Source organism: Anoplopoma fimbria, chromosome 21, assembly GCF_027596085.1.
Source record: "Anoplopoma fimbria isolate UVic2021 breed Golden Eagle Sablefish chromosome 21, Afim_UVic_2022, whole genome shotgun sequence".
Classification (NCBI taxonomy): Eukaryota; Metazoa; Chordata; class Actinopteri; order Perciformes; family Anoplopomatidae; genus Anoplopoma; species Anoplopoma fimbria.
Window position 1 is genome coordinate 3,376,044 of NC_072469.1, and position 72,089 is coordinate 3,448,132.

The window sequence follows — 72,089 nt, forward strand, 5'->3', positions numbered from 1 at the left end:
CCTTCCAGCAGGCACTGTCAGTGCAGGTCCCAGTTGGCCATGTGGAAACCAGTGATAGACATCCACACCTTTAAAGCACCTGGGTACTTTCTGTCGTTAATCACAAAGTCACCCACAATCCCCAAAACAAAAGCAAGAAAAAACAACTCAGTGAGTAAAGCAAACCAACTGGACTCCAGTGTTCTGTGATTTAAGCTAATATGGTGTGCTCATGGAGAGAAACAGTATTAAATTTTGAATTTCAACAAAGAAAGTGAATTCTTCATGCTTCTACAGAGCAATGAGGTATAAAACAGCGTGTTGAGTCAATGCTATTGTTTTTTCATTCTTTTTTTAAGTTAGGGCAATTTTTTTTAGATTTAGTTCTTAATTAAAATGCATCGCGGATTCAAAGAAGACACTTAAAAAACACAAACATAGAACAAGACCTTCACTATGATACAATACATTATATACAACTTTCTATTCATTTTAATATGGTCTCTGCCGACTTGAATGTCTCTGAAAATACTGGATGTCTCTTTTCATCTTTTGTCGACATTTGTTTAAAACTTTATAAGTGATAGCCATAAATCTAAAAGCAGTGTAGAGGATTGAATATATTTTTACACCTGAGCAGTCACTACAGTGATCTTTTTTTCTTTTCTTTCCAAGATAACTGCCAGCTACCGCAGGTAACAATACACCATTCCAGACACCCCAAAAGTTGTCTCCAGCGTTGTCAGAGAAGCCCACTATTCGAGAACAGTGCTGTTCGATACGTCATGATTTGATTTCTCTGAGTATGGCATGTTTTCAAAGAGAAATACTAAGACAGAAAAGAATGTTGGCAGCTTGGAGCAGAGAAATGTGAAACCTCCTCCTTAATGGGGGAGGAAAGATCGACAGTTCCTGTGTCACCACTTGTCAGAAAGAGGAGTGGAGATATACTGTGGAGCTTGAGTTGCTCTGAAAGTAGTTTTACATGGTACCTTCTGCTAGCTGTCGGGAGGAATGCTTGGGGAAATGGGGGAGTTCAATAAAAGATGTAGACTGTTGGCCACAGCAACTGATAAAGGGAGAAAACCGAGCTGCAGTGGGTGTCAGACCAGATTAATTATTTCTCAGCAGGACTTTTCAACTAAAGTACAGATTATGGACCAAGCTTGGATCACACTAGGGAACTGATCATTTTGTCACAAGTATACATGATCCAAAAGGTGTTAAGAAATGTAAATGAGCTAAATGTAACAATAGTATCAGGACAGGTTATCTGACCAAATCACTTTTTCTAAAAATAATTGAAAAGCTGATTTTAAAATGAAAAAAGTCGTATATAAAATTGTATAGAAATTGTATATTGTATATAAAATATGATTACAAATATAATACATTTATTTTATATATTCTCCAAAACATTATTATTGTCCAAAATGACAGACCAAGGTATATGTGCCTTTCACTTTTTTTTTTCCTGAATAACAGACATTTTTTGTTCCGTGTATGTGTTTGTCTGTCTATCTGCAGTGCAAGACAGACAGACAGACACGTTCTCTTAGCCTGCTTTCTTTCCATTTTTCATCCCAAATTCTATTTTTTCCCCATCATTGTAGCAATCCGCTGACAGAAGGGAAACCAAAGGGAATCAAAGGGACAGTCAAAGAGAAAGAGAAGCCAAATGTCTCTATGCGCCTCCCCTGCTGATATTAGAGAATTGTTAATAAATTCCAAATATATTTGTTATTGATATTTATCCTTTTAGAGGGTTGCAAAGAACCTACTCTGATGGTCCTGCAAATGTGTATATCGCAACTCTACATAGTGATTTATTCAAGCACACTAAGGAGAATGATTGATGTTGATGTGATGATGCCCAAAGCAGCCAAAGAAGTTGTTATTGCAGGTTTAACGTGTACTTTAACACATTTAGTCATCTGCGGATTTGATTGACATAGCAGCATGATGACCTTTTGCATAATGTTCAGATGTAGCACATAATTGTATACAAATCCTACATATATGCTGAATCATGCTGTTGAACTTCTGAAATATCCCAAAGGGAATTTATTGGACAAACAGGAAGCTTCTCTCTCTTTGTAGCTTCTGGAAGTTTAACAGGCGTTGTGTAATGTAGTGTAACAACGATACATTCATAATCCATGTTTAGTTTTGGCTTATATAGGAAATATACATCTCCGATGATGGGAATGGTAGCTTCATAAAAAAACAGTTTTGGCCATGGACCAATGGTTTGAATTAGAAGATGCAACTATTTGTATATGGGATTTGTTCACTTGTTTCTAGTGGTATGTAACTATAAAAGACACACGGCCTTGCTTTTCAGAGGCTTCCATCGCTGTGTCATACTGTAGTCATTAATGAGCAACTGTGGTGATGATAGAATCATGTGTTTTATTATAGTGCTTTCTCTGGCAGAGGGCAAGGTTGTGAAAGAGATTCTGAGAGGTGGGACTTAAGGTCATCGTCATTGTAATGCCTTGCTTGTGTGCCCTTAAAGGAATACTTCACACCCAAAATGATCATTTATATATTAATGACTCACCCCTGTTACCTTGAAATTGTTAAGAACTCTTTTTTTTTTTTTTTTTTTTTTTTTTTTTCACATGCCTCCTCTGTGAGCTAAGAATAAAAAACCACTTCAGTATAAACAGGCAAGCTACTAGTCAGTGCAAGCACCGTTCATGCAAAAGGGTTTTAGTGAAAATGCATTTGTTTTGGATGAAGTGAGCATTCGACTGGATAAATGAGACTCGGTTTATACTGCACGCGTTGAATGAAAATTTGTAAATGGATGTCTTAATGTAGCTTTACTGTTGTTAAACACAGCCCCCATTTACTTCCATCCATCTGTTTCTCTGTCTCTCTGAATTATTTGTTCACCATAAAGGCTTGCATGAAAAAAAAAAAAATCTTCAGAAATTCAAGGTAACATGGGGCGAGTAGTTGATATTCAAATGATCATTTTGTGGGTTACGTAATGTCACATTATGAAGCTTAATTCTGTTAAAATGTGTGTGTTCTTTAGGCAAAATGTCCTTATGTGTGCATATCTGTGGAATGAGTTTAATTTGAAAATAAATACTTGTAAAATAGGACTGACAGATGTGATTTGCATAGTCCAAATGGGTTTTCCACCTATGAATGTTGTGAATTGATGAGACAAAAACAAATCTACATGTCACGATTTCAGAAGCAAATTTGTCTCTACAGAATTGTTTCTTTTCTTTGAAAGACAGGTGGTGAAAAAGGATATGCCATTGCTTCTTTTAACTACATTCATGTCTTTGTTTTCCACTAAATACCGGAGGAATAGGCTTCAGAATCCATAATCATTTCATTTCATGTACTGTAACCTCTCCAAATTGTGCCATGGCAACACTGTTTCCATGTTATCCTCATGGGAAAACATGGAGCATAAAAAAACAAGAATAAAACCAGGTTGGATGCTATACAATGTCAGACTGTGGTTTCTTGTCATAATGCCATTTTGGATGAATAGTAACTGAATGCATTAGCCCCTCATATCGCCATGTATGTGTGGTGTGTGTTGGTTAATCAGCACATTGGTCGTGGAGAATCACAGAAATAATTAGAAAATTAATAACCTGGTGAGAGAAAATTGCCTGTTGCGTGTCAATGTCAACGTCCGGGTCTTACATTCTAGAGTCTTTAAGATATCTGCAGCATCGGCAAACAAAAGGAAACAGCTACACGGCTGATGTCAAACCCACAGCGATGCACACTGACTTGTGTAAAACAAGTAATTGTTTGATGAATACAAAAAAATAAGATGAATAGTATTATTTATAATAGCCGCCCACCACATACGCTGCATGCAGCCTGTCCATGGAAACAGTAAGGTTCTCCACAAAGAGAAGTTATGTAACGCAAAATCCACTCGATGAATAATAACAAATCAAATGATATGTGGGTCATCCAATGCAGAAATGAAAGAAAGGGGAGAACTCCAGTGTCCTCCATATTATATATTCATACACGGACAAGCTAGGACACGAAGCAGACACAAACATGGGTAGCCATAAGCATGGCACAAATCTATTTCCTGACTCATTTAAGTTGGATAAGGATATGAGCATTATTAGTCATCCCTCCAGCAATAGAGACAGATGCCTTTTGTGGATTTATGAAGATGAGCTGAACTCAACTTGGTCAGCATGTTGAACTTGACACAACAGTGCTGTTAATCCATTCTGTACATATGTTGACATTTAAAGTTTGACCTTGGCCTGGAGTAAAACTAAAACACACTATTTAGTAAGAAAACACATTTTGCAGTCACTGGTTGGGAGTCTAGAGTGAGTACATTTCCTTTGGGCACTTTCCAAGAAGAGCAAGCTGTCGTTCATTTGCATGGACAATACAAATTCCTACATTCGGACACAGCAGTTGTTAAATGCCATAGTTTCTGTCAATTCCCATTCGGCTGGCAATTTTTTGGCGTTTTCTATTAAATATTTTCCATGAAAAGGAACGACAATATTTACACTGCAAAACCCAACATTATGTTGAATGACAAGTATTTAGCATTTTAACAATGACCATTTCGAAAACAAGGAAAAGACCATGGCAGAAATTGTGGTATGATAGCTGTGGCCAATGTTTGCTTAGGGTTTGGCAGCAAAAATAATTGGTTTAGGTAAGAGAAAGATCGTGTTTGAGGTTAATTACCCACATTAATTGAAGGTCTGTGTCGCCTTTATTAAAAACTGATTTGTTACACGCCAATCAACCATCTCTCTCCAAACGCCTTTTTTTTCTAAAACACACACTGTATTGGTGATTAAAGTTTATTGCTGGCTATTCTGCTGATAGTATCGTAGAATGTGTGAAACAAGAAACATGCTATTGATCCCATCAATCCATCCACTTTCCAGAACTTATCCAGGACTGTGGTCTGCTTTCTCCCCTCATCCTGCAGCCCTACTTGGAGATCCTGATCTATTCCTAGGCCAGATGGGCTTTACAATATAATCCATCGAGGGCGCGCTGGGCTTTTTACAGCCTCCCTTCCCGTTTGGACACTCAGGGTACCTCCCTGAGTAGAACTCTCCCTTCAGAGAATGGATGCCTGGGAACTATCTAAACTGATTCCTTCAAAGCGGTAGCGATTATAAAGTAATTCAGTTCAGTCATTGCCAGAGTACCTCTAATATTGATTTGTAACATACTAGATACATATCACAGTAAAACAAAGCATTGCGCTTTGCAATCAGAGCTTGCATTACTATAGGCACTCTCCGTTGCTCTAGCGTTGGGTACACTTTGTAAAATCATGATAACATTTGCATAAAATTATATTCTTTGAATTTGAAAAGAAAAGGTTTTTGACACATTTAAATTATGGAAAGTACCAGAAATTACAAAGTATATAATTCAATAAAACATATGATTTTCATATGTTTTTTAACATGATCATTTTAACCATCCTGAAGTCAGTATAAACCAACAAACATTTTAAATGTTAATATTGTTATGTCACCTATAGGGTTAATTGCACAAAGACATTATGCAATTTTGATATTGCTGTGATTAAAAAATATTCTTGGCATGAGTAATTATGTAATATAAGCTACTTAGAGCTATTGTTAAGTTAAACAGGTTATAATTCCATATTTAATATATGTATTTTACTGCTACAAAAACATCTCCTTATATATATTATTTTTCAAGATAACATTTGAACATGATAGTGTTATTATTTACCTCTGCCCAATACTCATTTAAACTGTATAGAGCTGGAACATATTCTTACCATCATACCATGGATTTTGCTCGATAATGTTAGGAAGCCGATCAATCAGGGCGTTCCTCCTGGTTATGCTAGTTTCAGATGTTTGCCACCTCAGCGTTTTATACAAAAAGTTAAGTTGATAGCATGTTATTTCAAACCAATGTCACCAGACCTGTAGAAAACCATTCACACTCCATTTAAAAAAATGATTATTAATGGTTTGTCTCAGTGGTCTGGCAAATGGTGTGCTGTAAACAATACAACATGTGCATGGACAAACCATCAATACAACATATTAAAGTTAACTGTTTGTGTTGCAGGACCAGGCACGCTATTCATGATGAAGGGGAAGGGGGGGGGGGGGGGGGGAATTGTAAGACCACCAGGAACATAAAAGCATCAGATTGTAACAGGGACTCAAATGCACCACGTTCAGATGCTCAGATAACGCTCCGTAGTGTAAGTCATCCTTTCTACCACGAACTGATTGGTGATAAAATACATCTTTAGGGGCACCTGGGGCTCTCCACTGGGAAAGTTGAGTCTGCATTCAGCATGCAGGATGGGTGAATACCATATGATTTACTCATATTTTATTTACCTAAAAGAACATTTGCTTTACTGTCCTTTGTCAGATCTAGTTTTTTGATGTGGTTATGTTGTCCTGATCAGCAAAGAAAACCAGATAGAGCCACACATACTACACAGTAGAACTGCTTTCATAATTGATTTATTGATTATTACTTTGAATATTTGATTATTAATTAGATGAAAAGAGATGAGCTGCATTATATTATGTCCAGCGTTTTATTCAGAAAACAAAATCTATTCATTTTCTTCTTGTACAATGCCCTTTGAATACGATCATAATATCAAAATATATAAATAAATTTACAATAATAAAAGGGAACTCATTCGATCAAATATTGCTTAAGTTTCTGTTGTGAAGAAATAAAGGAAATGCTTTCTTTCTCATTTGTGATGACGAAACTAGCTTTATCAGGAACACTGATCCATCACCAAAGGAGATTAAAAAAAAGATGGCGATTATTTGGAGATGGGGATTATTTTTGGTATGTTATGTTTGTTTTTATATGATAACCTGCATTAGCCTCTGCTCTTTCTCAGCTGCATTAGTCCAGAGACTAAGGAGGAGCGTCATTCCCTGTAATTATTCACGTGACCTACACAAGAAGCTCCATTGACTGGCTTACTGCCCCCACATGATGTGCTACGGCGTGTGCCATGCATAGTAATACACACCCAACTAAGAGATGACGATATTCATTTTTAGAATTTATTTTAAAGAGATGACACAAGTGCCACCCAGTAACCCTTGACATGGAAATTGCAAGATTGCTATTGAAATAACCCCTACTGTTTCTCCCACTCCACTTTGGTCCAGAACTAATCTTAAAAGCATAGATGTATACAATTTGCATCTGTTTCAAGAAAATACCCCTGACTTGGTGCATTCTGTCACAAAAAACTCAAGCTGAACTCTCCATTTGTTCTCAGTCTGTTTCTTTTTGCTGCACTATGGAACACATTTGTTTTCCAATATAAACATAAAAGATGACCTTCTTAAAGAAATCTGATAGGTGGATTTAAAAAGAGCCATTCATGAAAATGGTTGGCATAGAACAAGCATGTTTTTAAGTGTTGGGTGCTGCAGTGAACTATAATAATGGGAGTTTCAACAATTTTACAGACAGTACATATTTCTAGTAATAGCTATGCAATCACAGTGAGTTCATTGTCATCATTGTTTTTCAATGTATTATTTTTGCTTACTTTTAGGAAAAGCATGCAACAGAAAATTGCATTAAAACACAGAGATACTAAGCAAACTCAGCATAATTATCTTTCAGAGTAATACATTCATTATTTCCCCAGCTGAGCGCTGAACTACATAATCTGGTAAATGCCCACAAGGCAGTGGACTGTGAAATTTTTATGGTGGTGCCAATTTAGTCAATAAAAGCAGATGTACCGCCTGCTGAGCACTTCCATAAGAAAGTGTTCACAGACTGAGTGAAGTGTCACCACTTTGGCTGGGATGGAAGCATCCTCAGGGGTTTTCTTGTGAAACCATCATCTCACACCTCTTCCTACACACCACCTCGCTCCACACCGATGTCACTGTACATTAGCGAGGATTTGTGCCCACCAGTGATGGAACTTTCCTCCAAACTAACTTGTGACGGATCGATTGTCAGGAGTTATACGATAAAGTTATTTGATTGTTTTATGAGCCCACAAACACAAATGCACTCTACTTGTAAAGACTTAAATCACACATTTGATTGCAATGTCTTCATATATTTGCTCATTTTTAACATGAGGACATTTGTTATTATATGAGAAAGTGGAAACAAGGTAAAGGGTCATTTTTTGTCTTTACAGCTAACCTTGGATGAAAATCAATGCAAAAAAGATAGCTTTGCTAACTAAACTAGAATGAAAAGTAGCAACTACACAGTTTAAAATGCATCTATTATTGGAAACCTACAGGCACCCTAACAAATCCAATTCATCAGATTGGAGCACATTCAATTTACCTTTCTTTTTTTTATCAGAGCCAAGGTTCATAATGAAATACTTACTGGAAAAAAGCAAAAGAAAATAGCAACGATTCATTCTGAATAACATTTAAAAAACAAAAAACAAAAGAAAGCAGTGGCGATAGAGCTAGGATGGTTGCAGGTTCAGTCCCTCCAATAGCTAACATGTGTCTATTAACAGACGAGTAAACCGTCAAAGTGTCCTTGAGCGAGGACCTGAACCCCCCCGTATCCTCTCTGGTGTTAGTTGGTCAGGTTTAGAGCTCCAGCTGCAGTAAATCTATGAAATGTATGTAAACCAATGTTGTTATGGAGCAGACTCCACCCTCTAGATCTGCCAACCTTGTGAGTGTAATTATGGAGTATTTCTTTGAGGGAAGTCTCATGATGAGAAGGCTACATTGATGTTGACGTTGACAAATTGGATGACTGCTTGTAATTCCAGTGGAAGATAAGATATGTTTGACATAGAAGTACAGTACAGTTATTATGAATCTTATTATCTTATTATAAGTATTATTATGAGTCTCCCTATTTTTGGGGCGGCTGTGGCACACGAGGTGGAGCGCTCGTCCCATAACCACAAGGTTGGTGGTTCAAACCCCTCTCCAGTCAACATGCCGAGGTGTCCTTGAACAAGACACCTAACCCCAAATTGCTCCCCGGGCGCTTCTTAGCAGCCCACTGCTCCTCCGGGATGGGTTAAATGCAGAGAATTGTAATTTCCCCATTGTGGGACTAATAAAGGATTGATTATTATTATTATTATTATTATTATTTATAGGGGAAATGTGTGTGTGAGGTGTGGTGTTTACATGCTTTACAGTTTAGAAAAAGAGAGAATGGGTCTGGCATTCACAGTATAATAACACAGCACCATTTCCAATCTTCTATAAACGATGGCATCCTTATTAATTTACTGATTTGCTTTCTACCGAAGCAACGATTGCGTAAAAGTATCCCTGCATTTGTTGAATGGGAAAAATTGAGACTCGATGAAAAAGCAACAAAAGAAGCAAATGTCACTTAATAATACGTTCCTGTTTGTTTGCAAATGTTTTACCAATGTTACCTGGATTTTCGAGAAAGCAAATGTTATTTGCCATCTCAGTTCTGGCCTTGAAAAAAAAATAAACATTGGTCTGCTTATAGTCAATATTTCAGCTATTAAACCAAAATACAGTTTCCACTGCAAACAATGCTGTCAGAGATGAAACCAACCCAACAAACAAATAGCACATCTTTGAGCTGAATATTTCAGAAAAGGAAAACTCACTCAAACTGGACTGATTTTCTTACATTTTAGGTTTTTTAGCAAAGTAAACTGACATCTTTTCACCATGTGGTCCAACCCCAATGAACCAGAAGCCACTTGAGTGGACGTTGTGAAGGAGCCTTTGTCCATAGTGTGGATTGGACCCATATCCAACATATTTAATGCCAAAGTACTTAACCGACCATTAAATAGATTAATATTACTGTACATAGCCCTACTCTTAATCCAATCACTTCAGTTTATTAATTTCAAACATATTGAAGATTACATGCAAGTGTATTTTGTTGTGGTAAGAATTTGAAACATTTAGTTACAGTGAAAAACAATAATTGATACTTTTAACTTGCATTTTCATTTTAACAAGCTCTCTCTAAATAAAGCAAGACCAGATTCATTTTGGGAATGAACTTAATTTTAAAAATAGATTGGAATTTGCATATGATAGTGCAAATGTTATAAGTGTCCAGGGTCAATGTTAATCTTTTCTCTTGCATGGCTGGGAAAGTGGATCAGAAATCTCAATACTAATGGTTCTGTTCATCAGCAGTTATAGACTAACAACGCATTTGTATTACTTTATAAAATATTGCCTTAATTAACTAACTAACTAACCAACTACATATGGAAGAGAAAGGAAATATGATTTTAAGTATATATACGTTTCTTTCTGAGGGGGAATATATGGCAGCGGAACTGGAACGGTAGCACGCTTTGTAAATGTTGAAAAAAATCCATTTGCTTACACCTTTTGCTACTTTGTAAGGGGCCTTCATGGGGGCACTAAAAGCAGCAACACGAGACAGGATTTGAGTTTTCATTGCTGTGATCAGCTGATGTGGTCTTGTCATTGCCACGCAGAGAGCTATATCAATGACCAATCAGCAGCTGCAGTCGCGATGCTAGCAACGGCAAACAGTGGGCAGACATCCGCATGTGAGCGATCCTTCGGGAAGGAGAGGGAAATCAGAGAGCTAATCAGCGGCAGCCCGGACTGTGGAGGTGAATACAAGTGCAACAGGAAAGTGATGCTGATGGGAGCTGACACGGGAAATTGGGAGAGGATCAGGAGACACCCTTACTTAAGGAAGCTGTTTCCTCAGCCTGGAAAACTTTGATTTAATGTAATGGAGTCCTCATCAGGAGGGTGAGAGAGAAAAAAACAAAAGAACAACTATGGGAATGTGGATATTGCTTGCATGGAAGGCCTGTAAAATGAAGCTGAGAAGATCTGGATTTTTTGTGCGTATAAAGTAGAAGAGAACTTTGGCTCTGGGAGCTCGTTTCTATATTTCCTGAAACAGCTGGGTACAATGCTTGTTCTTGTTCTCTGATGTTTGCACAGAGTTGTTTGGGCTTGTGTAACAACAGCGTTATTAACGTCCCAGGGGCGTAGATAGCAGGTAAATTAATACTAATTCTATGCAGAGATGTACAAATTAGCCTGCTATTTTTCCCAGTGGCTTGTTAGTGAGGAAAAACACACACAAAAACACACACACGCTAATACACTCACAGAGACACACATTTACATGCATCCCGTACACACATGGGTATAAGCAAACATGACAAACCTCCCCTCCTCCAGTCATACATACAACAAGCCAACATGTGCACACACACACACACACACACACACACACACACACACACACACACACACACACACACACACACACACACACACACACACTTAATCTCTCTTAATCCAGCACCACAAACACAACCAGGGAGAGAATTATGAAGTGCGAGGACTTGGCTTGGTATCAGAGGGAGGCTACCTCGCTGCTTGTTCGGCTGTTAATTAGTTTGGCCTGTTTGCATTTTTATTTATGTGGTGCAGGGAGTTTGGGCTGATAATCTATTCACACTGATATCGTGAGATAAAACTTGAGCTCGGATGATGTTGGCCGGTGAAAAAAGGTTCTGCTTTCCTTAAATTATTCATCAACAGCGCAGCTCTGAGTGGCATGCCGTGCATTTCAAAGTCACTTCAACCGACCGTTTATCCCGCTCGAGGTACATGCCGGGGACGGATATCGGTATCTAATAACGTACCGCTTCCCTGTCCACTCTCCGTCTCCAACCTCAGCATCAAACACCACCATGATATATTCTCACCCCCCCACTCCGCACTCAAATCCCCTTCATCTGAATGAAAATGCCATATCGTCTGCAAAAAGGCTCATACTATATGGAGACGTATCGATACGCATCCGACATGGAGCATGTAATGAGAGGCGATGACAGAGTGCCCGGACTGCACGTGCACCTGCTACATACTGCCGGCCAAGTCAGCGGGACAAAACGCGAAGATGAAGATGAACTGAGCAAAAAATTAAAGAGGAAAAAAAAAAGGCCCCCCTCCTTTCCTCGCTCCCTCCCACAGCCCACGCCGTGTGGCTGATTTACAAGTGATGGCCTTTTTCTCCTTCATCCCACTGTCATTGAAAGAAGATTAGATGGGGCAGATTACTTTAGACATCAAACATCACACGGTCGATCCGTCATAGCGGCCGCTTTCGGCGCAGCCTCTTATGTGGAGGGCTTTCTGGATGCATTCACAGTATGAAAGAAAAAAAAAGAAAAAAGGAGGAAAGAAAAAATAAAACACTCTGTGCCTTCCTGGCGTCCAGCCTCTTCTTCAGCCTCTAACCTCCCCTGTTTCTTCATCCCACAGTGAACTGATGCCTCCCCCACCCCCATCCCCTTTTTTTCCCCCTGCCTTTGCTTTTCTTCCCATTTTCTCCCTCCCTCTCTCCCTCTCTCTCCCTCTCTCTCCCTTTTCTTTATCGCTAACTTGTGAATGGCAGCCAATCAGGGGCAGAGTCGCCTCAGCTCCAGCCTCGGTGACATCCACCGCCAGAAGTGATGCACTGCTAGAGAAAGAGAGAGGAGGGGATAGAGAGAGAGAGAGAGGGGGGGAGGGGGAGGGAAGGAGAGAGAGAGAGAGAGAGAGAGAGAGAGAGAGAGAGACAGAGAAGATGATAGAAGGAAAGTGTAGAGGAGGAAAGGGAGAGAAGCCAGAGAACGGGGAGGAGAAATGGAGCGAGGGAGGGCAGAGAGAATGAGACAAGCATAGAGTGAGGGAGGGAAGCAGGCAAGAGACTCTCTCTCTCTCTCTCTCTCTTTCGCTCTCCTCTTGCAAACACACACAACAACACACACAACACACACACACACACACACACACACACACACACACACTGCCATACACATTCGCACCAGCTGTGCTGTTGTCAGTCTTGGAATGTAAGCACTGCCGTGAGGAGTCAGATTCTCCACCGCTAAGCACTGCTAAGGAGTAGGGAACACAGTACAGTGCACCCAGTGACACAGATGGATGCTAAGCTGTGAGAATCAAAAAGGTAAGGGCTTTCTTTTTCTGATTAATGTTTAGGGGTATATTTATATTTTGTCTGACTCAAGTCTCCAGAGGATGATCTGTATATATATATATATATATATATTTATTTTTTGCCCTGTGACAAAGCTGACTAACGCAGTGTGGAAGGATCAGAAAAAGAAGTGTTTCAACTTCAAAGAGGTTGATAACGGCTGAATCGACTGAAGCAGGGAATGATTGGATTTGCTGTTCGATACTCTGATTTTGAGATTTGTCTTTAGAATGTATTCATGTGCAAGTGGTGCTTGAAAATGAACACAAAAAAATCTCCATTTAGTAGTACCACTGTTGATTATAATAAAAAAAATAGTCAGTTTTTTGAGACATTTCAACTTTAAGCTCATAAATGATGCCTGATAAAAAAAAAAAAAAACCTTGTTAAAGTATCTTAGCGTATGTTGATTCCCTTGTAATTCAATTTATGAACAGTCATCCCATGACACCTGTCACACAGTGAATACAACTACATATGCAACTTTAAGGTTAAGGCATTATATTTCTTGGGGTCATTCTGTGCTTTTCTAAAAATCAGCATTAACTTTGTCAACCAATCCAAAGTGCGTCAACTTCATACTGTGAATGATTGGATCGTACGTACATATGTAGATGCATCTACTTGGCTTGTGCACATTCACAATATATAAGAATGTATGGAAGTATGTGTGCTTGTGTGTGCACCTTCAAGTGTCAATGCCGAGCTCTCTCTGTGTGTGTGTGTGTGTGTGTGTGTGTGTGTGTGTGTGTGTGTGTGTGTGTGTGTGTGTGTGTCGATGTATCCGCCTGTCTGCTGAGATGCACTGAGGGCGAATCATGCTTGTGATGTGCTCTGGGCAGATTTGATGGAGAGGCGCTGTACTATTCCTATCTCCTAGAACGCATGGAGGTGTTTATCGAGGTGCTGGAGCAGAGCGCAGCGAGAGCAGCCGACGGTGCTGCTGAGTATGTACATGTGCATATCCTCCACGGCGCAAACTTAATCCACCCCTTACTCTTCTTGGCTCCCTCTAAAAACCGCCTACAGTAGTCCTCGGGTGTGCCGCCAGCTCCACAATCAACAAAGTGATATATTAGGGTGTAGTAGTGAGCACCGGGGTCGTCCGTGTAACACCATTACTGTTTAGTGCAAATTAGCCACTAACGCGCTCCCTGAATTATTGTCAGATATGGAGTGACCTTTCGGTGTTGAAATGAAAGCGGTGGAAATCCATTCACCCACACAGGCACAGAGGCTCTCATGAGCATTCACACAGCTGGTTTTAAAGGATTAAATGTGAATATTTATGAAAAAAAAAAAAACGATGTGTATACTCGTTAGGAAACAACCAACAGGGAGGAGAACATTGGGGTATTTTCTAGACAAAATAATGGACATTTTTTGTCAGTTTTAATTCAATTGCAGCACTTTATAATCTAACCCAATCATTTGGAAGTAATTGTTTTTGTGGTTTGGCTATTCTAACCTTTAAAATACTTTCCATTACATAGTTGTTGGATCTAAAGAGGGACAGATTTCCAGGTTAATTGGTAGTTATAACCTTGTTAAAATGCATACATCCCTCTTAAGCCATTCACAATTCAGGTAATGCCTTTTTTATCATAAAGGAGAGGATTTTATGTTAAAATATCTGTCAACATAATCTTTTTTTCGAGAGAAAAAGGCCCTCCCTCTCTTTTAAAGTAGCCTTTCAACAAGGAAGTGTGCACTGTATCACAAAATTGCTTAGAGGATTTCAAAACATGAGTAAAGCTCGCTGAGGTTCGCCAAAGACTGCAGCCGGCGGAGGCAGATTTGGGAAGGTCTAGGGCTCCACCAAGTGGAGGCTTGAGCGGGTGCGTCGTCTCGGTACATCAACGCCCCTCATTCTAGATTTACACTCTGTCTGTGCTGCTCTGTCAATACCAGAAAGCAATCACTGGAGCTACTCAAACTGCCAATCACAAAACACTAGTTTCTTGCACCCAACTCACATGTACGGTTAGAGTCTGATGGGTGCAAAACATGCTGCATTCACCGGACGTAAATCAGGTTACCGGACGAACGGCCCAGGTCCAGATGATCCAGACTAATCATGGCATCGGTTTTATGACCTTGCCAAACCCTCCTTGGCCCTCTCTTCATCTTTGTCTTTTCCTCTGTCTTCGTTTATTTATGGTTCTCATACATTATAGTCACTTGTTGAATTCCTCCAGTGAATGACACGACTACAATCAAAATGGGGTTTGATTGTCAGCTGTTTCAAAATGTGTTGACATTTGAAAAGTATATGTTGTTCAAGATGGTTAATGCTTAATGCAACTCTGAATCTGTGTTTTAATGTGTGTGTTTCTTAGTTTTACAGATTTCTGCTTCCATGATAAGGTGTAGTAAACCATAAGGGAATATATATAAAAGAAAGGCTCTCAAAATAGATTTATTATGATTTAAGTCCAATGACCCCTGGGTTAAAGTGAGTGGTATGTTATCAATAATCTCTGAGCCAAAGGTTGAAGAAAGATGAAGCACAGATGGTCAGTTAAGGTGTTTATATTCTCCTGTGTATAGAGGATTATTAATTTAGTATGCAGGACCTCATGAAAAAGGTTAGCAAACCAGACTTGTGCTGCACATAATCATTGCCCCACTAAAGTCAGAGAAGCCATAAAAGTGCTTAGTTGCACTGCTCGGTTTAATGTTTGTGGGAGAGCTTGCATGTGAATTTTTTGGGATGTGCATACAAATCTTTTACAGACTAATGTGCAAGGCTGTGCTTTTCTAGGAAGAATATCCTGATGAACAGCTAGTTTATATCTGATCAAAGATATTCTTATTCAGCAAAACAAGAATGTATAATTTTGTGGATTACAAAAAATGGAGCAGAGCGGAGCAGAGAGTCTTAGCCAAGATTAAGAAGAACAGCCCTCGACAACACTTTAAAAGCATATTTAACTATTTGGTCTCTTCACATCTCTGGTGTTAATGCCAAGCCATATAAGCTGTCCACAACATAATCTAATCATAAACAACTTTTTTAATAAACCTCCACTATTTAATAGGCTGGATGAGTTGAGCTAATTCAGCCCGGTCTATAGGATCTGGCATTGATTCAGCATGCTCACTCATCCTTTAATGGAGTGTTTGGAAGAATTCTGAAAAGACACACTGGCCTAATGCTTAATAGGCACACCACATCAAAGATTAATATCCAGAATGCTATTAAAACTCAAGGACAGGCTGGAATGATAATTAGAAAATGCAATCACAAGCATCAGACTAGATTAATTGCAAGGCGGCGTTTCCTGATTTTCGGGAACACACTTGTCACACTCATGCCACGTTACGGGCATGCACAGAGGAAATAACATAAGAAATGTAGCACGAATCAGCAATTTACCACACTATCTATATTTTATCTCTTCTAATACTGAAGCAGTACTCTGACAAAGTTACAATTTCTGCTACGTCGTCAGAGGAAAACACAGCGTTATCTCGTTTAACATGGTTATTATTGATTCATTTATAGATTATTGAAAGGTTTGGTCAGTTCACCCATACTGCTGTAGCTGGGACCAAGACGTATAACATAGTTCTGCATGCTTTACTTTTTTCAATAGTCCTAATGGCAATGTTCAAAACGTTGATAAACTCATTCAAAAAGTATCCTGAATACTTGAAAATCATTGCTGATTAAAGTGCTTAAATTGAGTGAAGCTGTCTGAGTGACCAAACAAAAGCAAAATGAGCATCGTTTTAGGTTGAGATCTTATTAGGTCACTTATTTGATTTTCTAAAGAATCGCATTCATTTATGGGCCATACTTCACTTCCATCACTTGGACCATAGTACTAATTTTGCCATAGACAGTCCCTGTGACTACTTCCACTGACAATGCGGTTGTTATTTAAGAGCTCTGAACAAAAGAGAAAGAATTGATAAAGTAGCATGAGCCTTTCCTCGGCATTCCCTGAGAGAACACAGCGGATGCCTGTCAGGAGGACTGTGGTGCTCCAGCCCCCGTACGGTAACCCTGCTAAATGGGCTCTTTTTTGGAACGAGAGGCAAGATTTATTAGGATTAACTTCCAAAAGACCATGAATTATGCATGCAAACCCAAATTACCTACCAGGAAGAGTCCTTGTGGGGGACACAGCCTAAGTGAAGTATCAGAAGAAGACTACCAGAAACACACAACCTGACATATACCAGGCATTCATTTTGGTAATTCATCACATGTTTATAATTCATCTCCTTGAGTACATCATGACAATCACTCAAGGTTTAATCATGTAGTTTAGTTTTTCCCCATTTTGGTTCCCGGTAGACCGTTTATAAAGGTTCCACTTGGAATCTTTTCAGAAGGTTCTACCTAAAACTAAACATAATGGGGTGAAAGTTTCCATCTAGAACCCCATTTGGTAGCTTATAGATAACATTTCTATTGTATAATGGTTACACCCAGGACCCTCTATCCAGAACCTTCCATCCAACTTCTAAGGATGCTAACAAGAACCCGCCCAGTGAGTTTCTACCAATGTTCCCTTTTATATACCATAGATCTTCCTCCACCGTAACCATTGCTAGTTTAACATGTTATTCTGGGGTCATGGGGTCCTTTTAAGAACTCTTACTTCCAAATATGGTTCTTTGAATATTATTAAATTATCTTTGAAAAACTCTTTAATAAAAAAAAAAAGGGGTAGAACTTCAGCCCTTAATAAAGAACCCTTTTGGAACCCATATTTCCAATATTGTATTGGGAGCAATACAAATCTACCGAAGTAACCATCAGTGGAGAAGTTGAAACCTTGGAGAAAATGGGTCGGAGGGATGAAAAGAAGATATCTTTAGAAAGGCGATTCATCTCTGCACCTGGTAGTGGAGTTTGCTCTGTGGCATTGTACCTGAATGAGTATGAATCAGAACATACAAATAAAAACTGAGTTCCTCTTGAGTGTTTTACTGTGGTGCCTCTTACTCTTGTTAGAAGCATTCTGCTCCTCGAGAAGCCTGCATTCTGCTGTTCAAATATACTAACCGGCCGTGAAGCACTGTTTGCGAATCATCGGTAATGGGACTTATAATTAGTTAAGTGCTGCTCACTCTTTTACTACTCAAATAGAAGGAGGCGAGGAGACATGCCAGGGAGTTGTAGCTGCAGTGCGTAAACTTAATTTGACAAATGCACTGTGGTGACTGCAGTTGTTCTGTTGATGCATTTACATTGCAATAGCTTTTTTATTTATTTCAGTCATTCATCACTTCCCTAGAAGTTTGTCTAATGACTCCTACTTCATTAGTTTTGAATATGTGATTATTTGAATTTGATGGGAAAAATCTACCTGTGTATGTTTTTAAATTGGGGAAGAAACATTTTAGAATGATGTTTATCAACCTGTATTTTCCAACCACTCAATTTAAATGGTGTATTTTTTTCATTTCTGATCTAAGAAAAATCCAATCATTGCATTAGGACTTTTAAGCTCTCCTACACTCTCACAATGCACATTTGCTGATAGCTGCTGCCTCGGTGAAGCACATATTGTAAGAAAGACACGGCATACAGACCTTTTGTGTACATAAGTGCTGCCCTATTGTAGTCCCCATGCTGCCTCAGTGGTACTGCTGCCATACTTGGATTTTAAGCCTATTGTAAAGGTGATACATAAGTCCCATGAAAGTGCTTCTTCACTAAAGTTGCCTCTTTTCACAGGGATCCAAAGGACGTCAAAGAGGGGAATACAATGTCTGTTCTGTTGACACTGCCTTCCAGTGTTCATCCTATCCGAAGCTCATTACCATAATTCAGAAGTCGTCCAGGACGTTTCCCAGCAGACTGGATACCATGATAACCAATCGGGTCGTGCTCCTCCTGATGCTCTCTATCCTGTGGCCCAGCACTGCCCTGCCTTTCACGCCTGGGAATATTGGGAATCTGTTAGGGATGCCAGAGAGTGATGGGAGGATCCTTCAGCGGTCCAAACGTGGATGGATGTGGAATCAATTCTTTCTGCTTGAGGAATACGCAGGAAATGACCATCAATATGTCGGCAAGGTAACGTGCCCAAACGCATTGTGTGCAGACTAATTATGGAAGATTTAGCTTGTTGAAGTAGTGTTTGACGTAATTGGCCGAAGACGAATGGGCTGCCAGAAATCTGGCTGTAACAGGCACAGTTAACTGGAGCTATCAGATACAGAGCGAGTGCACATAAGATGCTCTCTTTTCCTCCAGTCTCCAACAGTCCTTTGGTACACTACTTTTCTTTATTACGTTGTTTGCTCAGTGAAAAACATACTAATATATCTTAAATCAAAATGGCATTCATTTGTTGTTTTGCAGATGCCAGTAATGTAAAAGGAATATATCATTGATAACAGAGAATACACAAACTGTGGCGTCTTTAACATTAAATATGAAGTATTTTCTGTCAGACAAGCATCATAATCACCACTCAGATCAGTCAATAATACCAAGGGTACATGAGTCAATTGAGCTGAAATTTCCTGCTGGCAAGCTCTATTCAACACCAGGGAATAAAAGACATTCACACTTTTCTTTATTCCATAACGGCACCTTTAGGAGGTGTATGTGCAGAGAAAATACAAAGAAATGGATTGAGTGGCAGGGCTCAACGCTTACTTTTAAAAGTGATTGGCTGGTAACCAGGCTTCAGCTTTTGGTTTCCAAAACCAAAAATATGGTTGCCATATTAGTTGCCAAAGATGCCCGTACGCACTAACGCGTGTTCTATGTTTTGCTGTCCATATTTTTTTCGTAGTCATACATATGTGGCCAATAATTGGTTGCCAATTTCCTCAAAATGGTTGCCAATGGTAACCATCAGTGTCAAGTCCTGAGTAGTACGGAAACGCATATTGCTCAGTAATTTAGACCAAACTCAGTCTACAGACTGTCAAGTGTTCAAGACTATCGACATGTTTAGGGCCATTTAAATAGAAAAAAAGACAAATGTAATTTCATTTATTCTATAATCAATAATACATATTAGTTCATGGCCATAAAAGTACAACTCAGAACCTGCATTAGACTAAATCCCTCCTTAGACAACAGTACAGTGCTTTGAGACCAAATTCTTAAACTACAGCTCTTGCAAGACATTTTTCTCCTAAATACCCACAAAAGAAGGAGAGTTTCGGGACAATGCTCCCACTCCCCACCCACCCAGATCAGAGAGGTTCTTGTCAGCTCACCCATGCTAGCACTATAAAGACAGGTGTGATGGGGAAAGCTACAGTTATCAACTCCGGGGAGGGAAATGAGGTGACTGTCGACAGCCAATTTTCTCAGAGGAAGCTGGCTTTCATCACACACCTCATTCTCCGGAGTAAACAAGTGTCTTGTGCAAGGTTGAGTAGGGGGGATATGACAACTTCTTTTGCAGAAACCATCATCCTGATGTGGTGGAGAGAAAGGAACAGCGAAATTTAATGGAATATGGAGAGAAGGAGGAGGAAGAAGAAAACATATCAATCAACGAGGCCAATGAAATTCACCTCGTTGTGTGATGTGATGAAGCAGCAAAGCAATTGCTAACTATAAATGGGGCCATCCATTGATATGTCAGTGACTGGTGCAATGTGGCTTTCTTCTCGACTCTTTGATGCTCTCTGGCACCCAACTTCTGTGGCTTGACAGCAATCACATCCACCAGCTCCCTGCTCTTCCTGTGTCCAATATCATTCACCATTAAACTGTCAGAGAAACATGAGGCTGTAATAAATTACGGAGACAAAAAATAGGACAGAACTACTGTCATACGGCTTTACAGAAGAAGCTGCAGCGATCCGTATCACTAATTCAATCAGTTTAACTTTGGAATTCTCGATATAGAGACAGACTGTGATGGCGACAGAGATGGAAATACAGAGAAATAAAGTTAGGGGGAGATAGATAGATAGATAGAGAAAAAAGTTATTTGGTGCAGAGGAAATGAGCAGAACTTCAGAGAAAATGTTGATCAAGCTATTAGTCGATCAAAAGTAATATCATCCATTAATCGTTTCAGGCAAATTTGCCAAACTTTCTCTGGGTCCAACTTCTCATTTGCTGTTTTGTCTTGTCATATATGACAGTAAGCTGAATATCTTAAGGTTTCAGCAAATTTGACCAAGAAAAACCCCAGAATTGGAAACATTAGCGTGGGCTCTGGGAAACTGCTTTGTAGTATTACTTAAATTAATCAATAAAAGAGTCGACATATTAATCAATAATGGAAATAATGGTTAGTTGAAGCCCTAAAAACATGCGATATGATGAATGGTCAGAGAGAAAACAAGTTGATGGATAGATATTGGAGCTGCGACGATTAGTCAATTCATCGATAAATCCATCCACGGAAACCTAATCTCCTACGTTGACAAATGATTAATAGTTTGGGTCATTTTTCAAGCAAAAGAAAAAGGCCAAACCTCATGTTTTTCCAGCTTCAAGAATAGGAAGATATGCTGCCTGCGTTTGGTTTAAATCATTGATAATAGAGTTACTGTGGGTTGGTGAGAAAGAATAAACAAAAACAATATTCTTTTTTTAACTAATCACCACATGCTATAGAAAACTATTATTTTTCATGAGTTGCAATTGTTAAAGATATAGCGATAGATAGACAGAACAATGGCTGGATAATGATAATGGCAGACAAACAAATAAGAGAGAGATAGAAAGAGACCGAGAGACCAAGTCCAAATGCATAAAACACTTTCATGTCCAGCACAAAGCCACCAGAGCCCTGATCGAGGTCCTCCTGATCATTTAATGTCCTTTGCAGTGCACTGTGGGAGAACTTGTTTATTTCACATCAGAATCAAACCTCTCCAATCAACCCGCACACACTCGCTAACTGTCACTTGAGGTTGATTTCTTGATTACACCAATCAAGTCTGATGTAAAGACGCGCTCTAGTATGGCTCGCTATTTTAGCCGAAAAAATGAAGCGGTACACCACTGCGACGGAGGCTTATAATAAATGCAGCTCATATTGCTTGTCAAGGATTTCAAAAAGACATGGTGCTTTGAAGCTTACATACTGAGTGGTGCTGACGGGTACCTCACAGAATGATAAGAAAAAAAAAGAACCGCATTCGTTAAAGTGAGGTTTTGAGCACTTACTCTGCAGGTATTGTCAATGCCGGAAAAAGAGCATAGCATACCTCATGACTGTAAATATGCTATGCAGTGGCTGTGCATGGATGGGGCGCTAGAGCGTCAAATCTTGCGCGGGGGCCATTAATGAGTGCGAGCACTCACTGTGTGCAGCTGCGGTGCCCTACTTCTTAAGCAGGCCTGTGAAGTGTGAACACTTGCAATGCTGAGCAATACAACCGCAAAAAAAAAACTTTGGATTCTGGAGCATCTGAGTGGTTTGTTTGAAGTGAACTAAATCCTATTAAGCTCCTGGTACACTGTATTGTTTTGTGTCTTGTAAAGAAAAAAAATGTTCTGCTCCAAATTAGAATATGCAAGTTAGCTCACTTTGTTGTGTTAATATTGTGCCAATGAGCGTCCTCAAGGTTTTTGCAAGGCCTTGTCCGACACGTTTCTGCATGCATTTTGCAGAACTTGCCTTTGAAAGTACAAAAATCACATGATATATACTGTGAGCTTTAACCTGCATAACATACACAACAGTACAGTGTTTCAGTACTATGGAATTCTTGTCCATGTCTTAAGAGACAGAGGGGAACAGGGAGGAAGAGTAATTCTGTATCCATGCACTCTATTTTGCTATCTCCTCTTTGCAGCAGCGAGCAATGCTTAGCAGAGACCTGAACAGAATTGCCAATGATTTTGCCGCTTTACTGACAATTCCTCAGTGTTTGTGCAAGGCGATTTAACTCATCAAGGCTCTCTTCTGTGCTTCTGTTGTAAGGCCTTGAAAAGGCTGTGTTTGTGCTGCGCGGCCTTGAAAGGAGAGCCACTAAATCTTTGCAAATATAGTGTGGTAGTGCGAAACATTTGATTCCGTTAAGGCTGTGTGAAAAACACTTTGTGCCACACTCTGTCAACAGTATCAATGCAAGTTTTCTTCTGGATTTACTAGATGTAATAGATTTACAGCACATGTTAGATGAAGAGTTGAGTTCACTTGAAAACATAATGCATTTAGAAAAAAAACTAATCTGCAGCCTATTTTTTAAGTTGAATGCATCAATCTAGTTCATTTTGAGAGCAAAATTAAGAGGCTAGATAGCTGAAGGACTTAATCATTTTGTTAACAGTTTTAGGCGAGGTTCAAGCGAGGGTTGCTACTAAGTACCACCTTCCAATCTAGAGCCGAGGGGATCCTCCTGCACCGAAAGGCCCCCCCCGACCCACTGAGTTGGGCAAAAGCACCCTAATGTAAAGGAAAGGGGTGCGCTGGATTTATACACAGGACAAAACGAGAGTCATTGTGAAACGGAATGCGACACAATAATCGTTTAATCTTAATTTCCTTGTTTACGTAATCGTTAGAATGCCAAGACCAATTTGAAATTGGATTAATTGCACAGCCCTTTTCTATTATTTCAATTTCTGAGGCACATCTCTGCATTAATCAAATCATATAACCTCCAAGTTGCTAGCTGATTTATATGCACAGAACTAATATTATGTTTGGATGGTATGCTGTCTCGTAATAACTAGTGCATCATTTCTTCCCTCTACAAAACCCCTGTCCTTATTTGCACTACCACTCAGTAAGAAATACTATATATTGCCAAGGGAATAAGATCTGTTTACCCATGTGATTAGGAAGCTGATGTTATGAAGACATCCAATAATTAGCAAAAGTGCATGAGGTTAGGGATATGCATCCCCCTCACGTACACTAGGGGGTAAATGTAAAATGCATAGCACAGGGTTCTGCTAAGACTAACATTCCTTATTATCCTTTAGACGGCTGGGCTGCATAGGGTGCTGACTCCTTTGATGGCTGGTGTTTGTTGTTTTTCTCTGCTCAGGTTCCTTTTTACAGGATTAACAACCGAGACCGAGAATATGGATATAATCAGATGAAACCTAGTGAAGAATACAATCAAACGATTTGGAAAAAAATATGCAATTCTTGTGGTCTGACTCTGTCTGAAATTGTAATGGTCTAATTCTCATGCTGGGAGCAGAGAGGTGTGTTTGGACGGCAACAGTTCGGAGTATCAGTAATGATGTAGGTTCACCATTGCTTAGTGATTAGCTCCTATGCTTCCTACGGCCAGTATACAGGGCTACTACGTAGACATTCATTTCAAAGTAGAGAAAAGGTGATTCTAAAAATATTTTGTATATATATTTTTTTTCTCCTTGAAGTAAATGTGCATAGCAAAGATATGAAGCCAATTCCAATGCAAAAACTCATACACTCTCCTGCTCACAAAATAAATTAGCCTATCATTCATAGTCAATAACAATAGCAGCCTTCACATACATAACACATCGTAAATCCTTGGCTCATCCTTGGTTCAGCTCAGGAGTGAATTCATATACACAAACAACGAACAGACTGTCCCAGAACACAAACATGTTAAAATTCAAGCTGAGTGATATTCCTCCTTAATAGACGTTGGATAATGGAGTTCACCGGCTTGAAAATATTTTCAAACACAACGCCCAGTACTGTGCACATTATTAATTTGAACTTGACAGCATCTTGTTTTCATATGCATGCCAATTTTTTATTCACTTATTTATTTTATTCGGACTGAGAAAAGCTGGCAATACATCTCGGATTCCCATTCAAAGTTGTACTGTTGACATCACTCTTCCAACTGCGGGAAAGAAATAATTAGTTCCCTCACAGCATGCAGACATTAATATTAATACGACGCTGACGTACATTCTGTGTCCCTAACTACTTGTCATTTAAAATTCGAACCCATGAGATAGTACTCTAAATATATCTGCTGACAGATCCAGTACAGTAATGAGCCTGAATCAAGTGTCTGTCACAGTGCGCCGCCATTACTCCTCCGTGACGCTCCGAGACGCTTCAAGGTGATGGATAGGTCAGAGGTGACTAATTTTAGCAGTTGTTGCTGTAGGTCAGGTTCTCATCATTTTTCAAAGGCACAATTTGGAAGAAAAATCTAAGACTAATTTGATCTGAACTAATGGAGTATGTCACTCTCTCGACACGGCGGGTGCCAAGGCCATGTTCTGTTCTGAGACGGAAACAGATCGGTCCCTCGGTGGGTTTACACCAGTATTTCAGTGATCACAAGAATGTCTAGAAAGTTTTCATACATCTGGACTATGGTCAAGCATTATATTCAATTTATTCATTCCCAAGGAAGTCTTGTAGCATGTACTGTGTTTGTACTGCATGCTCAGTAAAGGGCCTTTGGGTTATGTAGAAATCAAACTAAAGTCAAAGCACAGGCGGAATGCTGGAGGGCGAAAATAGAAATATTAAAAATAGCTAAACTGGCCAAACCAAGAGGCGTGTGAGGGGACTCTGCAGTTAAAAGTTCACACATGCTACCTGAAACTGACGCTTGCAACAGTTTTCAATTAAAAATGAAAGAGAGAAAGGGAGTGAATTGGCAACTAGGGCATAAAGTTTAATTTGCAGATATGCAGAGAAAGCACATTTTCTCAGTATTTTATCATTTTATTTTATTTAATTAAATGTTATGCATGCATGTCCACATTTTAGACCACAGTCAAAAACAGCACATATAATTGAAAATAGACTTCAAGTTAGCATCAAAGAAGGAAATGACTTGTGATTATGTGGAGAGGTGTTCAAGGGAAATGATTAGGGCTTGCACATATTCTGGATAACTATTATGACTATTGTGTTACTTTACACAGCTCTGCAATGTTGCCATTGGTTACACAAAAAAGGACAGCATTGTGTTTTCTTGTCAGAAGAGTGTGTAATTACAACCCCATACAGCAAGACATGTTTGACTCTACATAAATGTGTCTCTTCACGTTCACAGCTGCACTCCAACATGGACAAAGACGATGGCAATGTCAAGTACGTTCTGACTGGAGACGGGGCGGGCAGCCTGTTCCTGATCGACGAGAAGTCTGGAGATATCCATGCCACCAAGAGGCTGGACCGGGAGGAGAAGGCTATGTACACGCTCAATGCAAAGGTGCTGGACAGGAGAACCAACGCAGAGCTGGAGCCTGACACTGAGTTCAACATCAAAATCCACGACATCAACGACAACGAGCCAAAGTTTGTGAAGGAAATCTACTTCGCCAGTGTCCCTGAAATGTCTGAAGTTGGTAAGTTATGGTTGGTATTAATTTAGAGATGTAAACTGTTGATTGGGCTGTTAGTTGGAGAAAATATGCAACCCTCGACTCTAGGCAAATATTATATCGTTGCATATATAGTTGTTGTTATTGCGATGGTTAAAACAAGTAAGTGAGAAAATAATAAGTGTATAAGCCTGTAAATTAAATAATAATTGGTTTATTAGTTTAAAAGCACATGGGGATATATCATTAATACTACGCTCCAAGGCAATTATGGAAAACCAAAAGACGGAACAGTGTTGTTCATCAGTCAGATGGACCGGCCTATTGTAACGCTGTATTCACTCCCTCAAAGTCATTTACTCTTTTTGTGATTATTTGTTTGGCCGGGCTCATTGGGCATTCATAACAAGGAATGCCATTTGCCATTTATAATAGGCAGTAGAAATATTGAAAGTTTAGATTGTCAGTCTTTCCAATTAAGGATTTGCCTCATTGCGCTTCGCTTCATTCCATTCAAGTCATATAAATAAACCAATTGGCATGAATATAAACAAAGCTTATGAAAATAATGCATGCGGCATGAAATCAATCCTTAATTACGCAACCAAAAATTAATACACAGGAGCAATCAAGGGTAATTCAAAAGCCAATTGTCTACATGAGACATAACAACGACCTAATTGGAATTCACAACACACTGTCCTTAAGTTTCTCAGCTGCATGGATACTGGCTAAAGGTGGGTCAGGGTCACAACTCCTCGTCTCTGGGCCTGCCTTATATGTTCAGACTGAACAAACTGGTTAATAAAGCCAGCCAGCCAGCCATGAAAAACCAGCAGCTCCCCTTTTATGCTATCAGTGCTGGGACTAAGTGGGACAGATGTTCAAGGGTTCATTAGTATGCACGGAGACAGTCAGAGACCCAAACAGGACATGGCAGAGGTCTCCTGAATGCCAAGGACAGTTTCTGCAAACGTGGTGTTATTGAAATGCTTGGGTGGATTATGAGGGACTTTACAGAGAAGGGACTCAATGACAGGAGAAACTGAGCTCTTTCTAAGCTTAAAATATCTATTCATTTTATCATTTGAGTTTATTTTGCACACAAATGGCACATATCCAAGCATCTATCGCTTGGTTGTGGAGGTTTGTGTGTATTGTGTGTAAGCTCCCCCCCCGAGTGGTTGGAGTTGTAGTGATAGTGTGAGTGATACTAGTTTCATGTTGCCAAATAACACTTCCAACACCGGGTGCTGGGTGTAATCGCAGCTGAAAAAACGAAAAGGCAGCGTCCCTGAGCACATACACGGGTGTCCCTGAGCACAGGAATACTATTCTAGCTCCTCAGTAGAAGCTACTCAGTATTTATCTAATGCAGCCACACCTCTGACTCTGACAACAGAGGTCATGAAGAAATGCATCAGTAATACAATCCCGCTATGCTAAAAGCAGCAATTGTTGTATGCAAAATTAGCAACAAATCTTTTCTTTTTTTTTTTTGGACAGGATTCCGCAAAGATACATATTGTACTTTCCAACTTGAACTCAAATTATAACATTTGCTATTTGGAAAAAAAAAAAAGAAAGTACAACAGTATAATTATTTAGCTTTAAGCCGCTGTGCAACAAAAGTGTAATAGTTTTATTAAGGCTATGGTAAAAATGTGATGTATTAGACTCATCAGCTACAGCGTCCAATGAATCACAAAACCCACAGTTCAGAACACAGAAAATCTTGGTTTTAGATTTATTTAATTTATTATAATCTGCTTAGAGCTAGTGTTAGGGCGTTAAACAGGTCATAAGTCCCTCTTTAATACCATTTTTATATCAATGTAAAAACATATCCTTCAAACAACTATTTATTCAAGTCTCTCACCAAAAACACTACATTTTAAAAAAATACATTTAAACACATCATGATGACGTTTTGATACGATAAGAATTTACTTATTAGAGCTTGAAAGCATCATAATGTTACTCACTGGACCCTCTGTACGTTTGCTGTTAGCTCAGCTGCTGCCACGTTGTACATTGCCTTAAGGAGAGAGAAACCTTCACTTCAAGTCTTGATGACGTAGAAACTTTCAGTCTCACTGACATTTCAGAGATCCATCTACTAGGACAATGGGGTTTAATCAAATCAATCATTTTCATTGAGGTGCCTGAATACATCCACCCATAGTCTGCAAGCTTTTCACTTTTGAGTCACAGTTCCACCAGCTGCAGTAACTACCTTGTTGTTTCTTTAAAAAGGAATAAATGACCAATGTCCCTGATTGATTTTACCAGGAAGTCACTGCCTTCCTGAAGCCAACTAATTAGATTTACAGCAGAGCCCTGATATTTGACATTGAATTATTGATTAGTCAATCCAACTTTTGAATTGCTCAAAGGATCTTTTTTGGGTTTACAGCAAATTCTGTACACATGAACAGAGAATAAATGAAACATATGGTGAGTTAGTTACTTGATCATGTATCCCTGCTTTGACATTAAAAAAATGACTTTGCATGTTCTCTTTGCAGGGACATCTGTTGCCACGGTAACCGCCAATGATGCTGATGATGAAACGTATGGGAACAGTGCCAAGCTCGTATATAGTATTCTTCAGGGACAACCGTATTTCTCTGTGGATTCTGAAAATGGTAAACCCAACCCAGCAGGATCTCCTGGAGTCTGTAAACAGATATCTCACACCGCACAGTGTTTGAGACTTCAACAAGCAGGATAAGGATTTATTTGCTGATCCTTTTTAAGTCAATATTTTAATCCAAGGAGTGAATCCCCTTTAGGAAAACATTGATGAGATTATTCATTCATCTGAAAAGTCAAATTCTGTAAAATTGTTTATTTCTAATAGATGTAGGAAAATATACATATCTGGACTGGACACCAGCTGTTCAATGTGCTACCTAAGTCCTTAAGAAGTAGCTAGCTTCAAAGTAGGGGGTACTAAATCAAGTAGCACCAGTGCCACCTACGGCAGTGCCCAAACATAAAGAATTCCTTAACCTAAACAAGGAAGTCGACTGCAGCGTGAGGTTTCAGCAAAAAAATCAATTTTAAATGACAAGTGATTACATGTATTGACTTGCAGTTTGATCTTAAATGTAAGTATTGTCATTGCTTTGTTTATGAATAGGATAGATTTATGGATATATTTATTAATTAAAGTGTGACGGTCTTTCATTGTTTCATATCTGCCATCTATTGCAACCTCACCTCTAGAAGCCGCCAAATCCTACACACTTGGCATTTAGGCAATTCATTATTAACATGTCTTAAATTAGTCTTTAGTCATGTCAGACATTATAAGAACAAGTGTTTACTTGCTCTCTAACCGAGAGGTGGATGAGCTGGTCAAGTCAGTTTCATCTCTCGGTGTGACATTGTTAGCTGGCAGCAAAGGGAAACAGGTAGCCTAGCTCTGTCAAAGCTCCATTCCTGCAACTGCAAACTGTGTTTATTCAACACGGATGCAAGAGAAAGAGCAACTTTGTTTAACAGGCAGCTTAGGCAGAACATCTGACCAAAAACAGATGGGCTCCATCTACATGCAGCACCGCGGAAGTCATCTTTGACCAACAAATCTTTGTTGTTTGACATCATCATTGAGTCCAGCATGTGGTTAGGTTCAAAGTCCTGAGCTCTTCAGGCGCATCAACCCAGACCACCCCCTATGACACTTCCGACAGTAGGAAAGTGTTGCCAGGGAACATAATCCAGGCAGCAATTACATTTCCCTTTTAAAGCGTAATTGGCGAACCAAATTAGTGGTGTATAGATGCAATTTCCTAGGAGACATGGTTGGAATTGATTTTGATCTTATCTCATTTCAGTAAGGCAGGAAATACACTTTTCCAAGATGAAGTTTTTCCATTAAATTGACAAAAGTGGTGGGAATAATGTTGTTATTTTTCCCCAGGCACCATCAAGACGGCCCTGCCTGGCATGGACAGAGAAGTCAAGGAGAACTACCAGGTTGTGATCCAGGCTAAAGACATGGCCGGACAGATGGGCGGGCTCTCAGGGACCACTACAGTCAGCATCACCCTCTCCGATGTGAACGACAGTCCGCCACGCTTTGCTAACCGTAAGAGGCCATTTCTACCTATGCTGTAACGGACTTTAAACATGAGTGAACTTTAGACACAAAATTTTAAAAAAATTAAATCTTAAAAAAACTCATAAAAATTTGGTTGTTTTCTGGTCCAGTCTGCTGTACAAAGCCAGTCGCCAAAAACTATTGTGGCAAACCAAAGGATACCTTGAACGTCGATATTTCCCATCAAAAAAAAAAGTTTTATACTTATGCATGAGCATCACATCACATCACGCTTGTAAAAAGGCATAATGCCTCGTTGTTAATGTTGTAAACGACTGCTTAGGTTTAGGCAAAAAAAAAACCTGGTTAAGGTTGGATAAAAGCTCATGGTGTGTGTTTAAATAATAACGAAACAACCAGAACAATGTAACTATATGAATAGCGATGGGCAATAGCAGACTTTCTTACATAATGATATGTAACAAGGGTTACAACATTGCTTAAATGCTTTTTGGTTTTACGTGGGACAGGACCGAGGTCTCCTTGGTGAAGGTCCTGTGTTTGTTTGTCCCATCCACAAAGTTATGTGGAACAATGAGTTTAACATGCAAGGAGGGGTTCCTTGCATGTTAAACTCATTGTTCCACATAACTTTCAATAATTGTTGCTCGATATTGTACCTGCCGATTGGGCTGCGTGTACAATCTTGATTATATGCCTACCAGCTGAACTCACATGTGCCAATGGCGTCAAAGAGCTAAATCCTAATTGTATTGCATTATTAATAAGCATTATGACAATGGGTTTAACCAAATGTTATGTTTGTCAATGTAAAAAAAATGTAAAAAAAAGTCAAGTGTGACACCTAGTGGTTGATCTCAGTGTACTGGTCCGGTGTTTAGCTTAACATCAAACTGGTTTGAAGATGTTGAAGTCAGCCCACTGCCAAGTAGCCAACTCATGAGACCAGCATACACAAAACAAGTCTGTAGTGATGTTGTTTCATCCACTTTCATCCAGATTCCTTCCGTGTTACCGCCGTGGAGTCTACAGAGATCGGCGGTGCCATTGGACGCATTAAGGCTGATGACCCAGATGTTGGGCGTAATGCTGAGATGGAGTACAGCATCGTCGGGGGTCATGACACATTCAACATTATCACTGACCAAACCACGCAGGAGGGAGTCATCATAATCAAAAAGGTAATTTATGTCTGTTGCTTATTTCCAATTTTCTTTTTGGTGCTTTTCTTCTGGGCACTTTCATGCTTTGTAGTCTGCCACCAGCATCAAATGCAGCCGCTGTGAGCAGTCATGTGACTGTTACTTGATTGATAACGGCTGTGTAATCAGAGAAAACACTTCAGACAAGTGACATGTTTTCATACAGCTGCAATGAATGGCCTTCAATAAATGTTCAAGTGTTCAACAGAAAGCCTTTGAATAAAATACACATTTACACATGCATCAAATAACACTACCTGTGAGAAAGAATATGCCTTTAAAACTCATAATTTCTTTAGTATTTTAATTATTTTACCTTCAGTAGGTTCTCTATATGCTGTAGTATATGTTTTAATTTGAACTGCAATTGAGCTGTCCTTTTATCTCGTCTTAATATATACGTTTAACTTCAATGAAAAGACAGAATAGTACAGTTTCGGATTACAAAAAGCCCTGTGATAACGTTCATTCTTGTAAGAAAGACATATGACATAATTTATTTTCGAACTGAAGTGTAAAATCAGATTCCCTAAGCCTGTGAAATGAATAATATAAAGCAGTCTTTTGCTAGAAACCCTTTTTAGATTCCTCCTGAGATTGCCGCGATATTCTTCACATGGATTTGTAACTTAGAATTTAAAGTATGAATAAGATAAAGGCAGACAAATGGAATGTAATTTATTGGCCATCGAAAAATCCTGGAGGCAGACAGAATATCATGGAAAAGTCTACAGCTTGACGTTCTGATGCTCTCTCATCTCCAGGCGATGGATTACGAAAGCAAGAGGGACTACGAGTTCAGAGTGGAGGTGAAAAACACCTACTTAGACGCCAGGTTCATCCACGGCTTGCAATTCAAAGACTACGCCACGGTCAAGGTCACCGTGGAGGACGTGGACGAGCCACCCATTTTCACCAGGAACCCTTACATCATCGAGGTGCACGAGGACACGGCGGCTGGCAGCTTCGTCGGCGTGGTGTCGGCCAGGGACCCCGACGCTGACAACAAGCCTGTCAAGTGAGCTACAGGATACAGCGAGACGCGTTTAGACAGCGACCGGACTGTTCGTGCCACATGCAAAAATCCCCCCCCCACCACCACCACCTTTTTCGCAACAAATGCATTCTCCTTGGGGATTTAGTAAACTTAGGAATTAATCAATGAGCTGTTAAGCAAATATTTCCCCACCAACCAAAGTGGAGCAATTATGTTTTGCAGTAATTTGATTTTTCTTTTTTAAACTCACTGTTCCAGCTTTAATTATACTAGTATAAAACCAATAGGAAAACAAGCAACACATGGTGGAAAGGCAAAGTCTCCTCTTATCAGTCTTTTTAGCAGGGAGATGAAAATGTGCCCACTTGGCTATATCTAATCCATCAGCCTAACCACTTGTCAGTGTTGAGGGGGGGCTGGGGAAGAAAAGCATATTATTCATGGGTCCCTCCTGGTTATTTCCCAGTGGAAGATGGCAGAGACCCTGTGAAGTGAATACAGACACTGTTTGTTTCCCACAATTATGTAAGTCCTCCGTGGCACAAAGTCAAAGTGAAAGAGCCTAATTTGCTATATCGATTCACACAGCTCAGCACAGCCGCTGCACACATATGGCGCCTGCCCGTCTCCGACAAAGAGATATGCCACTCTCGGCCCATGCCACATGGCGTATTGTGTTGCAAATTCAAATTTCAGCGGAATGTGAAAGTTGACTATGACAAACGAGCAGGCACGGGGAAAGATGCATCATCTCTTGACAATGTAGAGCGTGGAATATATTGTCTTTGGGGCGACGACTGATGTACTGTGCAGAACACATTTTTATGAAGTAAAGGGGGACTTTAGTGTGTTTGCACTTGTGAAGACAGATCTGTGCAAGCAGAATAGATCTTACATTTTATGAGCAATATTACAGGTATGCAAATAGCATAGAGACGCAGAATGTGCTACGCGTTCCCATGGCAAGGGATTTTATTTTTATTGGTTTTAAATAGAATGTCTGTGTGTTTTTCTTTCAGATACTCCATTGATCGGCATACAGACCTAGAGAGGCTGTTCAACATCGATTCTGTTAATGGAACCATCACAACACTGAAAGCTCTGGACAGAGAAATGTCCAAATGGCACAACGTCTCTGTGGTGGCCACTGAAATAAGTAATTTCAATTTTTTAATAGTTTTGTATTTAATGTTCCTCATATATGACCTTAACTGACTTCTTTCAGACTGATTCTTCAAGAACATGCTGATGATTCTTCATTATTTCAGATAACCCACGGCAGACAACTCGAGTGCCTGTCTTCATCAAGGTGTTGGATGTCAATGACAACGCCCCTGAGTTTGCAATGTCCTATGACACATTCGTCTGCGAGAATGTCAAAGCAGGACAGGTGATTAAAAGTCATGATCTTCTATATACATAGGGGTGTGTTCATGGTTTGGCTCCTTCTCTGGTTTAGGAGTCACAGGAAAAACAATTATAAGATGAAAATTCAAAGAAGGATGTGTTTGGCTCATCATAGAAAACCCTTTAGTGTGTATCATGAGGTTGTGGTCTTAGGAGAAACCGGTCTTGCATTAGGAAGCAGCTTTCGGTGTTATTGGGCAAAGATTGTTGGCAGTGATCATCTATCAGTCACTTCCTAACATTTGCAGAGGAAATGCTGCCATGTGGATGGTGCATACTGACGGATGTGTGTCGAACACAGCCATTCACACAACAGCCACATGTGTTCATAGTTTTGGTGTTTCGAGAGACAGCAAATCCTTTAATTATCCAAACACTTCTCACTAATTGCAGATTTGTCTACAATGTCTCTGATTGGCTCCAGATTACTCTCCGTGATTTATTTGACAATAGTGAGCTTTTAAGGGAAGAGACTTTGTATTAAATATAATACATACAAATAGAAGATGACAAAAAATGAAACGCTTTGCTCTGCATCTTGTGTTCAAGATTAGTGTTTGGATAGGATTTCCACCCTTAGCATACAAATTACAAGCTTTCAAGAGTTTTATAATACTTTGCTCTGTTCTCCGCAGCTGATTCAGACAATAAGTGCTGTTGACACGGACGAACCACTTGTTGGACACAAGTTTGTCTTCAGCATAAGTGCCACCAATCCAAACTTCACCATTGTTGACAGGGATGGTAAGAACACATGGTTTTTGCATTCTTACTAAAAAAAAAAACATATATATGTATATTCATAAAAACCTGTTATAATGAGTCCAAAGATTTCAGTCTTGGTTGATTTGGTGAACAGTGACATGCAGTTTGATCTGATGAAAATCGTGAGGACCTTAACTTTAAAGATGCTAAAATTGCCATTACCTCCACATGGCTCTCAATATGGAGACAGCTGAGCCGAGGGCTAGAAGCTAACTGTGCCAATAGTGCTTACAGTTCAGTTAGCGCTATTAGCACTGACTATAATAGTTCAGAGAGTGAGCCAGTGCGGCACGCTCACATGCAGTAAGAGTATCTTAACAAAGAACAGCAGAACTTGGTCCACAACACACACGGAGGAGGAATGACTTGATTCTCTCCTCACGTAGACATTACTCCAAGCTACCTTCAAAAGGCAATTTGTTATGTGCTGCTATATTAATGCTCTGAATATCAAATATGGTGCTGAAAATCATGCATTAGAACAGAATACAAACAATATATTTTGGAGGAAAATTATAATTGTAGCTTGTTTCTATGCTGCATTGTGTTACAGACAATTGCTGGTTTCTTAGTCACAAAAAATACTAAAAATCTGTTGCTGAAAAAGGTGTTTGGCTAATGGTCACAGCCCGTCTGAAGCAGAGAGAAATGAAGAGCTTGTTCAGCAAGCTTGCAGGAACTGATGGGGAAAACTTCAAATGCTGAATCTGTGTTTCTCGCTCTCTATTTATTATAACTGGTTCAGTATTCTCAGTTATAGTTTTAGAGTTGATTCATAGTAAATATCGAATGAAAATGAAAAGACCATAGCAGACCTCAAATGGAGACTCAGGAATTTTACAAACTTTGGACTTTTGACTAGTTTTGCAAAACACTATTCTCATGGCCTTTGTTCTTTCATGAACTTCATCCTCAAAGATAAAGTCAGGTAACACAGGATGTTAATAATATGCTGAATTATTGCCTTAATTACTAATTAGACATCTTTAATCAAGATGCCAGTGATTCTAAATGTCCCTGAATATTTATAATGGGCTGTCGGATACAAAGACAAGGAAATAAAGATTGCAATTCTTCCCTCTTCGACCACTTAGCTAAGTGAGGCATCTCATTACTGACGAGCTTTACCCCGTTTGCGTCTTCCCCACAGATAACACCGCCAATATCCTGACGCGGAGGGGAGGTTTCAGCCGGCGTGAGATGAGCATGTACTTCCTGCCGGTAGTGATTTCAGACAACGACTACCCGATTCAGAGCAGCACCAGCACGCTGATCGTGCGCGTGTGTGCTTGCGACAGCCGCGGGAACATGCAAACCTGCAACCCGGAAGTCCTGCCCTTCTCAGATGGTCTCACCACCGGAGCTCTGGTGGCCATACTGCTTTGTGTCGTCATCCTCCTCAGTAAGTCCCCCCCCCCGTGTATGAGCATGTGTGTGACCGTGTATACTTGAACCCTCTTGTCCGTCTTGTGATGTCGTTTCTTTTTTTTTTAGCTGTTGTTGCAAATTGCTGCTTGTGGCAACAAATCAAGTCAATTTAATTTATGTCTCCCAGAACCAAAAATCACAGCTTGACAATCTGTATACTAAACAACTTCAAACTTAGACACTCCAATATCCTGCCCCCTTAGTTACTGTTGCTATGCATGCCTAGCTTTTCATCATCTCTTGCCAGTAACCGTCTATTTTGCTGTTTAAAATGACAACTTTTGACGATTAACATTTGCTCCTTGAGTTAGTAAGAAACTCCATTAAAAACAGAACCTGATAAAACATTCTTAAAAAAGAAAAAGGTATTTTTTTAAAGCATTGGCAAAGGGTGAAATGCACCCCTAACTGCACTGCCAAGCAAATAGCGTCTCATGCTCCTGTGCTATTTGCATGTATTTAAATTAGGTAATATGCAGACATTTGGCGCAAAATTGTCCCCCTTCTATGCAAATGAGCCTCATAAAGGGCAAATTGCATTCAGCCGCTTAACGTTATGTGTGCTGCAACATCACTAGCGCAATGTTTCTCTGGAATTTTTGAAGACAGCCATTGCAAGTCATTCACAATTCAAAGTGCTATCCACGGTCTCAATCCACTCTTTCTGAAATCGCCAATCGGGGTACTGAGTTTCAGTTAGAGGAGAAAAAAACAAACAGAATTGGAGATTCCCTGTTTGGGGGTGGGGTTTAGCGAACAGTCAAATCTATCCACTCCAAAGATGTTGCAACTTTTCAAACATGTCATTTTCATCCATAAGCAGACATCTACCTGACCTTAAACTCACAGAAATGCAGTAGCATTTACTACGAAAGCATACATCTGTCCAAATCCACATGGGCCTCCATTGCCACCATGGCGGCCCTTTTAGCATTGCAGCTCCTGAGCTCTTGGTATGACAAGATCTAATCGAAACAATTTTAATGACCTAGCCACAGTGCTTTTCTTTTGATACTTTTTATTTTTTATGTTCCTTTTTTTTTTTTTGGCCAACGGCATTGACATATGACAAACAGAACATTAGCGCACCAGGCAAGCCTTTCATATGGTCCATGCTGCAGCCAACTCAAGGTGCTGAAGTCGATAACATGGCGCAGAGTGAGTTGCTCTGCTCAAGAACATGCTGCTGAGTGTCCACATGGAGGGTGGGGGAACTGTGAATACGTCTGCTCCAACAGCTTCTATCATTACAAACAGGACATCGATTGAAAGCTTTCCCAACTCTCTGCGATCAATGAAACGTTACTGAAAATATGCATTCCTGCCAGCAGTCCCCACTGTGGCTGGCACCAGCTTCCAATCTTAATGTATTAGAACCGTTATTGTGACATTTAATACTTACAATGGTTGAGGCAAGGAGATGCTGCCCTTAAACAATGCTATGGTTTAGCATTCCTAATAATGCACTGGAATTATGCAGTCTAGTCCTCATATGTGATTGGCAAATTAAGAAGATTGTCAGTGCCTTCAAGAATAACCTATGTGGCCAAAAGAATAATAACTCATTGTAGCACTCAAACTAATTGGTTACTTAGTGATATTTCTTTATCGTGCTTAAAATAAAGCAGGATCTACTTTTCTTAATGCTTGGGCTGCCCAATTAAAGTCTAAGAGACAAATCATATGAAGATGACCTCTTTTTTATTGGTTAAGATCTAGATCTATGAAGAACTTTGTGCTTTAATTAACAATGTAATCCTGAACATATTGGTTGTAAAAAAAATAAAAATGGTGATGACAAGGCAAATAAACAAAATAGTCAAAACTAAGTAAGGTTTGATCGAGTAGTGAACGACATCTCTACCTCCTGAGCAGCATCCACAAATACACACATACACGCCAGTTCTCCATCAGAAAATAGTGCTGTGGTTCTATGCTCCATTCATTAGCAATGAAATCCACTTTGTGAAATGGTCGGTGTATTTCCCCGGTAGGTTGCGTGTTAATTCCTGACGAGCAAAAAAGCACCACTTCAGCCCTCCTCGTGATCTAATGCGGTGTGTAACAGCATACGGGCCACAGCGGCAGAAGTGCCTATCATTTTACCCAGCAAAAAGCAGAAATGTGCAGTGCTTATGGTCAAGGGCATATCAATAAGTAATGGATTTCAACTGTCATTGAGCTTTACCTCGCTTGGCCAAGCACAGTGCTTGATAGCAGCGTTTATGACTGAGTAGACATTGTGGCTGTAGAAATCCTTGCATGCTCTTGTTCAATGAAACTGTGTGCATGCACGTGTATGTGTGCTGTCCTGTATATGAGCCTCTAATGCTTTCTGTGTGTTGCTTTTCAAACCCTTTTTCTCCTGTCACAATCTGCTTTTTTTGGGGGGGGGTTTGCCATTTGATCTGCACCCTGACCAAACTTGTGATACAAGCAAATAAGTATTGACCAGCTTTTCTTCCATCTGCCAGTTTTAACCTCCAAATTTGACTGGCGTAGGACAGATCTTCTTTCACATATTGAGTACACCGAAGGTTAAACTCCCTGCTCTCTCCTCTTGAGCAAACTATCATGACATCTGCTCATTATCTGACGCTTTTTCGCGCATGAGCCCCCCCTGACAGACCATCGCATTCACCTCCGCATGACTCCGACAGCCAGGCGCTGGGCTGGAGCGGCTCTTCCGAGCTGGTCCTCCTGACGGCAGCCCTCTGCGCTGTCTGAAATGGTGCCGCTGGTCAGTCACAAATGTCCGTAAAGAACCTTCTAAACAGACACCTCCACCCCCCTACGACTCACGTTGAAGGTGTTGTAATTAACACTCAGGTGGGAGGCAAGTAGACAACTTCAGTACAAACATTACCCGCCAGTAGGACAAAAAAAAAAAGGAGAAGGGAAAGGAGCGGAGGTGAGGCAGGATTTGTGCTTGTCCTAAAAAAGATCCTCCTCTTTTTCTGAAGAAATATGGGTTTATTTATAATTTGCTACCACACAGTGCCACTCTCTGGAAACATGCTCACTCTGCAATCTCCAATTGTCTTTTGCTGCTGAAAGAGAATGAAGGAGATGAGATATGAGGTTGCGTTCTGGAGAGGGGAGAAAAAAAAGAAAAAAGGATCATCTAACCGCCGTTCATTTTATACAGTGAATGTGCCGTTCAAGGGAAAAAGAAAGAAAAAGCTCTTTCACTGAATCTTTAATAAAAGGAGGTGAATGCCTGAGGCAGTGTTGGGGATTTATCACTGGTAGCAAATGTGTCTCCCCTCCGCACTCCCGCTCCCCTGTGCTCTTTAATGCATGACACATGTTAGGAGGCACACATCTTATGCTGAGCTTCTCTCTCTGTCTCTCCCCACTGTTTTTGTGTAGTGATCGTGGTGCTGTTTGCTGCCCTGAGGAGACAGAGGAAGAAGGAGCCTCTGATCATCTCCAAAGAGGATGTCAGAGACAACGTTGTCAGCTACAACGATGAAGGGGGCGGAGAGGAGGACACCCAGGCCTTTGATATCGGCACGCTGCGCAACCCAGAGGTGATGGATGCTAACAAGCTGCGCCGGGACATCATTCCAGAAATGCTGTTTCCCTTTCGGAGGACATCACCTATAAAGGATAACACTGACGTCAGGGACTTCATTAACGGGCGGCTCCAGGAGAACGATACGGACCCAACGGCGCCCCCTTATGACTCCCTGGCCACGTACGCGTACGAGGGCAGCGGGTCGCTGGCGGAGTCCCTCAGTTCGCTGGAGTCGGCCGCCACCGAGGGGGACCACGACTACGATTACCTCAACAACTGGGGACCGCAATTCAAAAAGCTGGCCGAGATGTACATAGGGAAGAGCCCCAACAGAGAGACCTGAGGCGGAGCCACGATGCGCTCTCATTTTTTTCCCAAGTCCATATTTCCTGTCTGTTTATCTAGCTAGCTAGCAAGACAGCCACTTGTCTAGTTAGTTAGCTAGCCAGCTAGTTGAGCGTCTGTCTACCTATCTATCAAGCTATCTATCTGTTTATCTGTCTAGTTTGCTAGCTAGCTCGCTAGTTAACTAGTAGTCTATTTGATTCACCCACTGCGCGGACAGACATTCCTGCAATCCGCTCGTGGATGCTGAAATGGAAATCAAGACTTGTAACCGAGTTGAATTCTCTCATTAATGGAGACGCAGTATAATTCTCAAAGTTTTACGGTTTTTGATCATCATCAGTAAAGATGCCTTTGAATTTTAGGATTCTTTGTGAACAATGGTGTGGACAATGTGTTTTGTAATTGACCTGAGAGATAGTAGTCTTGTATACTATCAATGTTTAATGGCACTGGATGGGTTTTGGGCGGGGTAGAGAAGGAGTCAAGTGGTTTTTCCAGCCACCTCCATTAAATACTGTAAATGTACAAAGTGTTTTTAATGATGGACATCCTATATACTATTTGCTATCTTTGTTTGACAAGCAATGTCCATGTGAGTGGTTGGTGCAGTTTATTTGTCAAACTGTGAATTCATTCCATCATTTAGATGTAATATGTAATGGAAAGTGTATGTTGTAGGAAAACTGTCATACACTGGCAATTCATGCTGTTTGAATGCTGAGTCATACTGTTTTATATTTATATTTTTATACTTATTTTCTTAATAAAATGATGTAAAAAAAATAAGCAGCTATAGTTTCAATCCATTGCCTGCTTTTTGGTTACTGGAAGGGTGTAGCTCTTGGTCCTTACAGATTTATTAAAGGGGAACACCACCAACATTTACACTTCAAATATTATTTCAAAAAGGTCTAGGAAAGTTCAATCAGCATTTGTGAAATTGAGATGTTACTTTTCAATGTAACAGTTCTTTTTACTTAAATACATGACAATTTTCAGTTTCCAAATTCTAGTTTTTGGATTCAGGAGAGATTTGTTCATTTTATTTGCCAATTTGTAAAATCTTTGACCATAAGAGTAACAAGTATGTTTTCTTTTTGACATACACAATAATACTTTCCTGTAGTTTACGTAATATTGTTACCCCAACTTTAGATATAAATAGATAATTGGTGATAATTTTGAACTGTAAGCCCAGGTCAGTGTACTGCATTTTCAGCTGTTTTCCCTTTAATGTTGGCTAGTATTGTTACAATTTAAAACAACACAGAAGGATTACATGTAAAGAGACAGAAAAATATACGCCACAAAAGTGAGTTGAGATTGTCTTTGATTCTTTAAAGACTGACTTACTTAAAAGCACTCGTTTTTTAGGGGGGGAAATTTGTACCGGAAAACACAATATTCGCAATATTAAACAAACCAAAGCTGAACAAAACTAGTAGCCAGAAGAAAATGAGATTCCACAACTTACACTATATTGAACTCCATGTGGTTAATTACTCACTCATCTGCAAATGTTCTGTTATTCCACAGAACACTTGCTGATTAGTGGGCAGCTGTGAAGATGACAATACCTCCAATCACTTCCCTTCTCACGTCGTTTCACTTGGTTTCAAAATCTGAACAGCTGCCAGCTCACCGTTGCAGTGCTACACATGCAGTGGCTGTCCTGTTTTGTGATGTATGATTCCAGAAGTACTTCAAACATGTGCACCATACCCAGAGGAATTAGCTGCAAAGTTAAATTATTGTTCTGTTGTTAAATTTCTGTCTGTCTACTCAGACATAATGATTTTATTTACTGACTGCACGAAAGCTTCTAGTTAAGCTGTACAGATTTTTATCGTATCATTTAATTGCTTCGATAGTTGTCACATGACATACAATAACAGCAGTGAGTATCTATCTATTGCTGAATAAAGAGCTGCGAGAGTGGCTGAAGCAAAAATGTTCAAAACTTCAAAACTAAAAGATTTGTGTTGCGTCAGCAAACCACCATGACTATGTCATTTGTCTTACTCCTATCTTTAAGTCATGCATCATTGTTAAAAAGAAAGTCATGCTTGATTTAGGAATTACAATTCATAAACTTAAGTTGTGATAAGGTAGACCTGTGCAATAGGGCTGAAAGGTAAAGCCTAAATCTTCTATTACAATAGCGGTCACTCCATATCTCTCTCTCTCTCTCTCTCTCTCTCTCTCTCTATATATATATATATATATATATATATATATACAGTATATATCAGTATATAGCATGCTTCATGCTAGTTTAATAAATAAATAGTCTGTATAAAATATGGCCTTGACAAATGGAATGTTCTAAGTATTTTTCATTAATAAATGATTTAAGTGCAACATGAACGTACCATTTTCATGTTAAATTATGGAGAGAAACATAATGAATAAATGTGTTAATATTCATGCACACAAATACAGAGATGTTAGATTAAGACAGCAGTATGATTTAACTTCACTTGGGTGTTCCTACAGGCAACATTCTTATTAATTCTGATCAAAATCTGAGTATGTGCTGGTTATTATCAATGTAGATCACAATATCTCGATATACGAGTATCTTGATATCTTGATATCTCGATATATGAGTTCATCACAAATTATCGTCCGGACCTACTTTGCATTCTAATGCCAACCAATGTAACAGCGAAGCAATAAATCCCAGTTTTTTGTGAAGCCTTTATTTTGGGCCATCATGAAGAGCTCTTGACCAAATATAATTGAACATGTTGAGGCCTTTGTTAGTTTGTGTTGCATTGGTATTTACAAATGATAAGATTCACAAAGCCGGTTTTGCAGGGCCTGTGTAGAAACCATCGCTGTTTTGTATTTAATGTGCATTTCAAGGCTAGCACCAACACGAGGGACCGGTGGCCAAGCCTCTGTCCACAGTAGTGATTATTCTGAAAGGGAGAGCTGGATATTGACTATCCTGCTCTCTGTCACCTGCTGCAGCTTGCAGAGTCCACAGAGCGTACCTGCTGAACACAGGGGAGACTATTGCGTTTCCCATATTGATCATCTCTCTGCTACTAATGATGATGTATGTTACCAGAATACTTGAAAATGGTGCCGGCTCATGATGAAACAGCTTGCTAGTGAATACACCTTATAAAGAATGTTTTGAGAGTCTTATGTTATAAAATGGTTGATTTTTAGAACAGACTCTTTTGGTAAGTCAGTTCATGTTAGTGAGTTGGTTGTTTCTTTTCCCCCACATTTGGTTTATTGTATAGCAGCAGCATACTCAAGTAGGCTTAAGTAGACATATCTTCATTAATGCATGTATGCGTTAATGTACAAAAAACACATAATTTGCCTTATACTCTCAGTCTGAATATACCTCTAATGTGTCAAATGTCCTGTTTAAGCGCCTGTCTCTTTAAGCCCGCATCTTGAACAAACCCAGGCACATCTGATTGGCTTGTGAGAAATATATGGCGCACCTTTGCAAAGGTAGTTCTCAAGGTGTGCGTCGAGATACCCAGATGGGTTGGTTTATTGTAATGAACTTGCATGTGACATAGGAAGGGAAACCAAATCTGAATGGCTTGTTGAATTACATGCAGCCAGCAAAAAAACCTAGTAGGGCTGAATTCTACCAGATCAATTCTTAGTCATCTAACACTCATGCCATTATGTAGATTTATTGATAAGTTGATTTTACTGACTGATCTGTAAAACTGAATTCAACCACAACCAATCACACCAAAGCTCCACTTTAAATATTGAGTTTACCAGATATGTGCTCATACGTTTTTTGGAAATAAGTAATTTAGCATTAAAAAAAACATAATAAAACAATTAAACAACTAATCCACGAACAAAATTCTAGTCCACTTAGACCAAAAATTCAACTAATTGACTAAGAGGGGTACTGCACTGAGTTTCCCCTTTTAAGACTTTATGGGTTGGTTGACGTTGTTTTGGTTGATTTAAATCCACAGACATACATTTAGCTATAAATCACACTTTGTTGTATGGTTATGGATATGATAGAGGCCTCTTTCTCTAATGAACCGTAGATTAATCCATATTGCGACATCTGTGCAAAGACATAGAGATCATGCATGACATGCCTGAATGAGAATCAGTAAAGACTAAAATGGGAATACATGGAGTTTTACCTTTCAATTTGGATGAGGATTTTTTTTTTTTTTACATTTGCAAATAATAGTCAAATGGTATATTAGATAAATGTGTGTTAGAGTCATAGATATTGATCATTTATACACACATGTGGAACACTAATGTGAGGTTTTGCTTGTCATAAAATAAGTTGGTTTTCTGTCCAGTGGGAGGAATCAAAGGAAATGTTCTAAATTTGACCTGCAGTGCAGGGACACAAAGGCCCAGAGAGAGGCGATTATTATTCCATCAGTTCATTAATGGCGCCTCCCCATTATGTTTCATGTCTTGCCACTAATTTGACCACAGTGACCTGCGTTGAGTGCACCCTCTGTTCTCTTCAGGGTCTCTATTGGCTTTCCAGGCAGAAAAGAGAGAGACTTCACTCTGCTCACACCACTCACATGACGGCATGATTGGAGCATAAGTAGAACATATCATGTTTGATGAAAGAAAGTCATTTGCATGCAACATGGAATAATACATGATGGATAACTCCTGATGGGCAACCACCGTTGTGGCTACTGCAGCTTTATTAATTCAGTTCATAAAAGGAAAAAGGAACTGATATGCAGCAGGATGTGACTGAAGCCACGATTACTGATTGTAGATTGATTTTGCCATTTTTGTTGAATACTGACATAAGAAACACACACAACGAAAGCTTCTTTTTTTCTGATGCAAAGACAGCCCATCCACGACTTAAAACAGCTTTATTCCAGATTGTTCATGTGCAGCTGCTCCGACGTGATCACAGACAGACATCAGACAGCAGGTTGAAGCCATAACATTTATATTTTTTTAAGGATGTTTGTGTGCCCCCTGCCACGCTCGTGAGAAAACAAGCCTCTTGTCAGGATTCATAATGCATAATGTTTTGTACGGGTCTACTGTGGCTGGAAAAGACAAACAGAAGCAAAGTACTGCGATCAATAATGCAAGGTGAAATATTGGTGTGCAGACGAGATGTGACGGCACATGGTGGCCACCTGAGGCTCTGTGTCTCTGCACTATTTAAAATAGTCCTTTATAGCAAAACGTTTCCCCGAAACAAGTTACCAGCGGATACCCGATTTATCTAACATTCCCTGTGCATCAGCTTAATGTGGCTAAAATGTACTGAAAGGGCGTTATTTTTAACACATATTGATTACATAACTGTCCATTTGGATACTTGTAAAGCCTCAGCTACCCAGCTTGAGTGCAGAATTGATTTTTCCATTAACTTTAGAAAACCGAAACCCCCATGTGCCAATAGGAAGACTTCAGAAATGGGCTGTAAAAATAAAATATGCTAAATTAAACCATGAGGTGCATGGCTATTTCAAGCTGCTAGTGGAAAGCTACAGCTGGATTTATAGAACGATTGTGACCATTTGGTAACAAGTGAATCTCTACTCCTCGTACCTTCTTTTTTCTTGTCGGTTTTTCCAATCACTCACCTTTCATACATTCCATATCTTCCACATCGTTGGTCTGACTACGGTGTGACTGGAGGTCGGCATGGCTCGGCCAGTTACAGACAGGTTGCACACCTTAGGAGAGATCGTCACCTGTTTGTGAGCCAGACAAGTCACAGCATGGCCAGACAAAGAGCCGGTGAGGAGAACAGAAGACCGCGAGGCTTAGGTTGAATCCCGGAGTCTTGAAATGTGGTCACACCTGTTATGTATCACACACCTTCCATGAGATCTATGCGACAGAGCACAAAATACAGAAAGAAAAAATCTGGATTTTTCAGAATAGAAACACATTAGAATGAAAACCCAAACCTGTCTCCTTCAAGTCCCCATACAACAAAGCTGCACTCTCAAGGGCAAGAGAAACACATTTTCTCACAAATGATTGTAGCAGTTTTTAACAGTTTCAAGGATTTGATTAAAATTCTAAATTGAAAAAAAAATAAAAACATGCTACAAAACTATTTGGTTATCCTTTAGGAAACAAAAGAACCTGGTTCACATGAGACAAAAACAGAAGTCTGCTGGATGAAGGAACTGTTTTCTGATCCAGCCACCGGTCCAAAGACCTGGTCCCTTTGCAGATTTCTGCGGACTCTTTTGAAACTTATTTATGATACGACAAAGTACTTTTACCTCAAAATGTAATTCACAATACAGTTTTGTTGTATGGGAATGTAGTTTTTTAGAGACAGGGCTGAATAACCAGTGACTGTCTTGGTTTTTATTAACTCTCAACTAGCATGTTTCATCAATGCAGCCAAACTCAAAATTGCAATTCAGGCTGAGAAGGTCTCAACGGACTGTTTTAGTTATTACAAATAACATTCATCGTTGCGGGGGTCGTCATGTCACTCCTGAAACCTGATTCACAAAACTCTAAAAAGTAACCAAATACATCGCAGAACACCCCAAAAGTGGAACTATGAGTGAAACAATGATATGTGTGGCTGTTTCAAATTCTGTATTCAAACATGATGCTAAGGAGTCTATTTATTTCAGAAGTCAAGATTCAACCCCTTGAGATGCACCATCTGGTTTTCAATTTGAACTCATTTCTGTGCATGTACACGGATATATTAAGTCATTATCATATTGAAGGCCATGTGGGTGAATGTAAAAACATGTCTCTAAAAAAAGCTTGAGTAATGTTTTGTAGTGCATAAACGTATAACAAAAGTGTAATACTGTATATATGTGCTTGTTAAGAATCTACAAGCTTGAGGGACTCTATTTTATTGAAAGCACAACAGACAAACTGGATTTCAATACTTAGGAAAGCAAAGTTAAAAGCAATATGTCCTTTAAAATGAGCATTTTCATCATTTCTTTGTGATGGTAGCAATGTCAGCCATTCCTTTACCTAAAATACTTTCCGCTTTTCACAAAATGATTGCACTTCATTTGCGATAGCAATCAGAACACCACAGGGGCTCTCATAACAAAAATCCTGCTTTGACCAATTTTATTCTTTTATTTTTTTGTAGCAGTTGCAATTTCGGAACCACTCTTCCAGGTTTAAAGCGATTTCAGTGCTCTACTGGTGAGTAGTTATGGATGTGGGCTGAACATTAAAAAACACAAGGCAGCTTTTTTCCCTCAGGAAAAGAAAATTACTTCTGAGCACAAAGGGAATGCATCAGTGGCATGGCATACTGCCTAGTTTGTTATAATTACAAGCAAAAGCAGTTCTGAATAGGCATCTTAATGACCAAACAAATTGTTGCATATTTCAAACCCATCTGGATAATTTTCTTAGGGGAAATGTAATTGCTGTTCAGACATGGTGAATGCTATCTTTGTTGTGGTGAGTGTGTGCACGCACAAAGAGCACCTGAGAAGATGCATAATGCCACTTCCTTTGATGCCAATGAATTGTTATCCTGTCAGGTTTCATATAATGCAAGTCCGTCAATTAGGCCTGTAATGGTCTATTAAAGCCTGCGAGCCGATTTAACTTGTGTGTGTTATTGCACATTTTACAGCAGACATGATGCAATTACCATTTTGAAAAACAACAGGGACGATATCACAGAGTGCATAAACACAGTTTACCGTAGGTTTGACTTTGTGGCTTTGTCAACTGTCTACTACCAACATGTTGTGTTAGGTTTGGTTTTTATAATGCAGTACATTCCCACTTTGACAGTAGATTTCTTTAATTAGTATTTGGCTCCATCTCCTGGAAGTCTAATACCAGAACACATAGATACTGCAATACCCTTCCATTATTTGAGATGATTCTTAGAGATTATTTTCCAAAAACAATTAGATAAAAGGACTTTTGGATCATAAAGAATACAAAAATTGATAGATGGTCACTTTGTTGAATTCAGTGTGACGGAAAACAGAACTATAAACAGTTTTATTAGCAGGAAATCCTGTTCAGACAATTATTGGAAGATGTATTGATTTAATTGGACAGTATCCTCCTTAGTGATAATAAAAATCACAGTATTAAAGTCTCTGTTTGGCACATGTAGTGTTTCACATAGACACCCTGTATATGGGCTGATTGGTCTGATGTCTTTGAACATCATACCATCAACAGAGGGCAGCAGAGCCCTTTAAACAGGTAGTTGGAAGCTGGGCCAAATGTTTTGCTGCAGCACTCAGACTCTCATGCACCACACTATAGCACTTACAAAAATCTAAATCATTGTTTAATAAGTTGTATTTTCATCCAAACACAAGAATAAAAATCTCAAGGTGATTGATGAGTTGTTTGTCAATGCAATTAGTTGGTAAGGATGTAAATTCGTTTTTTATAACTGTATGCAGAACTCTTCAATCATCTGGAGAGAATTCAAAAGCTGAAAACAATCTGAAATGATTGTAATTGTAATTGACTGCACACAAAATAGAGCTTCTAGTGCCTACTACAAAGGTTTTTAGTACACATTTTACTGTATTTAAGCAAGGACTCGTCTTTTTTCTTGAAGATAAGCTCATAGAGAAGGAAATCTAAGCATTTTCCAGCATCTTTTTGGTTTTGTAGCCCTCAACAATTTCTTAGCGTTGAGCATTTTTCTAGCAACCAGAGGTGCAATTACAGATTAAAACAGTTGAGATTTAGCTAGTTTTTCAATGTTTCCTGTTTGTATGCTTTTCTAATGGTTACCTGGTTGCATTGGTTTTATTTTACAGCGATGTTCTCATTTAAGTTGGCAAAAAAACGAATAATCATATTTCCAAAAATGTCAATCTACCCCTTTAATGGATAACGGCTTGACAGTTTGTCAGTTTCAGGTAAATGATGCATATTAGGGTTTGCAAGTATACCAAAACGTGATCTAGTTGAATTTAGAATCACAGTGTTTATAAGCCCATAACCGCTCAGTGATCTCACCTATAAAGTCATGCTCCATTAAGGTAATGATTCAGTTACCAAACAATGAAAAAAAAAAAACATCCCCCAATAGAACATAAGGTGTTGAAATAACTGCAACAGTTCTGGATGCCTTTTTCATTAAGTGTGCCATATGAGTCGCTCCACCCAGTTGATGATCATGGTCATTGCATTCCCACCTCACACAGATGAGATGCTGCAGAAACCATACACAGATGATTACATTTCCTGATTCAGACTTGTCCTTGCTTTCACCCTGCCTACGATGAAAATAATCTAAATACAAAGAGTGCCCACTGTCATCAAACAATATGTGCACGGAACCTTTGGGATGTAACTTTAATCCAACCTCTCTGACTCTGTGTAGAAACCAATCCAGAAACCAATCACAACTGCCCCTTATTCAACCCAGAACTCTGTAACAAATTCAGAACAAGTACCTTAATGACCATTGTCGTTCTTTTTTTGTGTACTTTGCAGTGCCAGCATTTGCCAGATTACAAAATGTTCATACCTCCCCCTTTAGATAATCTGTGTGACTGCTGCCTCCAGCTTTCGTGTATGGAGTGTGTTCCAGAGGTCAGCGCCGATCTCATCTTCCGTTGCCTACGTTCGTTAAGCTCCATTCTGCTCGGCGTGTCCAAATAGGGTAATTCTGTGTTCAATTAAGCAGGGCAGACACAGGACGTTCAACACAATGTCAATGAGATGCCACTATGAGTGAGCTATCAATTTGATAGACAGTCAAGAGAGGTGGATAATAAGATGGTGCATGTCCCCTGATTCTGCACCACCCAAGGCCATCCCTTCAATTGAATTACACCGGCGCCTTGGTAAGTCACAGTTGATAGGGCCTCATGCATTGCAAAAAAGCCACCTTGCAGTGACTGACTGACGGTGCCGTATAATTGTGTGCTTGTCCGTAGCTATCATGGCACTGTCTTCCCACCAGCCATGGCCATGAAGCCGGTATAAAGAGACCCGCTAGGCCACACAAAGCACTGCAGTTGTCCTTAGGCAAGCGGCCAGTGAGAGAGAGAGAGAGAGAGAGAGAGAGAGAGAGAGAGAGAGCGATAGTAAGTAAGTAAAGTAGGGAATTAGGGGGGATGGGGTGATTCTGCTATGCACGACGAGCCAAATATCCCTGGGCCATAAGCCAAGTGGCCAGTCACATGGACGGCGTGCCAAGAGAACGCCATCCGGCCAGGTTGCACAGCCAGATAAAAAGCTCCGCGGGTTGCGCGTAGCTCAGCACAGCACAGAAAACCCCCATAATACAACAGTCTCTTCTCTTCTCACTAGCTAGCATCTTTCCCCCCATAGCGCAGCTCACAGCAATGCATACGCGCTGCAATCACTGCAGAGAGAACCCCGACCAGAAGCAGAACATCGCTTTGATCTTCAGATAACTCTGTCCAGGTGTGAAAATACGAGCTTATCACCTGGGGTTTGGCAAAAAAGAGAAAGGAGAGAGACAGGATTCAAGTCTTTTGATTTTGTTTAGTCACAAAGCCTGGAGCCGATGCACTGACATTACTTTTGTTGGGCTTAGCTAGTAAGCCTCTGAACAAAAGTTCCATGGGGTGTTCAGTTTCTACAGTACCTTTTGTATCCTCAAAAGATGCAGCAGAGGGGTGGATGAAATATTTTGGAAAAAAAGTTCAAAAGTGCTTCAGGTTCATGACTGAAAAGGCTGACGGCTGAGGACTACAATAACAGCAAGCAAGTTCTGTCACCTGAACCTATCCTGCTAGGTCAAATTACCTGTAATACGAATGCAATTAAAGATCACTTTCATATTCGGTTATAATGGCAATTATTTTTTGATAGTTCAAATACTGATTTAGTTAAAAAAAAGGAAAAAACAAACTCGGAAAACAAGCGTCCAGCTTAATTTCCCAGAACACAAGAAGACATCTTCAAATTGCTTCTTTTGTCTGAAAATAAGTACAAAAACACAAAAAGATTGTAGGAGTTTGAACCAGTGAATCTATTTTTAATTCTATTAATTGTATTTTCCAGTTAAGTTACGTAATGCATGGATATGAGCTTCAGTGAAACCAGCAATACATTGTGTTGCATCCCATAGGTCAAACCAATTGAGCTAATTTGTCAATTGCAATCTAGATGTAAGGAAGAAAACGTACATGCTTACTAGTGCACTTGTGTGTTATTCCAACACTTGTGTGTCACTCCAGTCATTATATCCACATTACTGATGATTATTTAGCAAATATCACAAAAATAGTCAACCCTATAATATTGCAATATTGATAAAGGTATTTGTTCAAACATGTTGTGCTATTTGACTTTGCCATACTTTTTGTGTCGTCCTGTTACACTGTCAGTATGGCAAACATGTGTAACCTGTTATTTAGTCAGGTTATTAACAAATATGCACATTTTTGGGGGGCTTTATTGGAGTGAAGAAGGTGGAGTTTGAGTGGTGGGGTGATGCCAAGAAAGCAGCTCGAGGATCCGAGGGGAGCAGCAGGAGGTTCTAATGACAAAATTGGGTATGACAGTGACAAAAACGAGACAGCAGGGTGTCAGAATTGGGAAAAGACCAGAGGAACCCTTTCTTTTTTTTTCCAGGAGTACAAAGCCATCATTTGCTGCCCATGGGACTGCTCTCGTGGTACGTGTACACGCATGTTCTCACTCTGAAAGGATTAGGCAAATGACATATGACTAGATACAGGGGGAAGCTGAACTGAGTAGCATCCTGGAAAGTAAGCAGCTAGATGTTTGCATCCGCCTGTCAACTTCCTGACTCATACCTTCTGTGAATGAAGGCTTATTTATTTATTTATTCATTCTTTAGAACATTTTCAGTCAGTCATTACTACGGGAGATAATTATGAAACAACTACACCAGATGTGCACTGAATCAGTTTGATACATGAGGATATATTCTATGTCATGTACATAGGCTATGCAGTAGGGCTCTTTAAATTGGTCAAAAATGAGGTTTGAATATTCTTTCCTTAAAAAACACATCGGTTTGAAGTATTCAAATATCTATATCCAACACGAGCTGTTTCTATGCATTCCTGCAGCAGTGGACAAAGAAGGGCTGATTGGTTAAGTTTTAATAAAAAATAAATTAAAAAAAGAAACATATATAATGTGTCAGCTCGCTAGAGGGAGCTAAAAGTTTCTTACTTGCTCTTGGCTACATTGTATATCATTTCCAGAATACTTCCACTGTACTAAAAGGTGTTTTCTGTTGAACAAGTACAAACAATTAAAGATAGCAAGTACTACTCATTAATATTTTAAGGGGTTAAATCTCCAGTCTGATCTCAAAGACACTTAGCTGATAGGTACATGGTTTGTTTACGTGACGTTACATTGCGCTTCCTTTTCAGGACAGTGTTTCTCTCACTGTGGCCGAGTTTTATGCCATCAATGGAGTTGTTCAATTATTGTTTGTTCATCTTAACCAATCCCCACTGAAAGTGTTTTTAGAAGTGCTTTTTGACGTCTGTCACAGAACAGATACACATCCATTTTATTAAAAGTATCAATCCACACTGAAGCAGTAAGACGCTGTCTACTTTTGTAGCGTTGAGTGATGCATGGTTTGATTAGACAGCTGTCTAAATCACAAAAACACCCAGCTTTATATGTGTTTACGGCGGGGTATATGCACTGCATATGTCTTTTGAACTTATTGACTGTATTACCATTGATTTATAAAAGGCTCCAAGTCTGTCTGCTATCTCTTCTCTTTCATTACAGGCAGATTCCCCTCACTCGCTACGCTAGAAGGGGGAAATACATTCAATAATCAATACATGTGACTGCAAACACTGTGGATTTCTTCCTGTGGAGCCGACATGAAAACGGTTTTGGTCGAGTACATGTTGGCTGTCAGTCATCCTGGTGAAGGCATGTTAGCGAGACGCCGTCCACTCAGCTCACCAGGAGCTGCTGCTGACAGACGGGCAGAGACGTTTACCAAAGACGGAGTCGATTGGATGACAGAACGCGGATCACGTCCAGCTTCCCGTTGGGATTTCCGTGTCATTACATCTAATTTTCAATTAATGAAAGTGACGTTGTCAGACCCCCCGTCATCGTGGAAATTCTGTGCACACAAGGCAGTCAGCCGTGGTTGTGCCACTGTTTTGTTTCATAATTGAATATTCATTTTCATTTTAGAATATCTGTTTTTTTTTACCATTTGAATACATATTCAAATTAAGAATATTCATTGACAGACCTACTACTCAGTTTTCCACTTTAAACTGAATATTAATCAGATGGTAGGTGGAAGGAAACATGTGTAAAGGATTTTACTTTTTAACAGATTTTGACCAGCCTCTGCTACAAAGTTTGTAAACCTAAACAAAGCTTCAATATAAAAAATGTTATGTAAGAAAAAAAAATATATATGTTTTGTTGTTTTCTTCATTAAATTTGAATATTTCTTTGAATTGAAAAAAAAAACAGACATTCAAAAATAAAACCAATGTAAAATATCTTGCTAGCTTATTGTGCTTATTTTAGATGGAATTCCACTTTTACGGTGTTTCCGCTTTTATTAAAAAAATGCAAGTTTAACTATTTAAACCAGCAAGTAATAGCAGTCGGTTTAGTTGAGTTTCATTATTACATTTTTTATTGAAACTACACTACCATTTGTGCTCTTTATCCCGATTATGCGTCAGTACTGTTTGTAGTGTGAGACTAAGTCGTCCACTGAAAGAGACAACATAGCATGCCTCCTTGGGTTGATTATGAACTCCCTCCTCCCACACATCTGTCTATCAAACCCTTACTGTGTTTTTTTTCTTCTCCAAATGGCACATAATCATCTTAAATCTAACATCTGAAAAATCCATTTGCACAAACGTATGTCTTTAAGTAGTGGGAGCTTGCTAAGTGGATTTGTTCCTTTAACCCTGGCAGCAGTAACATCATTGTTTTCTCATTTGTGTATCCTTTGATATAAGCCTATGTTGTATTCCTCAGAATTCAGTGTAATGCTCTCAATCATTGCTCACGCTGGTTATCTGTAATTTACAACTTACAACCATTAACACGTGTTCGATTCATGGGACTGGAAGTTATTTTCTCACAGGGGTTACAGGCGCTGAGCTCTGTAACTGCAGTTGGTTCCTGGACCATTAATCTGGCTTAACATGTTCCCCCATGAGTCCAGCAACTCTCTGCCAACGCGACTGGTGAGGAATCATCTGGGCCCGTGGAATGAAATCATCGATCCAGGTGATAATTATCTCCAGAAGGTAGCTCAAAAAATCATGACAGCTCTTTGAATTAAAATAAAGACTCCTGTTCCCTTTCCAATTAAAACCTATTGAACAAGTGTCTGTGCTCCTATTTTTAAGCCAGGGTTAAGACACAGATAACAGACTGCATTAGGCTGGCGCTGCTGTTTATGATATCAAAATAAACACTTGGGTAATGTGTCCAGAGAATACATATATCTTATTGCTTCGGGTGTTTTGTTATAGCCATTATGGAGAAAGCATATGACGCCATCACTCAATATGCCCGAAACATACAGAGGTCCTTTTTTTGTTTGCTTGCTATATATATATATTTTTTTGTCTGTGTCAAGAAAGATATAATGGCAAAAAGAAAGAATCCAATCCTTTTTACGGTAATTATGGTAAGTTGTGTTTGGCTTGAGCCCAACATCAGCAGATTTCACCTTCCCCAGAAACGTGTACAAACGTGACCTCCAGAGGTCCAACAAAGGGCAGAGATGATAAAGGACGCTTGTCTGCTGTTTCACTGGAAGCTCTCAGGCTGATGACGGGTGCCAGCTCGGCTCGACCTCGTCAATACAACTCATATGTTTCATATTTATAACCTCCTCTCCTTTTTACCCTAAGAGCCCGCGATGCATTATTTATGCTGCCAAGACAATATTGAATTTTGCTCTGACACTTCAGTAACATATAGTCTGTCTAACTTAGGAGAGCGAAACCTAACATCCGATTTAGGAACATAAAAACTATGGCTTTGTTTTGATTTCAGCTAAGTGTGAATACTGTAATTACTGTAATAAACATCCCCTTCTGACATTGACAGGTTGTTTCCTTAGGTGTCTTTACAACGGTTTTCCAACAAGCATGTACAAAACACAGTATTGACTCATTGTCCTCTGCCATGTTTAACATTAAAGGTCCATGAATTTTTAATCACCAACATGGCAACAGTTGGGCTCCCGTGTCGGGCCAGGCGCTATCTTTAGTGCTCGGCTCAGCCAGAGAGGCAGGGAGGTTGGAGGGGAGTAATATGACCTTAATGTGTCAGACCCAAAGGCCGCGCCTGGCTCAGAGCCTGTCAATATTACATCAGGATCAGCACTTTTGAAACAGCATAGTGCCCCCCCCACCCCCTCCCACCTGAATCTCCGCAGCGGGAGGCGGAGATCTGTCCTGGTTCGCGGTTTACAAGCACCGCTGCGTATATCTGCCCCTGATGTGCTTCAGCTCATCACGAGTGTCTCTATCTAGAATGGTACGTGCGTTTCAGGCCGGACACGATAAGACTCTGTCAATATCAGATTTATTGGGAACAGGATATAAAAGGTGGTGCGGCAAATGAGTCAGGTGATACAAAGCAACACCTGCTAACCACATGGAATTGCCTGTTTGATATTAAACTGCTGGGTACAATTCATAGGAGCGGTTCTATGGCACATATTCAAGCTTTTTCGACCTTGGTTGTTTGAGGTGTGTTCGTTTAATGCATATGTTATCACCTGAAGTAATCAGAACATCGGCAGTCTGCTCACCGTCAGCCGTGGTCTCAGTAATATACTGTATTTTCTCGCGCTCCTATCAATCTAGGAATATCTTGTTTTTAAGCAGGCACAAAATGCCATAGATTGGAATCTAAATTGTATGTGCACACATTAATGTTTGAAGACCGACATATTGCCTACTCCAATATGACTTGTGATGAACCGCTAAGATAAGGATTGACTTGGTTTTGGGTTTAACTGCTCCTTGACCTTCTGAAAGGACAAAAAATGCGTAAACAACTCAACAAATAAACATATATAGTTGTCTTGTGAAGGATTTGAAGTGGAAATCGAACATTCCAAATAGATAATAAAATATGTAGTAAATATAACACGCACATCTGGAGATAATGTTGACTGATTCACTCACACAAGAACGCCAAAAGGCCGTCCAGTTGGGAAAATAATACTGTATTTTAAATTAAAGCACATCCACTTAGCAGATTCATCTCAAACAGCAGAGTGTGCTGTGGGCCAGTTAGAATCAAAAAGTGACTATTACCTTAAAGGAGGTTCATACCATACAGATCCTTTGGACTAAAGTATGCAAACACCTAGGCCATACTTTATTTCACTGTGCCTCAGAAACACATATGTTTACCAAGCAGGTGTTTTAATTAAAGGCAGTGCTGAAATGAAACAATGAGCCTGAGGCGAAGATATCCGTGGCACACCCCCCCTCCACCCCACCCAAGTATTAAAACAAATAACATCTGCTTCAGTTAACACCACCTTCACTGCAGCTGTGTTGATTCCCCATAATCCCCAAAGAATATAAAACCCACAGCGGTAATGCTTCCGCTACTGTCAGAACCGTTTCATCAACAGGAAAAAAAGGGCTTTTGTTTACGCTCAGCCCATCTTTGCTATTCCAAGTGACATCAGAAAAAAAGGCTTTATTGTCTGCAATGTGGCAACAAGTTGCTAGCCTTTTAAAATGCTTGCAATGTTAAAAAAAATCAAATCCCAAAGCAGCTGTTGTTCAGGACAACGTAAAATAACACACTGGAGGGCTGAAGTCTAGTCTTTGATTGCGTCAGGAGTATTCTTATTGTGTATTATTTTGAAGCAATGCAATTGCATGCAGACATTAATCATAGCTAAAAGATCAAAGAACCTTCAGTACATTTAAAAGTAATCAGTACAATAATATATTAATGGGAGTGGGAGATATTTCATTGAATATACTTTAAAAAAAGTATTGAGCATTTTTTTTCAAGTTTTCATTACCATTTGACTCTGAAACTATTTTATGGTCAGTCTTAAAATGTTTTATACAAAAAGAGCAATTGTTTTTTTATGTGATCATATTAAAAACATAGTTCTGCATGTATTACTTGCTAAACTTAACATGTGAAATTGTACCAAATGTGTATACCTGTACCTAAAGTACACATTTGGTGTCTACCTCTGTGAGTAGATCACAAACAGGGAGTGTATACTGTACTCTGAAACTCTTAGTAGTTCTTGCACTTAATCCTGGTTCACTTACCTGAGCCACCAAGGTCATAAGTCTCTGACCTCCATTTCTACAATCTCTAAAACATTTCTGCAGCTGCAATCATCTGGCGAAAAAATAGCTTTTCTTTGGAACTCATGGTCAGCCATGCTCAACGCTGGAAAATAATTTAACATGCGGGGGAGCCCAGCAAAACTAATCTCTGATAAACCCACCTTGTCCATAGCGCCATGTTAAGGGGTGAAATATGCTGGGCAACAGATATGATATCCTAAACTGGCATTCTGCAACATCCAACATCCAACCAGTAAGCCGGAAGATATCAGTGTGTTGCGATGCCCGCTGCTGATTACACCTCGCTGAGCATCCGCCTCATATTTGTGATGCACTCCGCTGCCTCAACAAGCAGTGAGATCCCAGAGCACTCGGTAAATTGGACAATCAGTAATGGTATTTGATGACATTAAGAGTGGAGATGAAAGGAAGGACACTCTGGTTATCAACAGGATAATGGGCCTGTCGCCTTGCACTTTGTGGCCAATGAAATGGGACTCGGTTAATTATCCCTGCCATTAATTAGGCCATCCTATCAAGGAGAAAGGGGTTACTCTTCATTGACAATACACTGTATTATAGTATTATATTGAATTATTCGCCTCGAGAAATGGGGGTTATTCTGTTTGTTTTTATGTTCTACTGAAAGATGTGCTGTAGTGGGAAGTGCTGTCCCAAATATAATGATCTAGGGCTCCAGAGCTTTAGTGGTAATCAACGGAGAATAGAAAAAGCTTCAGCCAGGAGGATGGAGGTCAGGGACTCAACCTGCAGCACGCCTGGGTTACCACCGTGACCGGAGACAAGCTTTAAACCCTCGAGAGTGAGTCGGACTCATGTCAGTAAAGCTGCAGATTCACTCTGAGGTTTCCCCCACAGCTTTTTTTTTTTTCATATGTTTCATGATAAGTCCACAAGAACTATTTTGGCGCCTCTTGTGGACAACGCACACATGCTTTTATGCTGCGTTCACACCAAAAGCGAAGCGAATATTCGCAACGCGTCCTCTCGTCAGTTTACTCGCAGGTCCATTTGTGTTTATTCGCGCTAGACTCGCCATCAACCATGGAAGAAATAACTACTATTTCTGCTTTATACTTGTTGTGGCAGTCCCAGATATCCAGGGAAACTAAACGCCGTCTTGTCTGGTTCATAACATGAATCCGTATTCACTGAATCCAGCAAGCCACACGTCGGCTACAATTTGAATGTGATTTAATTGCAATAAATGTACAAAAAGGGACGCCGAAATAACAACACAATGATGGTGGTTTGTAAAACAAGGAAATCACTTTATAAACGCGCGTGAATGAGGCGAATTTCGCGATTCCGCCTCATTCACGCCGCCAGGCTCGAGTTCGCATCTACTCGCGTATATTCGCGTCTGTGCATTGACTTTACATGTAAACTAAACGTGCAAAAAATTTGCTTCGCTTTTGGTGTGAACACGGCATTAGGGTTCTAAAAGTATACAGTTATCCCCATATACATTGGTGTCAAAATTGTCAGTCATCATACAGTTTACATTTGCTTATCTTTGGCATTTAAAAAAGAATACAGCACCCCTCAACGGGACAGATTATGCTGTCTCTGCACATTACGCATCGTGTGGTATTCATGTTCATAATCCAACAGGGGTTTAAAAAAAATAATTCAATAGCGATAGTGATCACTGGTTAGCGCTGTCTCCTGCTTTTATCGGACAGAAATGTGGAAGCCAATTTGCAATAAACAACTTCTTGCCTTAAACGATAACCTTGTAATGACTCACCAACTGAGTTGACCCTTTCTTCCTCTCGGTTGCCACAATCAGCCCACACAACTTATATCACAAAAAGTTTTTTTTCAAAGATGCCATTAAAACTTTTGAACATCTTTTCTGGACAGGTTGATATGAAATATTAATTTCATGTGCAGGCAGTCATCAGAGTGCTCAGTCAAAACGATATAGACACATATCAGTTCAGAAAAGACTCTTCTGCATATAAAACAAAGTTGTTGAAAGGCTGCAGTGACACATGTATGTATGTATGTTTATCCCGGTGTTATGCTTAAGTGATAGTCCTCATATTCCCCTGATTATGCAAATACATTATCTGAAAGAAAAACAACTCCGTCCTGTCAGTCAAACCAACATGGGTGGCACCAAATGTGGATGTTGAATTTGAGTTGAGTGAATTTTTCAAGCATAATTACTTGTGACTCTTCAAATTGAAATGTGCATATTCCCCATGTTAAGTCTCATATCGTTGTGCAATGTGAGATAATGCTCACTTGGGAGTGCCTATGTGATGGACAGACATGGAAATTAAAATAATGAATGGCTCTTAGAGGACCTCAGCTCCTCCATTCTGAGTCCACTGACGTGCAGCTACGTACTCCCAAGTGGGCTGCAGAACATGGGAGAATAATTCTGTTTTATTATCAGCGACCAAAAGGGAGTACTAATAAAAGGTGTGTGCTTCAAATACTCCCTTTATGTCTTTATTTTACGAGATAACACCGCTGGCACCCGGCCTAATGAAGAAAAATGCCAATCAAATGTAAGATAAGTACCGGAGTAACTTAAGTTTGTGCATTGCAGAATTATGCAAAGCAACATTCATTCACAAATGATGAGTTTCAACATAGGAGCTAATCCAAATTAACAGCACGGTTGCTTCAAAGTGTGTCAAATTCAAACGTGTGCTAATTTAAATCTACACTTAAATCCGCCTCAAGAAACATCACTGATTGTTTTTCTAATCTGTTCTGCAACAAGCGATTCTTTCAACCCGAGGTCACATGATATCTTAATTTGGCAGAATCATATTATTGCTGAGGAAGATGGGAACAGCTACGGGCAAATAAAAGGGAGACAGATTTAAGATTTCCCATTATGTGTCAAGTTTATTATTTTGTTTCTTTGCTAGCTAAAAGGATGGCTCAAAGGGCATTACATATTTTATCAATAATTGCATTTCTGTATACTTTTTTTCACATCCAGCGGTGATGCATTGGTAATGGAAATGGTGTAATAAACAAATTAGGTTGTGTTTGTAATCTGATGCAAAAGTGTTAATGATAAAAGAAAGATTCTTACCTATATACCAGAGACCCTAGAGAACCAGTTGGCATACAGTTAATCGGCCATGACCAGTGACCTGCGGGTCAGTCATATATTTACGTTTTTGTGGGGGGTTTTTTAAACACACATGTGCCGCAGGATAGTTTTACATTGGCACATAAAGTCACAACCCCACACATACAGCGTGAGTGAAGCAGACATAAATCTCCCAATTTGTCACAACCGGAAGTTAAAAATAAGCCGTGGAGGAACAAGCTGCAAAACATTTTTAATGACTAATGTTGGATATTCATTCCCATGCATTCTATTCAGAGTTATTGCAGTGACCAGAGAGTGCAATTACAGAGCCCACTCTCATGGAAGTTTGTGAAAAAGTCACAAAATGCCATCTGATACCAACCCTTGGTGCTTTTGTTGCCTAAACCTACTGTAAGTTGTCCCGAAAAGATAGTTGTGCTGAGGGACAGTAAAAAAAACACACGGTTCGTTTCCCTGAACACAAAACGAATATATTTTATTTTGTGACTATTTCATAAATTGCTATGAGACTGTGTTGAATTAGAACTATTAGGGTTGACTTTTTTTTTTCCTCAAAGCTTATATTTAAATAAGAATAAAATAACATATTTCCTAAAGATAACATTAAGAACTGTTGACGGTTTAACTTTGACTTTATTCTTTCATGACAGTGGTAAAAAAATAAATATATATAAAATAATCCGAAGCCTTGCTGTCAAATAGAGTTCTTAGAAAGGAAATCCGATTCTGCAAAAATCAAAACTGGCACATCAGACAGAAATTAGAATCAGTCAATAAATTAGCCATCAGTGTTTCTCTGCTTGGAAGGCTAAAAGTGTTAAAGATTTCATAATCATGTGTAATACACTGCACGACTGCAAATGTCCACATAAACTGCCATGAAACTGAATAAAACCCAGATACAAACAACTACTAATCAGCTGCCAGAGTAACAAAAGGGAGCAAACCTAAAACACAAGAGGAGACTATTTCACACACTTCCTGTTTTATAATTAAGAAAATGAAACCATGAAGTCTAACCTTTTCTAACTTCCGTAACCGACAGCAAGCAATGAGCATTGATTGTTTGAAACGCAGGAATTATCATTCCTCATGACAATAATTAATTAGCTGTTTCTTTCAAGGTGATCCTGGCTCTCGGGCTCCCTGGTTGATCCGTTGCCCGGATTTGTTCCCTGGAGAATGCAGTGATGTTGGACTACGTGATTTGCTCGCTAATGTTACTTACTGCTGTGTAAACTAATACAAAAATGCAAGTGTTGTCTAGTTGATCTGTCTATTTACTGACATGTTTTTTAAAATAAATACAGTAGGGGGCAGCTGTTGCTCAGGGGGGGGAGAGCCGGGTGGTCCACTAATCACAGACGGCGGTTCGATCCCCAGCTCCTCCTGTCCACATGTCGAAGCGTCCTTGGGCCATAAATGGCTCCCTTTGGTCAGGCAAGCAGCTTGTGTAGTAGCGTGCTGCCATCTGACCTGGAATCAGCAGATTCTCTGTGTTAAAGGACATATTTTAGGAATAGAAAAATCTGATATATTAATATCACTACATGTTAAAGGGCGTTGGGAGAACATGTAAAAATAGTCTCCGAACACCTGTATGAACGCTTAAACCTTCGGCCTTTCCATTTTGGAATGGTTTCTCTAATTATTAAACCCTCCGACTGCACTAACCTGTCTGTCATGGGTCACTGTAGCTGAATATTCTCATGGCCCAAACTTCTGCAGCTGCAAACGTGGCTCACATGGTTTCACAATATCTTCTGGGTCTGAATATATCCCGGGGGCTACACACCAGTTTTTTTTAACTGGCGCGGGTCAGCCAGTTCCAGCATGGTTATGTTACTGCTGCTCTTGTCAAAAGCAGTGAAACGAGAAATACATTCACAACAGCTGAACCCTCCGTCACTACAGCTGCTACAATTTATTCCACTAAATGGCGGTGAATGAATGCACCCTTCCACATTTTCCGCCCTTTTTTTCGGTGCTATTTCAGTCGCTTTGGAGGAACTCTGTGCCAGCGGGGTGAAATAGTTGAAAGTGTCCTAGTTGTTCTGCAGCCTTACACCTACTCCCTGTGTATACCTGAGCAATATCTGCCACTGTGTATAAAAATAATGCTACTTTTGACACCTAAAATTCTCCACCATAACCCCCCTGGTTTGAACTTTTTTGCTCTCCCAGGGACAGGACACTGGATACCGCATCTTGACATCCATTGCTAGAACGTTGAAATGAAGGATAACCTCACCTATAGCACAAGCAGATCTTAGTTATTGTTAAACTTGTGAGTAAAGTTCAACAGTAGAAATAAAAAACTTGATAATTCCAAATTATATTTCTATGTACGTCCATCCATCCCTCCATCCATCCATCCATCCACCCATCCATCCATCCATCCATCCATCCATCCATCCTGCCACAGCCTTCAGTGTGAATGTTTGCGGCCAAAATGATAACCTTGATTAGTTCTTATGAGTATTGAGATCATGACTATTTATCACGATTATTCATTGATTTTAAGGATTTCTTTTTTCCCTTTTTTTCCACTGTTTTTATTTCCATGTTTTGTTATATTGCTGGTGATGTAAAAACCTCTACATCAAAATAAGACGGGTCCTCATTCACATTATTTATATTTTATTTCTCATTATTCTCTACCCAAGATTTACCTCGTTGCCAGTGTGTTGGTACATTTTGTAAAAAGCAAAACAAAACAAAAAGTTTAAGGAAATCTTAAGTAAAGAGGTAAAAATTTTGTACCAACTTGTCATTTGCAAGTGTTAAAGTCTCAGTGTAAGAGAAGTTAGAGTGCCTTTGGCTTCTGTGCTGTGACATATTTCACAGGGAAATGGAGTGTTTGAGCGGTGCACAGTTACGAGAAGGATTTAAAACAAATCATCCACATTTCATTGTACTGCATTAAAAGTGGGCAGGCTTAGAGTGGGGCGCAATATGGACCAGCAGAAAACTGTTGACTCCACACTCACGTCCCTCACCTGTTGTTAGATCAAGAGGAGGACAAGGGAGACTTGAAAGGGGATATTTGGCAGATTTTCAGCTCTGTGTCACTGCAGCCGGGGCCTCCGTCCATGCAGACGGCGCCCGAGGGAAGACTCTGCAGGTGACTGTTGTGTCATCCGGCGGACGTCAATCTGCATGAACAACGCTGCAGAGACACAGAGCCGGCTGAAGGTCAGCTCTGGCTAGCTAGTTGCCCAAAGTCTCATGTGATTGGATCCCTTAGTGCAGGATGAGTTATCAAATATTTGAAACCTTAGCATCATTTTAAAAATGCCATCGCTTCTCTTTCTATGTGACTTAAATTATATCAACAGAGCATTGCTTTCACTTCCACATTTTCCTACATCCCTGATAAACAATTATTGGCATCAAAAACGACTTAAAATAAGGTCCTTCCTCACCTGAATTCAGTGGGTTTTTTGTTGTTTTTTCCCCCAAAAAACCTCTTATATATTCCTTTTTTTTCCTCTGAATTGCAGCCACAAGACAGGATGGTGGCTTTGCCAAAGTGAAGCCAAGACATCTGGACTGTCCCCTGGTGGCTAGCTGTTTAGTTTAGGAATCATGATTTCTATGAACAGAGCCCGCATTTTAAAAAGGTCAATATAACAGTCGATGGTGTTGATTTCATTCTGGGAAGCCAAAGTCGTGATTGAGATTAATAGTACATTAATTGTGTAGCACTAGTGTGCAACCCTGTCTTCTACAAAATGATGTTCCAATGCAACTGAACTCCTAACTGTAATACAACTGCAGTTTCGGCATGAAAACTAGTTGGTTCACATGGGACACAAACAGGAGTCTCCTGGGTTAAAGCACTGTGTATTTTAACCCATCCGGAGGGCCGACCTCATCCCTACCAAGACTTCTGCGCACTTATCTGTGATCCATCAAAAACAAACCTACTAAATCCACGACAAAATATGTTTCCCTCAAAATGTTATTCTCAATGCACTTTCATTGTATTGGAACATCACTTTTATGAGACAAGGTTGTACTGTGTTTGTGTGATGAATCATCCATCCCGGCAGCAAACTGCAATGTCATTTTCTAGATAAAACCTGAAATGTGTTCAGCCCAAAAGAACAACAGAGTTGATTCGGACAGTGGGTGGCAAAAACAAACACCACATGTTCATTCAAACTCTACTAGATGGATATCCTGCATGGATTAATGGGCTTTTGTGAACGCAAAAGTAACTACATGCTTTGTTTTAGTGTTGCTGTTAATTATGGTTGAATGGTTTGATCATTTGGATGAATTGTTCCTCCTTTGGTGTTGTTTCAAACATGCACAAATATGTGGTGCCATTATTACCGTTACAATGATGCATGATTCTCCAAAATATTTTGGTTATCGCACCTTCAATTCAATGCCATAACTTTAATGTTTCAATCTGTCAGATCATCAATAGTCAGATTCAGTTCTTGTCTTTTGCAGTTTTTGCACACTTAGTACATTTGAATAAGCCTCTAGCGTTTTGCACTTCTGAATTAGTTTCACCTCATTGTTTAATATGCAGAGAACACTCCCTTAACAGAAACAGTAATATCAACGTGTCTTTATTATTTGCTAAAGTGTTAATTAAATGGCAATGGCTTTTTAAAGTTTGTTCAACTAACAGTTTGTTGAGAAGATACATTATTATTTTCATAAATGTTCAGCAAGCAGATTGATTAGGCTTTATGTATATAACTTGTTGTTTATAACAAAAAGGTCATGTTCTTAATTGTTTCATGAAGAATAATGTGCATGTTCAGTGCCTAGCAACAATATGAGTGTTACATCCATGCATTCATTCATTGTGTGCGATAAATTTGCAGGTCAATATGTTTTTCCAAACTGTTTTGTCAAGAGTACTTTCACACAGAACAAGAATAGTACACGCCAAAAAGGAAAGGTCAAATTTTAACCCCACAAATAAAGACATCTACCAATCATGATGCTCTTTGGTCTGAACCGAGATCGCAAACTTTGATAACTGTTTTCAACATTGAAAAAGGCTGCGCAGACCAGATCCATTCCGTCTGTTCTTACCTTTCACAATAAAAGCCCTCAACATATAGATTAGGTAGCTGTTTATCAAAGGGATCTCGGAGCATTTTGATAAAAGGAAACTCATAAAATATTTTACAGCATATTAGATTTTAACTATTTTCTCTGGGTCAATGGGATCCTGGCAGTTGGTCTTCTGCCTGCACAAATCTATTGGAACAAAATCTGCCTGGCTGCCTGTATGAATAATTTGACTATTTCTGCTTTTCATGCTGTTTATTCATTATGTTCCCGGCGTGTTAAGGCCTGAACTCTGCTGAACGGCAGCACAGAGCTGCTAAGTATTATTTTCTCTCTTGCTTCAGGGTATTTGTACAATAACTGATGAATCTTGTGAAAATCCAGCCAAACCACCTGCACTAACCTTTGCATAGGGTGATACATAAGGCCGACAACCTCGACGTACAGGCTAGACCATCGGGCTCCAAAAGGCCTCTGAAGGTCATCCAATAAATCCAAACTTTTTGCCCTTCCTCCCCCAGCGGTCTCTATGTTGCATCAACTTTGTCTCACTCGTCCTCCTGTGCCATTGATTGAGGAGGACATTTGAGGGAAGGGCATCTTTAATTGTACACAAAATAAAGCTCCCTGGACTGTTTTTTTTTTTTTTTTTTTTTTTTTCCCCAGCCCATTGTTGGATGGGAAGGGATTAATTAAGTACATCTTCAACAGGCAGAGTTGACTGTGCAAGCAGTCAGTGATTATCTGTGATGAGTCTTGAGACCCAGGAGGGGGAAAGGCTGCATCGCTGTGCTGCTGACAAAACGTTGACAACTTTCTTTTAAGGATCACTGCGTGTTGGTTCCATGTTAATTATTTCCCCTTACCCCTTTGCTGTGCACGCTGGGTTTCATTCAAAAAAAGCTTCTAGGAAGTTAGCATTAAGTTGAATGCAAGGGCTTTGCCGTCAGTGTGCTAGTCAGTGGATATATAAATGTCAAGATATATAGTTTGAGAGATCTATGTCTAAGGTGTAAACCACACTATGCCCTATAACATTTACCTGATTGAAGTTATAGTGGTTTTTAGAGTTTTAAAATTTACATTTTTAAAAATACTAATGCCAATATTCAATCTGTTACTTCCTAATGATTTTAACTGTGTGTATTCCTGCAAATAACCACTATCTAACCAGGTAAAAGGCTAACATGTTGATTTGGTGACAGTTTACATTGACTTAGGGATGTTTTTGTTTTTTTTATCCTGATCTGACCCGTGACTTTAAACCATGTTACCATCCAAGAGACAACTGCATTCCTCGAGGTCTCAGTGCAAAGTGACATTGCAAACTCTAATAACTGGATTAATTATTATGATTTTGACACTGGCATACTTTTCTCAAATTACGTGGCAAAATCGACATCTATTTTACCTTTAATTCATGAATATACATGTTAAAAATGTATCTGTCCTTTTATGTTAATGTCATGTCTTGTCAGTTCTACTAAAACAGACAGAAACCAGACACCACCGCTGAGCTGCATAGTGTTAAAGTCTGTCCTGAATGATTCATAACAAATCAATTGTAATCCAACAGCTTTGATTCCCCGGGTGCCTGTCAATCTGCATTTCCTCCAAAATATTTCATTCCTCTCATGGCGCCACAATGATATGGCCTTGAGACCGTTACCCTGCAGTCAAAACGCACGCAGCAATTCAAATCTCAGCATAAACTAATGTTGTTTGACAAGCCATATGATTCACTTTATTTCATTTTCCTACTTTTCCCCTCTTTTTAATCTCATAACATTATGCCTGCGGCAGTATCACAATATTTCACCTTGAGAGAGGCATTCTAAAAAAAAATAAAAAGACAAAAATGAATTTTCACAAGATGGACGATTTTGGCCTGCAAACCACCTCAAAGTCACAAACCTGAACATGGAAAAATGAGGATGGTACCCTATCAGTGGAGGATGACTTATTGCTGCGAGGCAGCCTATAGACAATCTGTCCCATGGTATAATACGTGCGTAAATGATAATGTTAAAGGTTATTGTCACGCTTCGCTGCTGACTCAAAATACATTGCCTCTCTGGAAAGCTGGCTGATCATTAACTCAAGGTGTCAGGAGACACACATTTGCTCAGTGGCATTCTCCAAAGCCAAAAAAGGTATGTAATGTTTCTTTTTTTCCACCACCAGAGAAGCACAGAAAAATATGTCTGATGTGTATCAGTGCTGAATATCTCACAACCAACCACTTGAATATCTTAAGATGTTTGCTTTAACCTTGAGACAACTTTTTTTTTTATTCTTGACAATGGATTAACTACTTCCCACTTCCAGTAACACTCATTCTTCAGAGTAAGGTTAGATGTGACGCGGCTCACTATCATTGATCGTGGTGGCGACTCAATTCTGCACAGAAACATGACCAACTAGTTAATGGGTTTTGATGTCATAGTCCTACGCTGAATGCAAACATTGATTTTAAACTGTCATAGAATACACCAGTGGACATCCAAACACAGGACGCCGACAAGAATGTATTTATCAAAATCAAAAGGCAATGAGAGAACACGGCGGGTGGAACCGGGGACTTATAATTACAGAACACAATGTAGCTTTGAGCTTGACCTTACAGGGGTGATGAATGACGCGAGTCCTATTCATGACATACAAGCAGAGAGTCATCAATGTTTGCGCCTAACTACAAGGAATGAGGTAATTAATCATGCAACATGGGCCCAGGCCTGATTTTAATTAACGGAGAAACACATGTTCCTGCGCGTCTTCAGGGAGGAGGGAAAAGACTGGTCTGAGCTGAACTGTCTCGGCCTTTTGCAATATTTATGACCTGATCGTTCTAGCTGTTTGACTGTTATACCTTACTAAGAGCTGTCTACTCAGTTATGACATAAAAATCACTCCTCTGCTGTTGTAGGTGAAACGTTCTGCCAGAGTCCACAGCCAGGGGAAATTCCTGCTTCAAGGAAAAGCAGCGTCAAATTATCGTATAGCAGTACTACGCTGGGTCAGAGTCAAAATATGTCGATCTGCTGCCAGCACACCTGTCCATGTTTGACATTGGTCGTATGCTGCAAACACCTCCCCTTTATGTAAATGTGCTCATAGCCGGAAAGAGAACCCATACTAGCTAAGGTACTTGACCTTATTATGTCATTATAAAATGCTTCATGTGTTATTATTATTAATATATAGTACTATGAATTGTTACGTCTATGACAAATTATAACAAAATATAACATATAAGTATATCTATAAATGATAAAAACTTGTGTCATCGTGTCATATGTTACCAATATATTGTTTCCTTTGTAACACAATTGATAATGCAGTTTAGATGTAAGGGAATGTCATTTTTGTGAGACAGAGTTTAATCACACATAGTCGAAAACAAAGTTTTACCATATGACTATAACTATGTCCAAAATACAGTACAAGTTGCACACAGGGTTTGAGGGTTTTAGCATGACTCAAAAAATGCACTGTTCATTTTATGCTGAGCATTTTTTTTTCTCTCGAATGACAAACTGAAAATTACCAATGAAAGCATGGCAATTAGAAGTGTCATCCAATATATAAATGGATGGTTGTTCTGAGATGCAGCTGCTCTGACGGCACATGATCTATCCTCCTGCAAATCCCTTTCTGCAGAAAGAGAAAGGGGCCTGTTTAACGCATTGATTTATCACTGCGGAGCTCCGGTTGACGGTGCACTTTTCAAAGAGAACTACATTAGGCCGGGTCAACTCATCACATCTATATCATTCATGTCATAGCATTCCGGCACTGACAGCAGCCTTTCCTGGAAGCACTGGGATGCCTCCCAGCCGCGCTGTAGGTTAAGTTACCGAGCCAGGGGGATAATTGTATCAAGAATGAAGGTGTTCCACACAGCTACCATGACACCTGTCTCAGCTACAGGCAGCTCGGCAGCTGGAGGAACAGAAGGCCTTGATATGGAGAGAAAGTAGATGCTCCTCGGTTGGCTGACCCCGAAGCTTGAGCCAAATTATTTACAATCAAAGCCCCGTGTCATATCTGTTTAACATTCAGGATAGGAGTTGTATGCTGCACTGGTGCTGAATGTCAATTGGAGAGACGTTCTGTTCTGACTGCGAGAGCACACGAGAAAAACGCTGGCAAAAAGTTGTAACAAATGTGAAAAGTAATAGAAGGCAGCAGATGCAGCGCTTTCACGGGGCGCCGAGGTGCCAAAATGAAACGTCTTGACTTTTCTTGTCAAGATGAACCAAATGTTATTTTATCAAATCATCTGGCAATGATGCCACAAGAGAACTAATCAACCTTGAAGAGGTTTTCTTAATCATACATCCCAACAAATATTCATGCATATATGAGCAAAACAAGAAAAAAAAAGCCTTTGGCAACATGTTGTTTGCATCACTCACTCAACAGTCACATTCATGATTCATGCATATATTCATATCAGCCTTGGATATTGTACACTTGGCAAAGAGAGAGACAGAGTGAGCGAGAGGCAGAGAGAGAGAGATTAAGTTCTCTGAGCCAAACAAGGCAGGCTGCACAGAATCGAGTCCCATGGTAACATTAAGAGTGATGCCCTCAGGGCTTCATGCTGACACACTCCCATGATTTAAATCGCACAACGAGAAGTCAACGAGTGAAGAAATATCCAAATAATTCACTTATTTCTGGATTTGAAGATTTTCAAAACCACTAATGTTGCATTTTTAAAACATATTTTGAAGCTCATGCAGTCCCAGCTTTACTAATTTTCCTGGGAACATTTCCTGAAAGCACTTAAACCCCTGCAGTGAAGGTCTCAAATGGAATACACTTCTTCCTGGCAAGGAAACCTCAGATAGTTTCAAATGGAGCGCAGGGATTTCATGACAATCCATTAAAACGTCAGTTTTTTTTTTTTCTCTTTCGAGCTTGAAATTTGGCCCCTGACTGTCATGAGAGCCTGGGGAAGTTTTAATGTCACTTTTGGGCTGGTTAGCCTTTGTTTTACCAACTTCTTTGATTCAAAGAAATCTCTCATTCAGCACTTCTGTCATTGGTCTTTTCTGAAACTGAAAAGTGTTCCTGGGGTTCAGTGGAAGTTGAAACAGAACTTGTTATCGTGAACCTCGCTGCCCTGCTGTTATAAGACCCATGTGTGAACTGGAACCAGGGGGAACCTTCTGTTCCACTTTGGCTCTCCATATTTGAAAGTCTTTCAACCGTCGAGCTGTTGTTACAGATACATATTTAACGGGAGATTGTGTGTGGGTTTTTAAGTGAGATACTGTTGCTACTTCTAGGGATTATTCTGCTGGTTTATGGTACCCTGAGGGGTTTTTTGACCAATTTTGTACCTTTTTTTTATTGGTGCAAAGAAACCCAGTGATGACTTTAAAGACACAAATGATTGGAACAAGGATTTTTTTTTTTAAGAGAAACTCAGCATGAGGCTACATCTGGCCACATCTGCAACAGTGATGTCACAGGTTCCTGGCTCTGCCCTGCATTACACTTCTACATGGCTGCAGAAAGGTGAGAGGTCAAATCACCAGAAGAAGGCATGACTTTTGGAGGGTGTTCAGTTACTCTTTAAAGATGCATCAAACCAAACTATGTGTAATACAGTAGACTTATTAGTGACATTAATGAAAAACATAAATATGCAGAGTAGTATTGTATTTTAAGACCCCGGTCATGCTGATCAGCCAGGAGCAGCTAATACGATCTTGGGGCAAGAATCCGAACCGGGATTCGATAACCGCTAAAATCGATAAGCATAACTGGAAAAGGAAGAATCAGCAAAATGTTAGCCCCACTCCACTGATGTGAGGTCCATAGTCGCATACAATTTAAATATTGTCAATTCTGAAAATGATAATTTATGATAAAGTGGTATCGTGGGCATTGAACCAATAAATGTATTGTCACGAGGCATGCCGTTCCCAGGATGACGAAGTAAAGTGTTAGCGTCAGCATTAGGAATAAATTGGCCCCTCTTATGAACTTCCAGCTCCATCCTCAGTGTTGCTTTTGCTGCGGTGGGATAACTGTTTTGGATTCTCCCATTAGCTTATGCAGAATTTAGCCATTAGCGCTAACCACAATTCATTCTGAGCTAACATATGAAAGGGGCTTTTGCAGGTCATTAGCGTAATACGGACACTCATCATGCATCAATATGCACCCATTACCACCCCTACCCCCCCCTCCTCCCCAAGCCCTTGCCGCTTACCCCTCCTGCCTCACAACAGTAAAGAGACCAATTGTGAGGACAAATACGACCACTCTGCTCAATCCAGTTTGAAACTGGGACGTTATGGCAGATGGTAGAGAGGGGGAGAGGTGCATGACCCAGCATACTGATGAAACTAAACAGAATATGAGCATGAGCGATATATATATATATTGGCGCGGTTAAAAGGTGAGAACAACAATGAAAGTCGTACGGTTTAACAGCACTGGCTCTGATTTGACATTATTTGATTATCTAGATTAGATTTGTTAATCTCTGTCTGCGGTCTCGTGCCGTATCAAGTTTCATTCATAGCACATCTGGCCCTACACTAGCATCGGAGGCCGTGCACGGATGGGATTCAATAATGCAGTTTAGGGCTCGAGTTGGATCTAATTTCATGCTAGGCCACTCATAAAATTGTTGTATTAGCTCTTTTTCTTATTTCAAAAGTACCATTATCCTTTATTCCTTAGCGTGCAGAAGCATTCCCTGTGAACATGTTAGACCCACATCCGCATGCAATACGACGTCCATGCAGCCT

The 72,089-nt window shown here is 39.7% G+C and overlaps 1 protein-coding gene across 1 annotated transcript; it reads left to right on the forward strand.

The window, feature by feature from the left end:
- Window positions 1-18,814: 18,814 nt before the first annotated feature.
- On the forward strand, window positions 18,815-39,910 carry cdh10a (cadherin 10, type 2a (T2-cadherin)). Its single transcript, XM_054622517.1, has 11 exons — window positions 18,815-19,024; window positions 25,909-26,203; window positions 28,708-28,827; window positions 30,108-30,275; window positions 31,248-31,429; window positions 32,215-32,468; window positions 33,467-33,603; window positions 33,716-33,837; window positions 34,490-34,598; window positions 35,770-36,021; window positions 39,420-39,910. Exons 1-11 carry the CDS (start codon window positions 18,815-18,817, stop codon window positions 39,908-39,910), a joined length of 2,340 nt encoding a protein of 779 aa, XP_054478492.1.
- Window positions 39,911-72,089: the final 32,179 nt, after the last annotated feature.

Bases quoted from the DNA above. Each gene is read 5' to 3' on its own strand.
- cdh10a (XM_054622517.1), top strand. From the start codon at position 18,815: ATGATAACCAATCGGGTCGTGCTCCTCCTGATGCTCTCTATCCTGTGG. The intron at 26,204-28,707 runs GTAAGTTATGGT...TTCTCTTTGCAG, and splicing joins CCCTGAAATGTCTGAAGTTG to GGACATCTGTTGCCACGGTA. The intron at 30,276-31,247 runs GTAAGAGGCCAT...ACTTTCATCCAG, and splicing joins TCCGCCACGCTTTGCTAACC to ATTCCTTCCGTGTTACCGCC.